This window comes from Ascaphus truei, unplaced genomic scaffold (assembly GCF_040206685.1).
Source record: "Ascaphus truei isolate aAscTru1 unplaced genomic scaffold, aAscTru1.hap1 HAP1_SCAFFOLD_309, whole genome shotgun sequence".
Classification (NCBI taxonomy): Eukaryota; Metazoa; Chordata; class Amphibia; order Anura; family Ascaphidae; genus Ascaphus; species Ascaphus truei.
The window spans coordinates 306,311-378,399 of NW_027456060.1; the positions used below are offsets into that span (position 1 = coordinate 306,311).

General features: G+C 49.0%; 2 protein-coding genes across 2 annotated transcripts in view; both read right to left on the reverse strand.

The window, feature by feature from the left end:
• Positions 1-12,133: 12,133 nt before the first annotated feature.
• LOC142483223 (uncharacterized) lies at positions 12,134-38,929 on the reverse strand. The gene is given in 4 exon segments (XM_075583285.1): positions 12,134-12,515; positions 12,517-13,851; positions 24,560-24,676; positions 38,492-38,929. Coding segments are annotated over 2 exon segments (1,383 nt in total). The 5' UTR covers positions 13,746-13,851; positions 24,560-24,676; positions 38,492-38,929; the 3' UTR covers positions 12,134-12,361.
• A 28,272-nt stretch (positions 38,930-67,201) lies between these two features.
• Positions 67,202-72,089, reverse strand: part of LOC142483222 (uncharacterized) — a 91,330-nt gene continuing 86,442 nt past the window's right edge. Inside the window, exon 6 of the mRNA XM_075583283.1 lies at positions 67,202-68,889. Coding sequence (XP_075439398.1) covers positions 67,376-68,889 — 1,514 coding nt within the window. The 3' untranslated portion in view covers positions 67,202-67,375. The remainder of the gene's footprint in view (positions 68,890-72,089) is intronic.

The window sequence follows — 72,089 nt, forward strand, 5'->3', positions numbered from 1 at the left end:
TCTTCACCCCATTGGGGACAGAAAAACACACCTCCTACGCGTTTCGGACCAGTAGGTCCTTTATTAAGGAGTCTGGTAGATGGAGCAATCAGTTACCTTATATACCCGTAACTTCATTAAACTAATTAGACAAATCTGTGCATCATCGTGTAAAAATCCCCATTGCGCATGCGCGTGACGTCACGCGGGGCGCCACCACAAAGGCACCAAGGCCTGTGGGTAAGAAACGCCCCCCCGCGCACGCCCACTGAGGCATACAACTGGAAGTGCTGATCTATGTCTCGGCCACTAAATCCGCCCTGTATGACGTCACTACGGGTACCTGATAGGCTAAAGCGCACCGCTACTCAACCAATGAAAAGGATGAACAGACGATGCGCCCACCCACCAAACCACCCCAGTATAATCAAAACGGAGCGCAACTTCTAACAATCCAATGATACAGATACAATCATAAGGAATACCATCGTTTTCACCTAAATAAAGAACACAATTGCAATGTTTTCAAGATAGATAAATTGCTCCAAATCCCACAAAAACAAATCACGTTTATAATACTAATAAAAACAAAAACTTGTCATTGGATCAATACCAACATGACAGATCATAAATTACAAAATATACACACATTATCCAACTTAAAAACACATATCAAAATATTAAAAACAAATTAGACAATCTTTATATGAGTCTAAAGATATCCTCCACGGAATGAAGAGATAGATGAATCAACAAATCTAAATCCCAACATTCATAGTGATCTTATTTATATCAATGACATTTAACAAGTTGCAACATATTCAAGGTTGCAAATACAATATTACATAATAACATGTTACTTCAACATGTCTGGTATGCAAACTAAGATGTTAGTATCAACTCTCTTAGCCGTAAATGTTCTGCAACATGATGAAATCAGAATACAGATGAATAATATTTTTGCAGAGTTTAATATTTTAGAAAATGGCTCAAGTTCCCCTCTATATTTAAACCGCAGGGAGTTCTGGTTTGAAGCATAAAAATCCAATATGCCTCCCTGCCGTCCAACATATTCAGCAAATCAACCCTTCTCTCACTAGCAAATACCTTTTCAATTCCTTTTACTGTAAATCCTTTAATACCACCGTTGTCACATTTTGAAAAATGTTTGGAGACTGGGTGTGACAAGTCTCCTTTATTAATCAATCTTACATGTTCAATTATCCTGTTCTTTAAAGATCTAGTAGTCCTCCCTACATAATTTATTCCACACCCACATGTTAAAAGATAGATAATGTACTGCGTGTCACAATTTATGAAGGATTTAATAGGGAATTCCTGATTAGTGGTAGAGCCCCTAAAATGTCGGGAAGGTACCTTGAATTGGCATATTTTACAACCTCCACACCTATAGGATCCTTTCGTTACAAATTTCCTGGTAGAGGGGGATGAAGAAGCAACATAGCTAGGTGATACATATGTAGCAATGGTTTTGGCCTTCCGATATACAAAACGGGGGCCTTTCACAACACAATCTTTCAGGCTCCCATCCATTAACAAAATATTGCAATATTTACGAATTATGTTTTGAACTTGATGCCTACATTTATTATACTGCGTAATCATGAGAGGAACATCCTCATTTATTTGTGATCTATTTACATTTTTATTCTTATCATAATTTTTCCTCCAATTGGAAGAAACTGCATCCCTTCGCGGGTTACCCTGCCCTGTATGAAGGAGATCCCCCCTATTCATAGATGAAACTTCCTGAAGGGTACTGGCTAAATTCTTAGTATTGTATCCTCTTTGCTGGAATCGATGGCTCAACTCCTCAGACTGTCGGACGAAACCCTCCTCCGTAGAGCAATTCCTCCTCAGTCTGAGGAATTGGCCTTTGGGGATACCTTTTATAACAGCAGGTGGGTGGCAGTTGTCTGCTCTTAACAACATATTCCTCGAATTAGGTTTTCTAAACGTTTCTGTTTGAATTTGACCCTCAATATCAATAAACAACCAAAGGTCCAGATAGTCAATGTGATGTACATTAAAGTTGTGAGTGAATAATAAATTATTATTATTACAATTAATGTAATGAAAAAAATTGTGCAAAGTGTCTAAATCCCCTTCCCAAATCATAATGAGGTCATTAATAAACCTTTTATAAAATGTGATATATTGTCGAAATGGATTCGTGCTAGTGAAAATAAAAAGTGACTCCCACCACCCCATAAATAAATTAGCGTATACCGGTGCAAAACTCGTGCCCATTGCTGTGCCCTGTTGTTGTAAGTAAAATTTGTGATCAAATAAAAAATAATTATGTGTGAGCAAAAAGTTAATAGCATCTAAAATAAATGCAGTGTGAAATTGATTGCTATCTGGACCCCCGATGAAATGATTGACAGCCGCCACCCCATGGTGATGTTTTATGACTGAATACAAGGATGTAACGTCCATGGTTACCCAAATAGAATGTGGGCCCCATTTAACTTGACTAAGTTTTTTAATAAGGTCCCCTGAATCCAACAAAAAGGAGGGTAAACCCTTCACAAAGGGTTGCAAAAATCGATCATGTATTTCGATAAGCCATCTCCCAAAGATCCAATAGACGATACGATTGGTCTCCCCGGGGGGTTGACCAATGTCTTATGGACCTTTGGGAGATGGTAAAAAACAGGAATGGTGGGATATGGGTTCCATAAAAATGCACTCTCTGCTTTACTCAAAACATGGGTAATTTCCCCCAACTCTAATAGTTCTTTAAAGGATTTCATGAACCCCTCTGTGGGATCACCTGGTAATGCAGAGTAGGTAGTGGCATCCCCAAGTTGCCGATAGGCTTCCTTGAGGTAGCTAGTCCTACTCTGCAACACCACCGCTCCCCCTTATCAGCATTCTTGATAACAATCATAGAATTTTTCTGTAAGGATAATAATGCCTGTTTTTCATCTTTATTCAAATTATGATTGACCACATTCGTAAAAGAGAATCCCTCCGCCATAATACGCAAATCCCTAATTACCAGGTTCTCAAAAGTCGTCAAAAATGGACTCTTGGAAAACTGGGGATAGAACAATGAGCCCTTTTTGAGGTTAGACCTCTATGTGCTAAATTCTGGAATAACAGTTTGCTCTATGAGTTCATTATTATCTTCCAATCATTCTTCAAGATCCAAAATATCTTGGAGATCGCACGCCTCTCTGAAAGTTGAAGCAGATGTTACTGATGCACCCCGTACTGTACAAAAGCCCTAAGGACAGTGTTTGGACATAACTGCAGGTGTTACAGGATTATCAACAATGTCCATTGACGCACCTTCCTCTTGCTCAAAGGTATGTGCACGTTTATGGAAAAAAGATTTAAAAGTTAATTTCCGCAGACATACACACACAAACATTATTTGAGACATATATATAGATTAAATGTTCTTTTGTATTGGTTACATTTTAAATGTTAAGGGTTCTTAATCTCATTGTGAGGATTCGCCGTCCTGGCGGTTCTGTCCCCTTAACCCTTACCTCTTCGTGTGAGCGGTCTCCTCGGTCTCTGCGGTTCCTAGTGTGCGCTCCTCACGACGGGATTGACATGCGACCCCTGCGCGTTGCGCACTGTTCCCGGTTTCTTGCAGTCCCCGACCCCCATTCTGACGTCACAGATACGCGGCGCGGCGGTAATGCGTGTTCCTCCCCTCTGCGCTTGGGACCCGCCTCTGGTCTGCGCCCCCCCCACTGACGCGTGTGCCGTGGCGTGCGCAGGTGGTGCGCGACTGGGTCGCCAGTATTACGCGCGGCATGCGCGCATCTTACAGCAGACCCGCCTCCACTCCTAATCGGCGGCACTGATCCCAGCAGCCTATCAGGAAGGGCACGTCCGCTTTCTACTTCCCTCCCATTGGTGGGAGGGCCCTTTTATAACTAGTCTGCACACTCAGTCTTTGCCGAGCATATTCTTGGTTGTACGCTGTACCTCACTGCAATCTGGAACTCTGCCTTGATGACGGTTTCCTTGCTGCCTGACCCTGCTTACCCCTGGACCTTGATACTCTCCTGCACTGACCCTGGCTTTGGCTTACGACGATCCCTCCTACTCCAATCCTGACTCTGGCTACGTACCCCAACGATCCGCTACTCTTCACTTCTGAACCTGGCAAGTACCTTTGACTACGCTGCCTTCTGTAATCCTGACCCTGCTACGCACGACCTTCCTACACTCTAGACGCGCCCTCGCAGCTTGTGGTCGGCATTCTGTACCAATCCCTACCTCAGCCCCGCGGTCGCGCCTTGTTTGTGGTGAGCTACACGTTACACTCATTGTCTACACCTGTCACCTGTATGGGGCTCTCATCTCGTTGGTATAGATGTTCCGACTTGTGACCAATCACGGCGGACTTCAATCTATTTAAGATCCCCACACAGGTGTGACTACATACCCCTTGAAAAAGGGTTAAGACGAATCGCGTAGGGCTACAGTACTTCTGGAACACATAGATGGGAGCAAATAGTCATCGGCAAACATCACGAGACTTCGCGATCGAGGAGGCAGAGAACCGGAGCACAAGCGTCAGATATCAGACAGTGTCTCATCAAGTTTGTGCAACGGATCCTGCGGTTAAAAACAGAAAAGACACAGCGCACAACGCTCATAGTGCATTAAAAATTATATTGACATAAATTAGAATAAGGTGAGTATTATGCGTACATCAATATGGTATATAACAAGCAGTTTCGGGATATTGTTACCCAACGCCAAAGAAAACCGGAACAGATGTCCTCACATGGATCTGGACGCTGGTGCCTCTGGTACAGGGTAGGTAAGAAGCCTTTGGCAGTTCTACTCCCAAAGCTCAAGTGGGACGTGTGCTATTGTCCCATACAATGCTGTTACACAGCGGAGCTCCACGCCAGCTGAATTTTCTCTCTCTCCCCTCCGGGTAAGCACTTCCGGGTTGGTGACGTCACTGCGGGGAAAATCGCCGGTTTTGGCGCCGTTCTCGCTGGGTCAGCTCGCGTGATGGGGTAACAGTGAAAGGTAAGACTCTTGTCAGCTTTTCCAACGCGTTTCGAAACCCGTGGGTTTCTTCATCAGGGAAAATCCTGCGGTTACCTTTTCCTTTATTGCAGTTAAAGACTAGGATTTTATCCTGACATGCCCATTATTATCTACCACAAGTAAAATCTGTGCTTGCTGTGTGTGTCACTAAACATACTTACTTCACCATATTTGGCTATTTTTCTTATTTCTAGGTCTCATCCCGCTTTTGATTCTACAGATTGGACTTTCATTATACCATATCCATACAGTGGTTTGCGCGAGACAGACAGACAGACAGACACTGCTTCCATAGTCAACTCTATCCTGTCTGCAGGCCATATCCCTAAGACCTGGAAAACTGCCAGAGTTGTCCCAATCTTCAAAAGCGGGGACAAAAACACTGTCTCAAACTACAGGCCAATCTCACTTCTCCCAATTCTATCCAAAGTCATGGAAAAATGTGTCCACTCCCAATTAAGCGATTACTATACGAAGACGAATTTCCCTAGCCAATTCCAATCTGGCTTTCGTCCCAAACACTCCACAGTAACTACCCTGCTAAAAGTTTGCAATGAAATCCAGTGTGGAATGGAACTGGGACAACTCACTGGTGCAGTATTCCTAGATTTTGCAAAGGCGTTTGATACAGTTGATCATGCTATCCTGCTTAAAAAACTCAAGAGCTCTGAAATAGGGAAGCATGCTTTAAACTGGTTTCAGTCCTACCTATCAGGAAGATCCCAACATGTGTCCATCTCAGGCTCTAACTCCAACCCCCTGGATATAACCTGTGGTGTCCCGCAACGCTCTGTTCTGGGGCCCCTACTCTTCTCGGTGTTCATTAAGGATCTTCCCACATCTTGTCAGGAAGCCTCAATACACATGTATGAAGATGACACAATCCTATATGCACACAGCCATAGCCTCTCTGACCTTCAACACATACTTCAGTCTGACTTTTTGAGACTCGAAAACTGGATTTCCCAAAACAAACTGTTTTTAAACACTGACAAGACTGTAACAATGGTATTTGGGACCAAGACTACATTTTTAAAGCTTCCAGCGACTGAGCTCCTGATTAGAACCAACGCTAACACCACCCTAACCCGTCACTAGTTTTAAATACCTGGGCTTATGGCTTGACTCCCACTTGGTCCACGGGGGGGGGGGGGGGGGGAAGGGAGCGGTATTGTCAGGAACACACCGGAAAATAGAAAATATACACAATAATGGTGCAGTATATTGAAACAGTGGGGGAATAGATGAATCTTGGCTCTAATGCAATTCCTACTTACAACAGGTGAAATAAAAGCAGGCAGTGGTCTGACTCTGTCAGAAGGATGTAGGTTCGGATTATAGCAGAGAGGGGAATACCGGATGGTATATAACTTCATGCAGGATGCTTTCAGGGTATATCAGCTCAGATTCACGCAGAATATCATAAGAAAGAGAAAAGGACCATAGTACAGATCACAAAGTACAATTTATCCAATCAAACAGGGTGCAAAAAAATGTACTTACAATAAGTACATTTAAGATGTACACGTAGCAGTATCGTGAGACAGTAGAGGGCTCTTTAACGATGATAAGCTGGCTGGATATCTTCCCTTAGCTCCCACCTCTCCATCGCGGTATGGCGTCTGACGTCACTTCCGGTAACACGGGTGATGACATCCGGTAGGGAGCGGGGAAGATGGGTCTCAGCAGATCGCTTGTGTGGACAGCAGGCACCTCACACGTCTTCACGCTCAGAATAACTGCAGTAGACTAACGGCTTGGCTCAACGCGTTTCGCTGTTCTCAAACAGCTTCCTCAGGAGAAGATCTGACCTTAGCAAACTTGACACCCTCTACAATTCAATTTGTCGTTTTGTTCTCCAATGCAACTACAACACACATCACTGCGAAATGCTCAAAGAACTAGATTGGTCAATACTAGAGTCTAGGCGCAAAGTTCCCCTTTCCTGTCTTGCCTTTAAATTCTTCATGGGCAAGCTACCCAGCTACCTGAACAAGCTCCTCACCCCTACCACTTGCAGCACTTATCACCTGAGATCAGACTCCAAAAGACTGTTCATGGTCCCAAGGCTCAACAAAGTATTCGGAAGTTCCTCCTTCTCCTACCGTGCACCCCAAAACTGGAACAACCTACCAGAGACCCTCACATCCACCACCAGTTTAAGTTCTTTCAAATCTTAGGCTAAGGCCCCGGTCACGGCGCTCTAATGCGCGCCCGCGCTTTCGGCTGCGCGTTCCGGCGATTCCCCGGTCTGCAGCTCACTGCAGGAGCAGAGACCGGGGGGGGGGCGTGCCGGAGGAGTGACGGGGGCGCGGCCATGACGCCACCCGGCAGGTTCGCCCTCATTGGCTGAACCGCCGGGGGGCGTGCCTAGCCGCTCGACGCGAGTTCCTGCTCTCAATTCTATTGAGAGCAGGAGTAGCTCTCGCGCGAGCGCTGCGGCCCCCCCTCGCAGCAGGCCCGGCGCCGTTGCGGGGAGGGCTCTGGTGAGCGCAGCATCCGCCACAGCGGACGCTGCAGCCTGCAGCGGGGGCAAGGCCTAAGGCTGTCTCACACTTTAATCTGGTCTGTAACTGTTTCATACGCCCATAATATATATTTTCTTTAACTGTGCATGCAATGTCTTGTACATAATTTATACCCTGTTCATTTATGTAACTGTATTTGTAACCATGTATTATTTGTCTTAACTCTGTGCCCAGGACATACTTGAAAACGAGAGGTAACTTTCAATGTACAGTGGCGGCCGAGCTGAGTATACAGCGGCCGTCACCGCAATGTGGGGGAAATGTGCGGGCAGACGGCGGTTTGTTGTGGTTTTTCCCTGGCGCGAGCCGTACGTCATTGTGGCGCCGGTCACACGTGCCAGGGTTCCCCAGCATCCCCGAAGGCTGCAGAGGAAGCAGGGGTAAGCTGCGCGAAGCAGAGCAGCAGCCAGGGGGAGCAGCCAGGGGGTCGGAAGGGGAACAGCATTCTAATTTTGCACGCGGGGAGGGAAAGATGCGGCTGGCACGCGGCCAAGTTTGGCGCCAGACGGGCGCAAGCCGAAAAAAGCCCCAGTCAATTGCGTGCAAATGTTAGACTCACGCTGGCCGCAGCAGTATTACTTCCTGGTAAAATATTTTATAAATAAATAAATACACACACATAGGGAGGTGAGTGGGGCAGCCAACGTCCCCTAACCTCAGGTAATTGCCCTATCTGCTTATATATCATACCTTTCATTTTCACGCCAAAACTCCCTAGCCACACCCTCTCTCTGGCCTGTCCAATAACAGCCCACCTGCCCAGCACCTACTCCTCAGCCAATCATCTGACACTTGTTCCACATCTGCCTGGTAACACCCGCCAAAACTAAACTAGCCCAAACAAAGGGCATGAGGTAAACCAGGGGCTTCCACAGTCCTGTGCCCCCCCCCACAGTCCCTTGCCTCCTCCCACAGTCCCATACCCCCCCCCCAACAATCCCAAGCCCGCCCCCAACAGTCCCGCAGTCCTGTGCCCCCAACCCCCCCGCAGTCCCGTGCCCCTCAGCTAAATGTTTTTCATTCTGGGTTAGAGTTACAAATACAAAATAAAGTTGGGTGTGTGTCTCCTGGACTCTGACCATAGATTGTGGCCTCAGATTCCCATATGAACCCATCCCTCAGCCTGGCAATGCGCTTGTGGGGAGGTAACGCCAGCGTATGTGTAACAGGAATCTCTGCCATACCCTCTCTCTGGCCTGTGCAATAACAGGATAATGAACAGAGAACAAAAACCTAGATTGGGCACTCAATACATCTGGTGGGTGATGAGTGAAACAAATTTAAAACATACTTTTATTTACCACTTAAAATATAGGGGAGTAAAACGAGTATTAAACACATGGATCCTAAGTATGAACATGCACTGCCAAGTTCTGGATCACAAATATATTGATTGCCAATACACTCAAAATAGTGTTTTGCAATCAAAAAACAAGTGGCGACAATAAACCACTTGTGAAAGTAATCCGAGGTAGAAAACTCTACTGCAGTATGTGTGTCAGTACATAGGCCCTGAGATAACAATAGAGCAACGAACACACATACAGATGCGGATCCTAGCCAGGTCTGCCAATTGCCAAAAAACCATGCTAGTGGCACATAGACACAAGTGGCTGGGTAGGTGTATACCATAGAAAGTTGAGCAAATAATGGTATAAATGCACGTTGCTATGTGGTATAATTTGCCAAAACAGGGTATATGGATATAGTTCAGTCCACCTGGATAGTTGATGAATCTCAAGTTGTCACGCTTGTGCTCTCCTCACAAGCGCAGGGAGAAAGGGAAGTACCCGGTACCGAGGTGGGGAGGCCGCAGGGGATACAAAGGGAGTAAATTGCCACGCAGCTGGGGATCGGCGCACGTAGTCACGTGACCGCGCCGCGGACATGAGAATGCGCAACGCGTCCGGAGGTGCAGTGCCTGCTCAGAGACACGAGTGATCCAGCTGCATGTGAGCGCATGCTCTGACAGCAGAGCGGGAGTGCGCACGTTCTCAGGCACCAACGCGGGGGTAGAAGGAAGCCAACGCTTCAGCACAGGAGTCTGGAAACGGAAACCAGGAACATGGGCATGGAGTCCAGAGCACAAGGTAACATCCAGAGAAGGGAATTGCTTCTTGGAGAACGTCCAGACTTTTTAAAGGCATAGTGACAGAAACAGCAAGGTGCAGCGAAACTAAACATAACATAAGGGTTCTTAGTCTAATCCATTGGCCAAGGAATTATAAGCCTGCTACCACGTCAAGGTGAACCCTACTTAGCAGGTACCTACACTACCCGACGGTAAACTAACCTCAGTAGTATAAGCGTGACTGTCCCAGTCTTCCGGAATCCGCAGGAGATAAGTAAAGGTCCCAAGGAGGTCCAGACAGGAACAGTATGCGATGAGTACCAGCAGGCACCAGGGCAGGCAGCAAAAGACTAAATGCAAAGAGAAAGTCAAAGAGAGGCTTACTTCCTGTCAGGAGGAAGAGGGCAGGGTTTGCCAGAAAGCAAGATGGCGTTGCTTGCTTCAGAATCCTTAAAGACACAGAATCTTGACTCGCAGCTAGAGGGCGGCGATCAGAAGTAAACAGGTAAGGAAGGAACACGCCGCAGGGGGCGTGTTCTGCGCATCGTTACAGTACCCCCCTCTTAAGGATCGAACTCCGAGCGATCCAAGAGACTAAGGGGCAGCGATACATAGGAAGGTAGGCTCGCAGCTAGAGGCAGCGCTCGCCACACAGAGAATCAACAGGGAATCTTGACTCGCAGCTAGAGGACGGCGCATGCCATACAGAGAGATATCAGAGAAACTAGGCATGGGTAGAGAATACGCCACAAGGGGCGTGAAGTTGACTCGCAGCTGGAGGGCGGCGCACGCTGTCACGTGTACGCGCCACGCATGAGAGAAAGCGTGACCGGGCTCCGTGGCACGAGTAGGGTGCGTGCATGCTCTATAAGGAGAGCGGGAACTGAGATGCAGCAGGTAAGGAGGGAGCACGCCGCAGGGGGCGTGTTTCCAGATTCCTTACAGTATAGTGATCCTTCATATGCGAGGATAGGTATAGTCCCCAAATCATATAATATGGCAAATGTATATGACTGAGTTACACACACTTAGTACACTAAATAAACAGACAAACACAGCTTAAGTTTGAAGCAGGCTGTCGCCCCTCACCATGAATAACCCTAGGTATATGCAAAGAGGTTCCCACAGTACAAACCTCGTGGTAGATGGTTAGGGTAGGGTCAAACAGCACTGACCCAACACCAGCTCTGTTAGTCAGGGCTGGTCAATAAAAGGTCAGTGCTAGTGAGAGGGTAGAATAGTATACAAGCATAGTATAGGTACACTGATGTGCACCCTACTGGTATAGTGTAGGCAAGAAGAGAAAAGCCTCTGTTTACAAACTGCTCCTGTAGACGGTCCAGTCATAGAAGGCACTAAGAATTATTTTGCATGCCGCAAATGCCGGAGGATAATGCCGCCAGCTGACTCGCGAGTAGACATGTGAGTCATGCATGTGCCCGTATGCGACACAAGCGTTTTGCGTAACCACGCTTTTTCAAAGCCCACCTGCCCAGCACCTACTCCTCAGCCAATCATCTGACAACTGTCCCACATCTGCCTGGTAACACAAGGATCACTTTCAAGCCAAAACTAAACTGTCCCCAAACAAAAGCCAGAGGTGAACGAGGGGCTTCCACAATCCTGTGCCCCCCCCCCCACAGTCCCATGCCCCCCTCCCCCCCACAACAATCCCGTGCTCCTCAGCTAAATGCTTTTCATAATGGGTTAGAGTTACAAATACAAAATAAAGTTGGGTGTGTGTCTCCTGGACTCTGACCATAGATTTTGGCCTCAGATTCCCCTATGAACACCTCCCTCAGCCTGGCAATGTGCTTGTGGGGAGGTAACGCCAGTGCATGTGTAACAGGAATCTCTGCCATAGAGGTGTGCAAGTGTAACCATCAGTGGGAAAGGCCCCTGTTAGGTGGCACCACTTGTTACATAATTACTGCATGTGTATATGTCGTTTAGACACTTAACCCCCTCAGGTGCATTTTCAGGTCTACGTGTAACCTGTGAAACAGATAATCAGCCCTTACTGCTCCCTAGAGATATTAAAGGAACATGACATACAGTATGTAAAGGCGGCTGCATTAATGTCCCTCACTGGGGACGTTAGTCTGTGTCTCTGACCTCAGTATTCACAGGACATTCTAGGACATTTGGTCGTGGCTGTTTCGCCACTACTCACCACAATGCTCGCCACTTCGCCACGAAGGTAAGTGCCTAAAACGCCCTCCCTAAACCCCTTCTATCCAAAGCCCCCTCTTACCCTAAAAACCGCTGCCCCAGCCATTACCCTAAAATAACCTTTGCTAAACTTACGCTACAACCCCTTAAATTAACTCCCTACAAAAAATAGTAATAAAACTTACATTAGAAGCGGCTGGTGGCGGAGGGTCTGTCTGCGGGCTAACACCGGCGGCCAATTGGTCGCAGCGAAACTATTCCGATTCACAGCTGAATGAGATTACTGACCGCTTCAGCATAATGAGGAACGCACATTTTATTAGAACCAACAGCATGGAAATAATTTTTTTTATTAAGAACAACATTTAAATAAAACTACAAAAAGAATTATACAAATAACCTGCATTTAAAACGTTATAACTTTTAATCCTTTTAAAATGCTGGTTTTATTCACCATAAAGTAAATTCACTTTTCATTATGATTTAGCATAACACAGATAGACGTGTGCACTTATATGTGAGCGTCGTAGTCACTGGTTATCCCTAAACATGCTTGGCTTTAGAGATAGGTCTCTCCCCTGTGTGTGTCCTTGTGTGTGTTCAGGCTGGATAACCGACTAAATCCCTTCCCACATACATGCGGTCTCTCCCAGTGTGTCCTCTTGGGTATGTTCAGGTGGAAAAACTGACTAAATCCCTTCCCACATTCATGTTGTCTCTCCCCTGTGTGTCCTCTTGTGTCTGTTCAGACTGGATAAGTCCCTAAATCCCTTCCCACATTCCCCACATACATGTGGTCTCTCCCCTGTGTGTGTCATCTGGTGTCTGATCAGGCTGGATAGCTGACTAAATCCCTTACCACATTCCCCACATTCATGCGGTCTCTCCCCTGTGTGTGTCCTCTCGTGTGTGTTCAGGCTAGATAAATCACTAAATCCCTTCCCACATTCCCCACATACATGCGGTCTCTCCCCTGTGTGTGTCCTCTTGTGTGTGTACAGGCTGGAAAAGTCACTAAATCCCTTCCCACATTCCCCACATACATACGGTCTCTCCCCTGTGTGTGTCCTCTCGTGTGTGTTCAGGCTGGATAAATGACTAAATCCCTTCCCACATTCCCCACATATATGCGGTCTCTCCCCTGTGTGTGTCCTCATGTGTGTGTTCAGGCTGGATAAATGACTAAATCTCTTCCCACATTCCCCACATAAATGCGGTCTCTCCCCTGTGTGTGACCTCATGTGTGTGTTTAGGCTGTATAAATGACTAAATCCCTTCCCACATTCCCCACATACATGCGGTCTCTCCCCTGTGTGTGTCATCTGGTGTTTGATCAGGCTGGATAGCTGACTAAATCCCTTCCCACATTCCCCACATTCATGCGGTCTCTCCCCTGTGTGTGTCCTCTCGTGTGTGTTCAGGCTGGATAACACACTAAATCCCTTCCCACATTCTGCACATACATGCGGTCTCTCCCCTGTGTGTGTCCTCATGTGTGTGTTCAGGTTGAATAAATGACTAAATCCCTTCCCACATTCCCCACATACGTGCGGTCTCTCCCCTGTGTGTGTCCTCTCGTGTGTGTTCAGGCTGGATAATACACTAAATCCCTTCCCACATTCCGCACATACATGTGGTCTCTCCCCTGTGTGTGTCCTCATGTGTGTGTTCAGGCTGGATAAGTAATTAAATCTCTTCCCACATTCCCCACATACATGCGGTCTCTCCCTGGTCTGTGTCCTCTTTTGTAGGTTCTGGTCTGATAACCAAGTCAGACTCTTCCCACTTTCTCCAAGATCTTTTCCTTTGGCAGCTGCTATAATATATCTTTTGGGATGAGAAGCAGTTACATTGTTTATTAATTGCTTTGGCGGGTTGAAAGATGCATTTTCTGTCATATTTATTGGAATGTTGTAAGATTGTTCTGTCCTCATCTTTTCCATATACTCAGCGGTTGTTTGATCTTCAGATGTTTGAGGAGGTAATCCTGACTGCTAAAAGCAACCTTGCAGTGTTGGCATGGGTGGATTATTGTTGATTGTCTTTGTACTAGAAGAGACAAAAAAAATCACTGTTACACAAACTGTCTTACAAAAGGTCATGCAGGAGAGGTAAGTTGGCACAAAAAGTTCAGGATGAAAGGAAACTGTAGATGTACGTTGTAAAAATGAAGTGTTTAGCACAACATGTGCAGCATGAGGGCCGGGAGAGTAGATGTAGTGGATCATACATTTAAAGTGGATCCTAATATTTAACGATTTAAAAGGAAATCTCACAAGCTGCAAAACTCAGATTAAAGTGGCAGAAATATTTCCAAATCCTTTGATAGATAGTAAGTTGATAGTTTCAGTTGTGAAGGTATAATAAAAACTATTTGTACAATGAATAGAATACGTGTCTCATTAGAAGCTCACATATCAGTCACCGGGTGTTTCTGTTACTGCACCATGTACCAGATCTCTAATAGTTATAGGATGACCCAACTTTCTGCTAAATCTCCATTGTTAAATCAGGAACCAAATGCCCTGTTATTGTATTTGACATCACAGATGTTATTCAGACTTAATTAAGGTATACCTTTTTCAAAGCTAGGGGCTAGGAGAGATGGGAGGGGGCTGTGAGAGATGGGAGGGGGCTGGGTGAGATGGGAGGGGGGCTGGGTGAGATTGGAGGGGGGCTGGGTGAGATTGGAGGGGGCTGGGTGAGATTGGAGGGGGCTGGGTGAGATGGGAGGGGGGCTGGGTGAGATGGGAGGGGGGCTGGGTGAGATGGGAGGGGGGCTGGGTGAGATGGGAGGGGGCTGGGTGAGATGGGAGGGGGCTGTGAGAGATGGGAGGGGGCTGTGAGAGATGGGAGGGGGCTGTGAGAGATGGGAGGGGACTGTGAGAGATGGGAGGGGACTGTGAGAGATGGGAGGGGGCTGTGAGAGATGGGAGGGAGCTGGGTGAGATGAGAGGGGGCTGTGAGATGGGAGGGGGCAGGATGAAATGTGAGGGGGCTGGGAGAGATGTGAGGGGGCTGGGTGAGATGGGAGGGGGCTGTGAGAGATGGGAGGGGGCTGTGAGAGATGGGAGGGGGCTGTGAGAGATGGGAGGGGGGCTGGGTGAGATGTGAGGGGGGCTGTGTGAGATGTGAGGGGGCTGGGTGAGATGTGAGGGGGCTGGGAGAGATGTGGGGGGTGGCTGGGAGTGATGTGAGGGCTGTGAGAGATGTGGGGGGTGGCTGGGAGTGATGTGAGGGGGCTGGGTGAGATGTGAGGGGGCTGGGAGAGATGTGAGGGGGGCTCTGGTCTTTACCCCCTTCCCCCCCCCCCCACATGCAGTCCTGTTCAACTGAATAAAAACATTTAAAAAAAAAACATAAATATAATACATAAACATAAAACATCTCCCCTGTCTCCCTTCCCCCTCCCCCCCTGGTGGGAGATAATCTTTTACTAAAAATTATGAATCCCACCACTGGGGGGGAGAGGGGGTGCTTGATGATGGAGGAGATGAAGGGTGCTGATCAAGGGTGCTAGGGAAGATGATGAGGGGGAGTTAAATGAGATGGTGATGATGAGGGGGTGAGGAGATGATGATGATGATGAGGAGGGTAGTTGTGGCGTAAAGGGGGGTGAGAGGATGAGGGGGTTGCGGTCTGAGGGGCGTGCGCTTGCTGTGCCATGTGCACGCGTGGCAGTTATAGTTGGCTGAGGTTAGTCAGCCTTTCTATAATGGTGCCGCGCACGGCAGGGAGCGTGGAACCGTCCGACAGGGGGGAAGATGAGGAAAATAAAGATTTTACGCCACTATCACAACTGAAATGTGTGTGTGTGTGTGTACAATGTTAATAAATAATTTATTAAAGCATTTCTTTATTTATTTCAAACGTATTTATAACACACACACACACACACACACACACACACACACACACACACACACACACACACACACAGTACCTCACTCGCTCACAGCATACACACAAGAAGCATGCGTCACGCGTTCGCACTGGCGCACACACTATAGAACGGCCCTGAGAATTTATAAACTTGTTCAAACAGTGTGTGTTTAAAATGTTCGCATGTGCAACATAATACCTCAATTTGTACATTGTGTGGCTATTTTCACTTCTAATTCGCCACACCTGTGGCTACATTGAAAAATAGGTTGCCCACACCTGGTATAGAGGATACATCTATCTTTTGGTTATTGTTCTGGAACAGGAATCTCCATTTCTGCTTCCTCTGTTTACCCCCCCCCCTTCCCCTTGCAGCTCAGCCTGCTAGCTTATTTGGATGTAAGCTTTCCCTACAGATGGAATGGATACATTTAGATACTTTTCTCTCTCCAGTCTGCTAGTTCCCGGTTGCCCTGGAAACATCTCCAGTCCTCCAAGTTAATGGGCTTTTCCATACTCCCCTGTCTGTTTTTACAGGTAGTTTAGCCCTGACCCTATTCCTGTGTTACAACCAGTACTCACTTCCTTTTCCTTCCTGACACTTGCTCAGTGAGTACTCCTGCTATGCCCCCCTTGGCAAGGCCATTTCCTTTTTACCTGCCCCTAATTATAAAGCAACACAACATACCATCCACAAGTGCCTGTATATGAATCATCCTTTTCCAATAAAGTGAAGAAAATATAGCAGGACTTCATGTGCTTTGGAAAGGGGGCTGAGTTAAAGCTATCTGGGTCTATTCATACCCTATACATGACCCTGGGTCCAGAATAGTTATTATTAAATGCACCCTACTAGATCTACTAATGAATCATCCTAATGTGGTTTCTTGATGAATGATATTTATTGGTGCATTTTAGAGTCATGTTTCTGGTCTCTGTTTGTTATTTCCAACAGTGCTGCATCTGCCTAAGATCCCCTACCACCTGACAAGTAGTTAGTTTACTGTGGCCGAGTGTTTATTTATTTAGTAAGGGATACAGGTAGCTCGTCTCACATACTTATTTTAATTGCTGTTACACTCACAAATCGGTAATATATGTTTTAAGTAATGTTAATAAAAGTTATATTAAATTGGTGTGCATTTAAGTGAATTTTTTCTTTTGAGCACACTGTCTTGTGAGCTCGTCACTTTACTAAGGTGCTTTCCAGCCTAAAATTGCAGTAATAACACCCGTTAGTTTATTATTTCCCCGCGTGCAATATTAGCTCCACTTGAACAGAATTTGATGATCTGAGCCGTAGTGTTTTGTTTATGCCTGCGGGACAAACCAAGAACTAACCCTGCTTTACTAGCCACTAAGGTGGCAAAGGGGGGTAGGTAGTGTAATGTTTATAATATCCCCTTTGTGGTCAGCTAGCTATGGAAAAAACGATGACTAGTTGGCCGTGGACTATTAAGGGGTTTGTGACAGGGTAAATAAAAGCCACCAGTTATATGCCTGGAAAACCTATGTCTAGTCTGCAGTACAGCACTGACTAGGTTAACTTCAGCTGGGAACCTCAGGACAATTAGTTGGATCCCAGCTGCCTAATCAAGGTGTGTTAAAACCCAGGCTGTAGACACATGGAGGGTTGGTGTTGATGAGAGAGGAGTAAGCTGCTGCTAAAGAGATTTCCTGATACAAGGTCTGATAAACAAAGTAACTGAATTATAAACTGTCTGTCTCCTGCTTAGAAAAGGGATTGCTGCCTGAGTAACACACTGTCTGCTAAAGAGAAACTGTTTCGTTTTGTTTTTGCTGAAGAAAAGCTATTTTTGTTTTGTGTGTTGTATATCTGTTAAGGCTAAATAAATAAGCCTTGGCAAGAAACCCACGGGTGTAGTTGCATGTACCCTGCAACATATGGTGTCAGAAGTGGGATGGATTTTGAAAGGCCCCTGGAGTTAAAGGGCCACACACACACACACACAAGAATGGAAAAAATGGAAGAATTTTTTAAAGAGTTTTTGTGCGAGCAGACCAAACAGCAGGGACAGTTAATGCAGGAGCAGGCTCGGCTGCAAGCAGAGAGAGATGAAAGACTTTGGCAGCAGCAAACCCAGCTCCTAACCCAGCAGCAGGCAGCACAGGAGGAGCGAATGGCCAAGCTGCTGACCCAAATCCAGGGGTCTGCCAGTCCAGAACTTGCAAGCAAACCCCCAATACTCCTGAGGAAAATGGCTCCGAACGAGGATCCAGAGGCTTTTCTACTGACATTTGAAAGAGTTGCCGAAGCTCAGGGCTGGGCTACAGATCGCTGGGCAACTGCTTTGGCCCCGCTCCTTATAGGAGAAGCCCAGGCCTCATATCAGGGCCTCCCAGCAGATCAGGCAATGGACTACCGACAAGTAAAAGCCGCCATACTGGATCGCTTAGGTCTGACCCCAGAGACCTACCGGCAGCAGTTCCGGAACATGAAGTACACCGCTAAGATGAGACCCCGGGTCCTCGCACAGCGGTTATTGGACTTGTGTACGCGCTGGATACAACCCGAGGAGTGCACTAAGGAGGCAATTCTTGAGCAGGTGGTTTTGGAACAATTTCTACAAATAATACCCCCTTCCGCACGCTCGTGGGTAAAACGCCACGCTGCTGAAAACCTGGCTTTGGCGGTCCGATTTGTGGAGAACTTCCTTGGGGCTGAGCAGCAGGCGAGTGTCCTGGACCCGACTCCACCGGCACTTGCGGACGCCCAAAGAGGGAGGTCGGATCAACGGGGAACCTACGGTCCGTCACGGAACTGCCAAGTCCAACGGAAGGAGCAGTCGTTCCAGCAAGGACGGAGTCCAAATGCTGGTCCCCGCAGAGACCCTCATCTCCTTCCGGATGTCGGCTCGTGACAAAATGAGAGGAACTTCCGAGGACGGCACCCACAGGACCCACCAGATGCCTGGTCTCCAGTAACCGGTCCAGCGGAGCGCTATCCACAACCCCCTCCTGCGAGGGAACCCTCTCCATGTTCCGCCTGCGGAGAACAAGGCCACCGGTATGTGGACTGTCCACAGATGGATTGTTCATTCAGCAGAACCGTCGCCTCGGCCTTTACTGGGGAAAATTACAAGCCCTGGCTACTTCCAGCCCTGATTGGTGGAAAAACCGTCCAGGCCCTTGTAGATTCGGGCTCTGGGAAAACTCTGGTCCTACAGGAACTGTTACCGCCCAACGTGTGTTCTTTTGACTCCCCGTGGAGCATAGAATGTATACACGGCGATGTAAAACGCTATCCGACGGCCAAAATCCGGCTACAGGTAAAAGGTCAGGAGGCTTACCTCGAAGTAGGAGTCGCTCCTTGGCTCCCTGCCCCCGTTGTGCTCGGTCGGGACTGGCCTTTCTTTTCGGACCTAATGGCCCCAGTCTTTCACGAGGAGCCTCCTTCTAGGGCTCAGGAGAACCCTGGCAAACTGTTCCCCTTCTCGGCAGACCTTTTTCCAAGTAAACACCGGGTTCAAAAGACTCGGAAGCAAAGACGCTTGGACAAACAGGACTGGTTGCAGAAATCTGGGTCTCAAGGTGACCATTCTAGTAGTCAGAGGTCACAAGTGATGGCTGGGGATGGCCAAAGGGAGGGGGATATAGGCCCTGGAGATTTACCAGACCTGTACCTCCCTGACTTTCGCCAGAAGCAAAGGGAAGACCCAGTCCTTGCTAGACAGTATGACAAGGTGGTGAAAATTGATGAACAGATCTTAGATGCACAGGGGGTGATAGTATTCCCCCATTTTGAGCTTTCAAAGGATATCCTTTATAGGGTGAATAGGCAGACACAAACAGGGGAGGTCACCAGACAGATATTGGTTCCCAAGGCGTTTGTTAAATCTGTGTTTACTCTAGCCCATACTGTCCCTTGGGGTGGTCACCTGGGCAGGGATAAAACATTGGACCGTATTTCATCCCGATTCTATTGGCCAGGGATGCATAGTGATATTGCTAAGCTATGTGCAGCATGTCCGGAGTGCCAGCTAACTAGTCCAAAAGGACAAAAACCACCCCCTTTGTTTCCTCTACCCTTGAGGTCAGTTCCCTTAGAGAGGATTGGGGTAGACTTGGTAGGACCTCTAGAACCTTCTGCGAAAGGACACAGGTTTATCCTTGTAATAGTTGATTATGCGACAAGATATCCTGAGGCGTTCCCCCTGAGAACAGCAATGGCGAAGCAAGTAGCCAACAAGTTGTTGGAACTATTCTCATGGGTTGGACTTCCCCAGGTTATGTTGACAGACCAAGGTACAAATTTCATGGCTAAACTGATGCAGGATGTCTTAAAGTTACTAGAGGTCAAGTCTGTTCGGACATAGGTCTACCATCCACAGACTGACGGATTGGTGGAAATATTTAACCGAACTCTAAAAGGGATGCTGAGGAAATTTGTAGATTCAGAGAAGAGAGCCTGGGATGAACTTCTCCCTTTTCTGCTGTTTGCAGCGCGGGAAGTTCCCCAGGCCTCCACGGGATTCTCTCCATTTGAATTGCTCTATGGCCGCCAACCCCGGGGTATCCTAGACCTCCTAAAGGAGTCATGGGAGGAACAGCAGTCCCCTTCTAAAAATAACCTGCAATATGTACTAGACCTTAGGAAGGGCCTAGATGTGGTCGGCCATTTTGCCAGGGAGAATCTTAGATCAGCCCAGGATAGTCAGGAGAGACATTACAATCAGAATGCTCGCATGAGAGTGTTTAACCCAGGAGACCAGGTGATGTTATTGTTACCCTGTTGCGAGAGTAAACTCCTGGCCAAATGGCAGGGCCCATTCGAAGTACTCCGCCGTACGGGTAATGTGGATTACGAGATCGCTCAACCAGGGTCCAGGAAGGGTAAACAAATTTACCATGTGAACTTGCTGAAACCCTGGAAGATGCAGCGGTCTCTATTCATCCACCCGATGGAGGAGGAATCGGACTTGGGTCCTCAGCCTCCACGGGAGAACATCGTGAGTGACGATAAAATCCCAATGGGTAAACAGTTGTCCTCTGAACAAAAAGGGGACTTGTTAGCAATAATTACACAATTCCAGGATGTTTTTTCTGACTTACCAGGACAAACTAACTTAATTTCCCATGCAATCGAGACAGCACCTGGGGTAAAAGTACGTTCCCGTCCTTATAGGTTGCCTGAAAGTCGTAGGGCTCTGGTAGAGAAGGAGGTACAAGAAATGTTACACTTAGGAGTGATTGAGGAATCATGCAGTGAGTGGTGTAGTCCACTAGTTATGGTCCCTAAACCCGATGGGAAGGTAAGATTTTGTGTGGACCTCCGAAAGGTCAATGCGGTATCCAAGTTTGACGCATATCCGATGCCAAGGGTGGACGAATTAATTGACGCCCTTGGTAACGCGGAATATATATCCACGTTGGACTTGACAAAAGGATACTGGCAAATACCCCTAGAGGAAAAGTCCAAATGCAAAACAGCCTTTGCCACTCCCATGGGTTTATACCAGTTTGTGACAATGCCATTTGGACTGCATGGAGCCCGAGCCACATTTCAGAGACTCATGGATAAGGTACTGAGACCCCATAGGAATTATGCCGCAGCCTACGTAGATGACATTGTCATTTATAGTAAACACTGGCGGGCCCATCTAAATAGGCTGAAAGCGGTCCTCAAATCTCTAAGAGAGGCAGGGCTCACAGCCAACCCTAAGAAATGTGCCCTGGGTAAGGCGGAAACCAAATACTTAGAGTATGCAGTGGGAGGTGGAAAAGTAAGGCCACTAGCCGACAAGGTAGCTGCCCTGAAAGAAGTTCCGACCCCCCAAACAAAAACACAGGTACGCTCTCTGCTGGGTTTAGCAGGGTACTACCGGCGGTTCATCCCCAACTATTCGGAAGTGGCAGCCCCTTTAACGGACCTCACAAAAAAGGGTGCCCCTACACAAGTGGTGTGGTCAAGGGATTGTCAGAGAGCCTTTGAGGACATAAAAAGGTGTCTATCAGAGGGTCCCAGATCAAGTAGGGTTCATCTGCGGGCAGCAAGCGGCGGATAACACTAGACGGATCATAGATTTAATTGATTTGGCGCAACGACAATATATCCCGTCTATGGCACTTAGTTTAGACGCCGAAAAAGCCTTTGACCGAATTGATTGGCCCTATCTCACAGAGATGCTTGGGGAGTTTGGCATAGGAGGGAAAATGTTGGGCGCCATTCTAGCTCTCTATCGAGAACCGAAGGCGAGGGTCAGGCACCAGGGCTTCCCTTCGGAAGAATTCCAGATACGGAGTGGCACCAGACAGGGGTGTCCCCTGTCCCCACTTATTTTCGCATTATGCATTGAGCCCTTAGCGGCACATATCCGTAACAGCCCAGACATAACAGGAATCCAAAATCAGTCACACAAAGTGGCCCTGTATGCGGATGACATCATTTTAATGCTGTCAAAGCCCCTTACCTCTCTGCCGAACGTCTTCAGCTTGCTAGATGAATTTAATAAGATTTCGGGGTTCAAAATTAACCAAACCAAATCAGAAGCTTTAAATTTAAACCTGCCAAAGGCCACGGAAAAACTGATCGATCTGAATTTTAACTTTAAATGGCAAGCCTCCTCTATCAAATATCTAGGGGTAAATATTACCAAAGAATATAGCGCCCTATATAAAGCCAACTACCCCAGACTGATAAGGACTCTGACGGAAGATCTCAGGCTCTGGTCGGGCTATGCAATTTCATGGATCGGCAGGATCCAGAGCCTCAAGATGAACCTCCTTCCCAGAATCCTGTACCTTTTCCAGACCCTACCGGTACAGGTGGCCAGGGATGACATCCTCCGGTTACAGTCCTCCATGGTGAAATTTGTTTGGGGTGGTAAAAAAACACGCATCAAATCTAGTACGCTAATTCGACCAACAGTAAGAGGAGGACTTGGGGTACCTTGCTTGATGGCCTATTTCAGAGCGGCACAATTAACTCAAATTGTACAATGGCACATGCCACCTGGCCTCCGTAGGTGGGTTGAATTAGAGAAGATATGCAGCATCCCTGTAGATTTACAGGACTTAATATGGTTACCAAAAAGGGTCCACAAGTCCATAGGGGTGCCGCTGGCGGCACTGAGGAGCTTGTTGGCAGTTTGGGAGGACACCAGATATAGGTGTGCCCTTACCACCCAGCACACATACATGACCCCGTTTGTAGGGAACCCTGATTTCGCTCCGGGCCTGCCGAGTGGGAACCTGGTGGCCTGGAAAACAAAGGGCCTCATGAAATTATTACATCTGGAGGGCAGTCCACTATTAAAATCCTTTGACCAAATTAAATCTGAAAGCGGGATACCAAATTCTGAATTCTTTAGATACCTCCAGATAAGAGCATTCTACAACAAGATCCCTAAACGCCCTCAGCGTACAAATTTTGAGCAGCTATGTTCGAGAGGTACGGACACCACGGGACTTACTTCTAGGATATATAGAGAGGTGGTCTGCCCTGGAACCGACGACAACACTAAACTGAGCTATAGACACGCGTGGGAATCGGACTTAGGGGAGACACTAGAGGACGACGACTGGGACTCAATAGTGCTGGCAGCAGCCAAAAGCTCGATATGCACAACCTTGAAGGAGAATGCATATAAGGTCCTAATGAGGTGGTATCTTACCCCACTCCGATTAGCAAAGTTTGTAAAAGATTACCCCCCATTGTGCCCCAAACAATGTGGGGAACCTGCAGACTTGCTGCACATGCTGTGGGGCTGCACCAAAGTAGCTCCTTTATGGGAGGAAATCCAAGATTGGCTACAGAGGATTCTCGGACATCCGGTCCCCTTGGACCCCTGGCTGTTCCTGTTGGGCAGGAGCAATCAGGGGCTAAGCAGACTGGCACAAAAATTGATTGCACATTTTGCAACAGCCATGAGGTGCGAACTCGCAGCACTGTGGAAGCAGCCAGATTTACCCACAATGATGAAAATTCGGAACAGAATTTGGTATGTTTGCCGGATGGAACAATTGACGAGTTTGGTCAATGACACCGGCACAAATTTTCTAAAAGTATGGGCCCCATGGCTAGACCATTCGGACATCCCAGGGGTGAATGCCACCAATATTCTGCTTTGATAGATTGAAATGCATTCTCCGCCAAAGTAGCGACACTGACAATAACAGAGAGGGGTACTGATAGGGCAACGTAAGAAGACAGTAGGGTTTCCAAGAGAGGTCCCACACCACATAGGGACGTTATCGGATGTCGTAGAACACAATCAGGAGATGCCCCTCGACTGGCCTCCCCCCCCCTGCCCTCTCCCCCCCCCTCCCCCCCTGCCCTCTCCCCCCCCCTCCCCCCCTCCCCCCCTGCCCTCTCCCCCCCCTGCCCTCCCCCCCCCCTCCCCCCCTGCCCTTTCCCCCCCCCTCCCCCCCTGCCCTCTCCCCCCCCTCCCCCCCTGCCCTTTCCCCCCCCTCCCCCCCTCCCGTGTGTTCGTCTTGTCTGTCTCGTATGTCCGTTGTTTTTTCCCCGGTACGTTATAATTTGTTCAGTATGGAATTAAAAAAGAAAATGAGAACGTGATCACTCATGTATGATAATGGGTTGTTAGACAGTGTTTGACCTGTACCATGTAACAATAAAAACCTTTTTGTTGAAAAAGGTGTCTATCAGAGGGTCCCATCCTTAGAAGCCCAGACTTCAACAGCCCTTTTATAGTGCAAAAAGATGCATCAGAGATAGGGCTAGGGGCAGTGTTGTCACAACAGTTTGAGGGAGTTGAACATCCTATCCTTTTCCTGAGTAGAAAATTGTTCCCAAGGGAAAAAAACTACTCAGTGATTACCTAGTCATGGCGCGTTACTTTTCCACAGCGTACCCCACTTAATACCAAAATCTTTCCCATATTCATCTCCATACCAGACCAGGAGCTCTGTATGTGGGGGGAGGTCTGTGCAGGTTCTGTAGTAGATTTTCCTGTGGTACTGCAACGCCACAAGGTTCTGTTCCTCCTCGTTTCTCGCACAACTTACAAACCTAAAATTGGGACAGTTAGTGAGTTGTTAATAGTTACATACTGTAGTTATATAATAGATGAGGTTGAAAAAAGACATACGTCCATCAAGTTCAACCTATGCTAAATTTAGACAACAGATACTTATCCTATATCTATACTTACTTATTGATCCAGTGGAGGGCAAACAAAAAACCCCAGTGACATACCATCCAATAATATCTCATAAGGGAAAAAATTAATTCCTTCCAGACTCCAAGAATTGGCAATTGGATTACTCCCTGGATCAACATCCTTCCCATGTTTCACAGTCTCCAGGAGTAATGAATTCCACATTTTAACTGCCCTTACTGTAAAGAACCCTTTCCTTTTTTGCTGCTGAAAATCGCCTTTCCTCCAACCTCAAGGGATGACCCCGAGTCCTGTGTACTGTCCTTGGGATAAATAGTTCTTTTGAAAGCTCCTTGTACTGTCCCCGAATATATTTGTATATAGTTATCATATCCCCTCCTAGACGCCTCTTTTATAATGTAAATACTGTAGATCTAATTTAGCTAGCCTCTCCTCATAAGTTAGAATGTCTATCCCCTTTATTAATTTGGTGGCTCTTCTCTGCACTCTCTAGTGCCATAATGTCTTTACTAAGGAGTGGTGACCAAAATTGTACTCCATATTCAAGGTGTGGTCATACTAATGCTTTGTAAAGGGGCATAATTGTTTACTTCCCTTCCATCCATTACACGACTAATGCAAGAAAGATCTTGTTTGACTTTCCAGCTACTGCATGACTTTGGGCACTATTGCCAAGCCTGCTGTCTACAAGCACCCCTAAATCCTTCTCCATCAAGAATTCCCCGTATTTATCCCCATTTAATTTGTAAGTCGCCTGTTTATTCTTGCTTCCCAAATGCATAACCTTACATTTATCTGTATTAAACATGATCTGCCATTTACCTGCTCAAGTTTCCAGTCTCTCCAAGTCCTTCTGGAGAGAAATTATGTCCTGCTCTGATTCTACTACCTTACACAATTTAGTATCATCACCAAAGATGGAGACTTTGCGCTCAATGCCAACCTCAAGGTCATTACTAAACAAGTTAAAAAGCATGGGTCCCAGTACCAATGAAATACAAGAGAGATGAGACACTGCTCAAACCATAATGTCAAGTAATGTGAAGTGAGCCTGGTGCCCAGGGAAAATAACTATAATGAACAAAAAAGTGACAGAGGTCACGGCAGTCCCCTATTAGTTGCACTCTGGCAAAATGATAGGATACCTAGCTTATTTGAAGGAAACACATGGAGAGTAATGTGTTATGGTAAAGCCAAACCCTAAAAGTGTCACGTTGAAGACACAACAATTTAACTAATCCTAACAAATATTTGCGTTCCAGAGTGTGTCTGGTGGTGAGTCAATAGTATCACTCAACAATAATTATTAACAGACTTATGTAGAGATCTATAACGCACAGAAAGGTTAAATGCCAGAAAGATATAGGTATCCTCAGTAGGGACCTAGGTCCCAGATGGTAAAAAGGTAATTAGAGGATACAAAATCCACTAAAAGACTAATGTCTAAACAGTAATAATTGATCAAATGAATAAAGTATAATATAATCCAACTGAAATGACCATATATATCCACAGAGATGTCTGATAGCCGAAATTATAATAGTGACATCCACAGATAAAATAAAAAAATTAAAAATACTTTAATCAACCAAATTACCGCCGAAAAACAGGTGACATAAATACAAACGATGTGTACAATGTTAAAATACCCCTGTAGGGGGAGCGGGTACAGTAGGAGAAGGGTAGCAACAATGTGTATAGGGAAAAACTTAGTATCTTAATATATAAAATCGAATGGTTAGTGAGGTTAGTGCTATCTGCGGTGAATCTGATTGGTCCGTGATTCATTGGCCAAGAGGTACGCCCCACTGTGACATCACCTCCTTCACTCTCACACACTTGCAGTCACACCACACGCCCAGAACCTCTGAGGACTCCTTGGTACACAGTCACCCCCTCACACTCACACACTCAGTGTCACACTCAACACTACACACACTCACACTCAACCCTGTACACACACATTCACAGTCACCCCTGTGAAAGAACAACCTGTACACACACACACACACACACACACACTCTCAGCCCTGGTCACCCCTGTGTACACACACACACCCCCTACGCTCACCTCTCCCGGCGCTCCCGCTCCCCTCATCTCCATCCCCGGCGGGGGAACAGGCAGCGGACCTCGCGGCGCCTCATCTCCATCCCCGCGCAGCGGACCCCCTTCCTCCCTCGCGATGCGCCTAAGATGGCGGCGGCGCCGACTGAGATGTCCCTGTGCACACGCGCGCACATTACACCCCCTCCGCTCACCTCTCCCGGCGCTCCCGCTCCCCTCATCTCCATCCCCGGCGGGGGAACAGGCAGCGGACCTCGCGGCGCCTCATCTCCATCCCCGCGCAGCGGACCCCCTTCCTCCCTCGCGATGCGCCTAAGATGGCGGCGGCGCCGAGTGAGATGTCCCTGTGCACACGCGCGCACATTACACCCCCTCCGCTCACCTCTCCCGGCGCTCCCGCTCCCCTCATCTCCATCCCCGGCGGGGGAACAGGCAGCGGACCTCGCGGCGCCTCATCTCCATCCCCGGCGGGGGAACAGGCAGCGGACCCCCTTCCTCCCTCGCGGCGCCTAAGATGGCGGCGCGCACGGAAGGACACCCTTCTTCCCTCGCGGCGCCGAGTGAAAAGATGGCGGCGGCCGGAAGTAGAGGTAGGTGTCGCTCTAGGTGACGTCTGTGTGTGTGTGTGTCACTGTGTGTGTGTGTGACACTGTGTGTGTGTGTGTGTGTGTGTGACACTGTGTGTGTGTGTGTGTGTGTGTGTGTGTGTGTGTGTGTGTGTGTGTGTGTGTGTGTGTGACACTGTGTGTGTGTGACACTGTGTGTGTGTGACACTGTGTGTGTGTGTGTGACACTGTGTGTGTGTGTGTGACACTGTGTGTGTGTGTTGCCCCCCCTGCCTTTCACGCCCCCCCCTGCCTTTCACGCCCCCCCTGCCTTTCATGCCCCCCCCTGCCGTTCACCCCCCCGCCTTTCACGCCCCCCCCCCGCCTTTCACACCCCCCCGCCTTTCACGCCCCCCCCCCCGCCTTTCACACCCCCCCGCCTTTCACGCCCCCCCGCCTTTCACGTCCCCCCCCCCCGCCTTTCACGCCCCCCCCTGCATTTCACGCCCCCCCGCCTTTCACGCCCCCCCCGCCTTTCACGCCCCCCCCGCCTTTCACGCCCCCCCCTGCCTTTCACGACCCCCCCTGCCTTTCATGACCCCCCCTGCCTTTCACGCCCCCCCCTGCCTTTCACGCCCCCCCCCTGCCTTTCACGCCCCCCCCCCTGCCTTTCACGCCCCCCCTGCCTTTCACGCCCCCCCCCTGCCTTTCACGCCCCCCCCCTGCCTTTCACGCCCCCCCCTGCCTTTCACGCCCCCCCCTGCCTTTCACGCCCCCCCTCATGGCCTCCGGCCGCCCCCCCTGCCTTTCACGCCCCCCCCCCTGCCTTTCACGCCCCCCCCCTGCCTTTCACGCCCCCCCCTGCCTTTCACGCCCCCCCCTGCCTTTCACGCCCCCCCCCTGCCTTTCACGCCCCCCCCCTGCCTTTCACGCCCCCCCCCTGCCTTTCACGCCCCCCCCCTGCCTTTCACGCCCCCCCTGCCTTTCACGCCCCCCCCTGCCTTTCACGCCCCCCCCCCCCTGCCTTTCACGCCCCCCCCCCCTGCCTTTCACGCCCCCCCCCCCTGCCTTTCACGCCCCCCCCTGCCTTTCACGCCCCCCCCCTCACGGCCTCCGGGCAACGCCGGGTATATCAGCTAGTAATATAATATAGTAATATCTCTAATGTGGCTACCAAATAGCTAAATAGCCCTGTTGGTAAGGCCAACAATTGGCACAGTAGGTAAAGGATCATGTACCAGCATGGCCATTTGTGCTCCCCCATGACAGACTTATCAGTATACCATCTGCTACATTTTGTTTACATGTAGCACAAATGGCCATAACCCACAGCCAATGTATAATGATGTGCCTAAGGAATCAGCAACATCAATGGCAAGCACACAGATACGGACAGACAAGCTGTATACAACCGTGCTCCCAGTATTCCTAATGCTGCAACCGATCTGTAGTATTTCCCAGCAGGGTCTGCTAAGTGAAGTTTGTATCCTCTAATTACCTTTTTACCATCTGGGACCTAGGTCCCTACTGAGGATACCTATATCTTTCAGCCATTTAACCTTTCTGTGCGGTTTAGATCTGTACATAGGTCTGTTAATAATTATTGTTGAGTGATACTATTGACTCACCACCAGACACACTCTGGAATGCAAATATTTGTTAGGATTAGTTAAATTGTTGTGTCTTCAACGTGACACTTTTCGGGTTTAGCTTTACCATAACACATTACTCTCCATGTGTTTCCTTCAAATAAGCGAGGTATTCTATCATTTTGCCAGAGTGTAACTAATAGGGGACTGCCGTGACCTCTCTCACTTTTTTGTTCGTCCCACTACCAATCCCTGATGTACTCCACTCAAGACTTTAGCCCCACCAGAAATAGTTCCATTAATGACAACCCTCTGTTGTCTATCCTTCAACCAAATTTCAATCCAGGTGCATGTATTTGTATTGAGTACAATTTGCTTTATTGTGTATACCAACCTCGTGTGGAACCTTATCAAAAACCTTTGCAAAATCTAAGAAGACCACATCAACTGCATTACCCTGGTCTAAATTCCTACTTACCTCCTCAAAGAAACAAATAAGGTTCGTTTGGCATGATCCATCCTTCATAAATCTATGCTGACTATTACTACTAATTTTGTTTTCCATTAGATATTCCTGAATATTATGCCGTATTAAATCTTCGAGTAGCTTCCCCACTATTGAAGTCAGACGTACAGGTCTGTAATTCCCCGGTTGTGATCTAGTTCCCTTTTTAAATAAAGGCACCACATCTGCTTTATGCCAATCTTGTGGTACTGAGCCTTGGGAAATGGAGTCCTTGAATATTAAATATAATGGTTTTGCTATTACTGAGCTTAACTCCTTGAGAACTCTTGGATGTATGCCATTGGAGCCAGGTGCCTTATTTACTTTAATTTTTTCAAGTCGCCTATGAACTTCTTCCTCAGTTAACCAATTGTTCATTAATATGGAGGTTGTGGCTTCCTCCTGTGGCACTACTATTGAACTTGATTCTTCCCTGGTAAACACAGAGGCAAAGAATTTGTTTAATACCTCTGCTTTTTCCTTATCTCCAATAATCTGCCTGCCCATCTCACACTGAAAGGGTCCTATTTTCTTTTCTCATTTTTTTGTTATTAAGGTACTTAAAGAACTTTAGTGTTCATCTTACTTTCTATTGCAATCCTTTTTTCATTATCCATTTTTGCTAATTTGATTGGCCTTTTGCAATTTTTGTTACATTCCTTATAATTCTGATACGATGTCTCCATCCCTTCTGACTTCAAGAATCTAAACGCCTGCGTCTTCTTTTCCATTTTCTCCCCTACCTGTTTATTTAGCCACATTGGTTTTGACTTATTTATTTTATACTTATTACCCAAGGGTATACAATGATAAGTGTGCTTTTCTAACAATGTTTTAACGACTGCCCATTTATCTTCTACATGTTTCCCTACAAAAACATCCTCCCAATGTATTACTTGTAGATTAGTCCTCAGATTATTAGAATCTGCCTTTCTAAAGCTTAAGGTCTTTGTCGAACCCAAGTAATCTGTTTTTTGATCATTTATTTCAAATGAGACCATGTTATGATCACTGTTACCCAAATGTTCCAGGACTTGAATATTTGCCATTACTTCTACCTTTTTGATATGACCAAATCTAGTATTGCCCCTCAATAATTTGGGTCATATAATTGTCTTTAAGCACTCCCCAAAAAACTGTTTCCTTTTGCTGTAATGCTAATCTCATTGCCCCCGTCTATGTCTGATAATTAAAATCACCCATAATGCAAACATTACCTAGTTTTGATGCCTTCTCAATTTGCAACAGTATTTTAGCTTCCTCAATCTCACAGATATTTGGTGGTTTATAGCATATCCCTACAAACATTTTCTTTATACTTTTACCTCCACTGCTAATTTCTGTCCACAAGGTCTCTACATTCTCATCATTCCCTTCATAACCATCATCCCTTATAATAGGTTTTACATCCGGTTAATCATATAAACATACTCCAGCTCCCCTTCTATTTGTTCAATCCTTCCAAAAAAGGGAATAACCCTCTAAATTAACTGCCCAGTCATGAGTTTAATCTCACCATGTTTCAGTAATGCCTAATTCATACCGTACTGCTCCCTTGCAGCTATTAATTCAAGCTCCCCCATTTTATCTGTCAGGCTTCTTGCATTAGCAAGCATGCATATGTTTTTTTCAGTTAATTAAAACCAGAGACAGAACATGAAACACAGACAGAGCTCAGTGCTACATCCATCGTCCGGTAAAGAAAGACTGCACTCGGTTCAGTAATCATGAAAAACTGTATTCGGCATCTGAATAGAAAAGGTAAGTCACCCAATCCGACGTTTCGGTCCTGGAATAGGACCTTTCTCAAGGGGGTGCACCCCCTTGAAAAAGGTCCTATTCCAGGACCGAAACGTCGGATTGGGTGACTTACCTTTTCTATTCAGATGCCGAATACAGTTTTTCATGATTACTGAACCGAGTGCAGTCTTTCTTTACCGAACGAGAGAATGGTAATTGTTGTGTGTGTGTGTGTGTGTCATATATATATATATATATATATATATATATATATATATATATATATATAGCCCTGGTAAGATTTGGGGCTATATATCTTTCTCCTACTAGTGTAAGTCCTGTTAAGGGCAAGCCGCCAGTAGCTATCATGGGTTTCCCCCGCTTCAAGCCCTGCCGTGATTGGTGGAGGTAGCACCCTGACTCTGTGTGGAAAGGCAGAGACACAGGGGAGGGCCCTGCTGACATAATGATGGGCAGGGCTATCTCAATTTAGTGGCAGTTCCTATGTGTTCTGAGTCAGTTGGTGTTGGAGTGTCTGACTGGACAGTCAGACTGTGTGAGCTAGCTAGGTTCCAGAGGAGCAGAGCCTAGTTAGCTGGAGGTGGACCAATTCCCCTCACCCTGCCTAGGGGGTGAGGGAAGAGCTAGCCCCACCCTGAGCGCCCTAGGTTTGGGGTGGAGGCAGGGAGCAAAGACCCCACAGACCATCCTGAGGGTGCACTTCTGGAGGGAAAGGAGAAGGAGGAACAGACCCTGTACCTTGTGCTGTGTGCATGAACTGCTGCTGTGTGCTGCTGCTGATCTGCTGTACAGAATAAAGAGACACTGCTGTTTTTAAACAAAGACCGCGTGAGACTGAAATCTCTCGCGCTGAGACCAGGGCTTCTCTGGGAGGATTTCACCTTATTCCTTAAGGCTCGCCAGAGATGGAGGCGTTGCACCAATACTGCTAGAGAAGATGGAGGCATATACCCCAGAAGCCTGTCCCTGTTATCCCCTATACCACCGCGGGAGACTCAGGCCCTCATGTTCCTCACAGGTACGCACCACCCACATGCATGTAACCAGCCCTCACTACACCCTACAGGTCCAGTCTGCGACCTGGGGGGGGATGGGGGGGAACATGGGTTACATTTGGAGGCGCTGCTGAGAGCCAGAACAGGACAGGCTTTCAGCAAAGCAGAGCTGGAAGAGTAAAGTGCACCTTCCATGAAAGTACTGGAGAGAGTAGGGCATGTATGCATACCAGGGGTAGTCAGGGGAGCGTGGATTCCCGCATATTACGCCCTGGGTGCCCTAAGAGGGTGATGTAAGATGGATGTGGAGCTATAGCTGTCCTAGTCCCTTGAGGCAGATAGTGTGAGACAACTGGGGGGGTTAGACTGTTAACTTGTCCAGGGACCATGGCCCAGGGCCCGCACTATGAGTGGCCAAAAGTAGGAGACGCCCGTACTTAGGGAGATGCCCGGTACACTAGCCAGCACCCACATAAAACACACCACAGAGTACTTGCAGGAACCGTCAGCGAGTGCGGTGCACAGAGAGAGAGTTCTGCCTAGCCTGGGGTATGCCACATCATATCAGTGAGTAAAGCAGTCAGAAATAGCATGCAGAGAGCGTTCAGTGAGAGCAGTCAGTGTCTAGGAACGAGCTAGGCACTAGACACTGAGAAAAGTGCACATATACATTTGGAGGGCTCATCAAAGATGGTGGCCGTCCCTACATGTGCTCCGCGGAGCAAGAAAGAGTTAAAAATGGCGACAGCAGCGCCATCCACGGCCCAGCAGCTAGCAGCCGTCCCAAAATGGCGACTCCCACCAATCCTGGATCGCGCACGTGAAGCGTGCAAAGAGACTGTTAGAGAAATGTGGCGGGAGATGTGCAGGGGTTTGGCGACAAACCCCGATCCCCTGCAAAAGGAGCGGAGCGGCGCGAAAGCCGAAAGCCCACCCACCTGTGCTGTGACTGGCCGACAGACAAGGCCACGTCACACTGAGCGAAGGAGTGCCCCTCCTCTTGTTTCCACCAGAGGGAGGGGGCACAAGGAGAGCCAATCAGAAGCGTCCTCCCCAGCGAAGGGAGGGACAGGAAGTGAGGGCGAGGAACTTCACTTCTGTCTGGCATTCGAAGAGCAAGAAGCTGAAACATTGAACTGTTCCACCCCATAGCAAATAATGTCAGAGCTGAGCACGATTATCTTCCAGCTCCCAGGAGGTTTCCTGGTGGTGGAGATCGATGCCTGTGCATACACTGCAGGACACCCGGACCGGTGGCAAGCACCAAAGCACGATGCCCTCAATGTGGCACGTACTACCTATGGCCTAACGAACCATGGCCCATGATAAAGACCCCTCGGGTGCCTCTCCGGGAACCCTAACGGAGGTGGCGGAGACGGCGGACGAGGCTGCCCTAGTTCCCTGCATCACTGCTGAGGTGGTAACCAAGGCCCAGCCAACTACAGAGCCGAGCGATGTTCCGGCGGAGAAGAGCGCGACCGCAGTGGCGTTACCGGAGCGGGCCCGTTTCGTACCACTAAACACTGGCGGTGCCGCAAAAGACCCAGGTGACTCCCTGGCGGAGGATCCGATCAAGTCGTCTTCGGAGGAAGAAGATGGCGTTTCCTCGATGGCGATGCGCCTACCGGCGAACCACCCCAGCTGTAATAAAGATGGCGGTCCACTTACCGGAGAGCGGGAGCAGACGAGTCCGGACACCTCCCGACGGCGAGCGCTAGTGCGGCCTGAGGCCCGTAGCAGTCCCACGGCCGTGGTGACTCCCGGTGCGGCGGGGACGGGATCCGAGACGGCTCCGGAGGAACCAGAGGTCATCAGCCGGCAGCGGAGCGGAAGGGAGACACCCCCACCCCCTTACTCCCGCCAGGCGAAGAAGGACCCTACAGAGGGCGAGAGAGAAAGGCTTGCGGCCTATCTGCCCGTCCGCGGACCGGATGATCCACCACCGCCCCTTCCGGTCCTCGACGCACTTCCGGTGCGAGACCACGGAGCGGATGGAGATTCCGCGGTGGCAACGATGACGACACTTCCGGTTCCGGCTGGCACGGAGGCCCGGCGGCCATCTTTGTGGCCAGAGGAGCAGCCATGGCAGCTGCACTTGCCACACTTGACCGCCACGGCGTTCACAGAGGAGCACGAAGCACGCCGGAGACGGCAAGCAGGAAAGTGCCCCTCGGTCGCGGCATTACCCGCTTGCTGGACGTTGATACGGACATTGCTGTTGCCCAAGCACCTAGCGCCACTGCCACGGCCACTGCCCCTGCCCCGTCACGAGTCATGACATCGGGACCTAGCGGGGATAAGTTAAGTAAGAACACCAAGTATTCCAAAGATTGGAGGGATTGGGAATTAAGTGACGAAGGGTCTGATGGGGAAGTCACCATATGACAATGTGATACGTGTGTCTAACCCTGTAACCTTTTCTCCTGTGTCTAGAGGGAGGACCCGAGGGTCCCACACTACTGCGGAGACAGGGCCTGTAAGTAAGTGGTCCATAAGATGAACCCCACCATCTACATCAATGCACGAGGTAGACGCGGTGGCTCGCACTCTACTGAGGCGGTCACGTCCCGTGTATCATCCCAAGCTGAGTCAGAGGCAGGTACTTCTAGTGCAGTGTCCGAGTATGAGCACCGTGACAAGTGGTGGGCACCCCTGTTCACTGGGTACCAAAAGGGTATGGACCGTACCAGGTTCCTGTTAATTAGGAGCAACATAGTTGACCATTGGTGGGCGGTCGGTGCCTATACTCCCCAGGAGGTGGCGGATGAGCTAGAGCACAGATATCGAGAAATAGAGCAGAAGAACGCCCTTCCTAAGGGGCCTAGTATTTTGTACGATGATATTGCCCCAGCAGAACCAGAGTTTTGGGTACTGCCAAGCAGAGCGGGTTACAGGAAACTTCCAAAGTTGAGCCGGGCAGACCGGGCCATAGTGGCCAGGTACAGGCAGTCACACGGGTACGAGTTCCCTTATGTGCCTGAACCCATCATGAGTGAGATAGAGGAGCACCGAGATAGCTGGCTCAGAGAGGCCGTACAGGAGTACTTACGAACGAAGTTCGGAAAGGCAGGCTACCACAATGAGGACAAGATCAGTGATGTAGTCCGGGCCTGGAGTGTGGGGAGGTGCATATACATGCACAGTGTGGTATATCGGCCAGAGTCTGGGTCGGTACAGCCATACTACATCACTGTGACTGATCACAATGGGCGGGAAGTAAGGAAGCCTGACCTGCGGCATTACTAGTTAGGTTCTCCATGTTGGGAGGTACCTCTGTTATTACGCCATCTGGTGGATGGTTTGTCGCATATCATAACCTGCAATGTTTGTTTCCCAGATGTTCATCTGCATGATGGTGCTGCTAAAGTAGGTCCAAGTGGGGACCATTGGATTCCACCTGAGGGAGAGTGTAGCCCTGGTAAGATTTTGGGCTATATATCTTTCTCCTACTGGTGTAAGTCCTGTTAAGGGCAGGCCGCCAGTAGCTATCATGGGTTTCCCCCGCTTCAAGCCCTGCCATGATTGGTGGAGGTAGGCCCCCTGACTCTGTGTGGAAAGGCAGAGACACAGGGGAGGGGCCTGCTGACATCATGATGGGCAGGGCTGTCTCAATTTAGTGGCAGTTCCTATGTGTTCTGAGTCAGTTGGTGTTGGAGTGTCTGACTGGACAGTCAGACTGTGTGAGCTAGCTAGGTTCCAGAGGAGCAGGGCCTAGTTAGCTGGAGGTGGACCAATTCCCCTCACCCTGCCTAGGGGGTGAGGGAAGAGCTAGCCCCACCCTGAGCGCCCTAGGTTTGGGGTGGAGGCAAGGAGCAAAGACCCCACAGACCATCCTGAGGGTGCACTTCTGGAGGGAAAGGAGGAGGAACAGACCCTGTACATTGTGCTGTGTGCTGCTGCGGCTGTGTGCATGAACTGCTGCTGTGTGCTGCTGCTGATCTGCTGTACAGAATAAAGAGACACTGCTGTTTTTATACAAAGACCGTGTGAGACTGAAATCTCTCGCCCTGAGACCAGCACTTCTCTGGGAGGATTTCACCTTATTCCTTAAGGCTCGCCAGAGATGGAGGCGTTGCACCAATACTGCTAGAGAAGATGGAGGCATATACCCCAGAAGTCTGTTCCTATTATCCCCTATACCACCGCGGGAGACTCAGGCCCCCCTGTTCCTCACAGGTACGCACCACCCACATGCATGTAACCAGCCCTCACTGCACCCTAGAGGTCCAGTCTGCGACCGGGGGAGGGGGGGGACATGGGTTACATTTGGAGGCGCTGCTGAGATATCTCTTTTGAATAAAATGGTCTTTTAGTTTAACTCTGTGGCCAAAGTGTTGTAAGCCCTTGAGCCCCTCCAAGGCAGACCACGTCTCAAGGGTCCTAACACTAAAATAGATTCTTAATAACCTGTACATTACCAGGAAGAATGATTTATAATAAATCTGTCAAAATTAGTTGCATAGTTCTAGGTCTGATTGAAGCTCTTATTAACCTGTATAATACCAGGAAAAGTACTCTGTATTAGATTTGTCGCAATCAAACTGCACGCAAGTTCCCATGAGTGTGGAAGGTGCAATGAAGTGAGTTTTAACCATTTAAAAATGGGAGAGGGTGAGCTTCAAACTAGGGAAGGAGGAGCCACCCTCCAAATCAGCTAGGACCAGCTGTACAGGTTATTAAGAATCTATTTTAGTGTTAGGACCCTTGAGACGTGGTCTGCCTTGGAGGGGCTCAAGGGCTTACAACACTTTGGCCAAAGAGTTAAACTAAAAAAACATTTTATTCAAAAGATATATATATATATATATATATATATATGCACTGTACTGTGTATTAGTGTCATTGGATGTAGCACTGAGCTCTGTCTGTGTTTCATGCATGTTTTTCCCAGCCTGTGCCATTATCTTATCTGCTCCTTCCTTTCTGCACCAATTTGGTTTAGTCTTTAGAAATGTTCTTTTATTATCTGTATTTACTACGGGTGTCTCGCTGTTTGTCAAACTTGCATTTTCCCCCATTCTACCTCCATAACCTCTCGCTATTTCCTCATATATTCTATTAAATTTGTTGTCCGTTTCATTCCCCTCCCCCCTCCATCCTAGTTTAAAATATCCTCCAGCCATTTTAACATTCGCTCCCCTAGCACAGAAGATCCCTCTTCATTGAGGTGCAATCCGTCCCTAGCAATTGCAAAGCCAGTACAACTAATCTCACACAGATGAAACCCACAAGGTCGAAACAGCGGTCTGTGAGTGGTTTTACTGGCTTTGCATCTAATCCCATGCGGTGCTTAAAAGCTGTGTGGACAGCAGAGCATTTGCGTACAAGGGTTCCATGTAAAACTGGATTTCAGGCAAAAGGCGACACTGTGCTCATTCGCATGTCATTTCCCAGAATCCCTTGCTGCAGTGGCTAGGTGATAATGGTGAAAGGCTGGGTTGCAGACCTGTCCAAGACATGTGAATGTGCTCATAAGTGATCTTTTTATTTGCTATATGCTAATGGTGGAGGTTTTTTGACACCTTTTTCACCCACCATAACTGAAAATGTGTGTGTGTGTGTATATATGTGTGTGTAGATATATATATGCGAACAACAAGAAAAGAAAGCGCCCGATCCTAGTGCAACATGAAAAATACACTTTTAATAAAATTTAGTAGGTCCAACAAATATACACTCACAAACGAATAAAAGGAGAAATGTATACTGCGTACGCCAGATTAGTATCTTCTTTTAGTCATTTAGTGTTAGTTTATACCTGAGGAGCGCAGTCTTTTTATGTTTGTAGATATATATATATATATTTTTAAATCTCTCTTTCTTGTATGTCCCCAGTACATTGATCTCTGGTGCAGGGTTTATGAGCCCTGTGCTAAGGGAACTAGACCAGGATTTGGCAGCAGACCCCAGCACCCCCCCCTCTGTGTGTTATCTAACCTCTTGTACTGTATCTGTCATTATTAGGAGCTGGGGGACCGGGGATAAAGGGGCGTGTCCGAAGCTGCGTCACCCGTTACCCACAATCCCCGTGTTGTTAGCAGCAGTGGCCCTGATCACGTGATACAGGCGGCGCGCTCCGGTAAAGGAGGTTCCCTGAGTTACAATGTGTGGGGGTTCTTCCCCTGCAGCAGCGGGGCTCGCTCATTGGTTAGCGCAGGAGAGGCTCAGGGGGCGTGTTTGAGCCCCCGCCTCAGTCCCTGCTGAAAGGGAGGGGGGCAGCTATAAAGGCGGCGCGCGGACACTCACCGCAGAGGGGGGATCCTGCCTGACTCTCCCGGCCCCTCCCAGCTGCTGCATGTGGGGGAGACGCCGCTGCTGCTGCTGCTGCTGCTGCTGCTGCTGCTGCTGCTGCTGCTGCTGCTGCTGCTGCTGCTGCTGCTGCTGCTGCTGCTGCTGCTGCTGCTGCTGCTGCTGCTGCTGCTGCTGCTGCTGCTGCTGCTGCTGCTCTCTGCCCGGCTGAGAAGGGATTGCTTCCTGCTGCTCATGCGCCTCCGGTCTAGAGCGACCACGTGACCAGCAGCAGCCAATCACAGCAATAATAATAACCAGCACCAGAGGGGTTAAAGGGGAAGCGACACCATGAGACTGTTCCTGCCGGGGGCGTGGCTTAGTGTCCTTGTCGGGGCGTGAATTAGAGCGTGACGCTTCCGTGGGCGTGGCTTAGAGGGACATCACGTGATGAGGACAATCAAAGCCAGATGTTCATAGGATAGAAAGGCTGACTGACGTCAGTCAACTAAAAATCCGCGCGCATGGCAGAGCACGCACCCGGCACTGAAGTGTGTCCCTGCCGGGGGCGTGGCTTAGTGTCACTGCCGGGGGCGTGGCATAGAAGGACGTCACGTGATGAGGACAAGCAAAGCCAGATGTTCATAGCAAATGTCAGGAAATGTTTTATATAATTATTAATTATCTTTATCCCATGTGTCATTAAAAAGAGATTGCTGGGTGTGGAAAGGTGCGATGTTACGGTAACCACACACCTGAGGTGTATTGCAGATGCCGTTCATAAAACAAGTGATAGAGGGGGGGGCAGTTATGTGTGACCCTGGGGGAGTCCCATTCTCTCCCGGTAACACAGGTTTAATTGAGTGTAAGCTCTGTGGGCAGGGCCACCAACAGCGGGGGACAGGGTACTGGCGTCCCGGGCTCTGTGAGTCAGGGGGCCCTGCCGCCCGGGCCTCCTGCGCGTCCGTTGCCCCGATAAATCCGGTCGCCCGGTTTCCACGGGGTGACAGGATTTAGCGCTCACGACGTGCAGCGCGCGCTTCTCTGCAAAGAGAATGAAAAAAAACCGTCCCCCTTTCCTGATTGGCTGGCGCGTGTTGGCACGTTGCCAAGATTTTTTTGGGGCCTGCAGCAAGCTCTATCCGAGCTTGCAAAGCGAGGCCCGCCTCTTCCTGCATGGAGCTAGTCAGGTGAGTACTGCTCCATGCCCCCCTTGCCCCCCGCTCCGATTTCCCCCCGCTCTGATTTCCCAGCCCCCCGCTCTGATTTTCCCCCCCCCGCTCCGATTTCCCCCCCCCCGCTCCGATTTCCCCCCCGCGCTCCGATTTCCCCCCCCCGCTCCGATTTCCCCCCCCCGCTCCGATTTCCCCCCCCCCCGCTCCAAATTCCCCCCCGCTCCGATTCCCCTCCCCCGCTCCGATTTCCCCCCCCCGCTCCGATTCCCCCCCGCTCCGATTCCCCCCCGCTCCGATTCCCCCCCGCTCCGATTTCCCCCCCGCTCCGATTTCCCCCCCCTGCTCCGATTTCCCCCCCCCCGCTCCGATTCCCCCCCCCCGCTCCGATTCCCCCCCGCTCCGATTCCCCCCCGCTCCGATTTCCCCCGCTCCGATTCCCCCCCCCCCCCGCTCCGATTTCCCCCCCCCCCTGCTCCGATTCCCCCCCCACCCCCGCTCCGATTCCCCCCCCACCCCCCGCTCCGATTCCCCCCCCGCTCCGATTTTCCCCCCCGCTCCGATTTCCCCCCCCTGCTCCGATTTCCCCCCCCTGCTCCGATTTCCCCCCCCTGCTCCGATTTCCCCCCCCCCCCGCTCCGATTCCCCCCCCCCGCTCCGATTCCCCCCCGCTCCGATTCCCCCCCGCTCCGATTTCCCCCGCTCTGATTCCCCCCCCCCCCGCTCCGATTCCCCCCCCACCCCCGCTCCGATTCCCCCCCCACCCCCCGCTCCGATTCCCCCCCCACCCCCCGCTCCGATTCCCCCCCCGCTCCGATTTCCCCCCCGCTCCGATTTCCCCCCCTGCTCCGATTTCCCCCCCCTGCTCCGATTTCCCCCCCCCGCTCCGATTTCCCCCCCCGCTCCGATTTGCCCTCCCCCCGCTCCGATTTGCCCTCCCCCCGCTCCGATTTGCCCTCCCCCCGCTCTGATTTGCCCTCCCCCCGCTCCGATTTCCCCCCCCCCCGCTCCAAATTCCCCCCCCCCGCTCCAAATTCCCCCCCCCCCGCTCAGATTCCCCCCCCCCGCTCAGATTCCCCCCCCCGCTCCGATTCCCCCCCGCTCCGATTTCCCCCGCTCCGATTCCCCCCCGCTCCGATTTCCCCCGCTCCGATTCCCCCCCCCCCCCGCTCCGATTTCCCCCGCTCCGATTTCCCCCGCTCCGATTTCCCCCCCCCCCCGCTCCGATTTTCCCCCCCCGCTCTGATTTCCCCCCCCCGCTCCGATTCCCCCCCCACCCCCCGCTCCGATTCCCCCCCCGCTCCGATTCCCCCCCCGCTCCGATTCCCCCCCGCTCCGATTCCCCCCCCGCTCCGATTTCCCCCCCCCCCGCTCCGATTTCCCCCCCCCCCCGCTCCGATTTCCCCCCCCCGCTCAGATTTCCCCCCCCGCTCAGATTTTCCCCCCGCTCCGATTTGCCCTCCCCCCGCTCCGATTTGCCCTCCCCCCGCTCCGATTTGCCCTCCCCCCGCTCCGATTTGCCCTCCCCCCGCTCCGATTTGCCCTCCCCCCGCTCCGATTTGCCCTCCCCCCGCTCCGATTTGCCCTCCCCCCGCTCCGATTTGCCCTCCCCCCGCTCCGATTTGCCCTCCCCCCGCTCCGATTTGCCCTCCCCCCGCTCCGATTTGCCCTCCCCCGCTCCGATTTCCCCCCCCGCTCCGATTTCCCCCCCCCGCTCCGATTTCCCCCCCCCGCTCCGATTTCCCCCCCCCCCGCTCCGATTTCCCCCCCCCGCTCCGATTTCCCCCCCCCCCGCTCCGATTTCCCCCCTCCGCTCCGATTTCCCCCCCCCGCTCCGATTTCCCCCCTGCTCCGATTTCCCCCGCTCCGATTTGCCCTCCCCCCGCTCCGATTTTGTTACGCCGATGCTCGCCACAAACCGGGACCGGACCGCGGGGCTGAGGTGGGGTTATATAATCACCGACCTGAGTCCACGCAGACTGATCCGGAGTGCGCAGTTCATAGTCGTACATCGCAGGGTCAGGATTGGAGAAGGCAGCATCGTCGTTAATGAAGCAGGAGTTCGGCAACAGGAAATCAGGAGTGCCCCGCTTCAGCTTAGGAGCGTGAGCGCGGGGGTGGCTTCTGCGCGAGGAGCGGCCTCGGCCCATGACGCCGATCTCAGCAGGAGGAGACAGCAGGCTGGCCGAAGTTCACCGCAGGGCAGCGTCGGGAAGAACCAACGCTTCAGCGCAGAAGTCCAAGGCAGGTCACTGCAAGAGGATCGCAGCAAGCCGCAGGAAAGGAAGGGTAGCCACTGCTAGGAGGGAATGCAGCAGGTACCGGTGCTGGCAACACGCTTCAGCACAGACGTCCCGGGTAGGCCACTGCAGGAGAATAGCAGCAGGCCAGTGCTGGCATCAACGCTTCAGCACAGACGTCCAGGGCAGGCCACTGCAAGGAGATAGCAGCAGGCCGCAGGAAAGGAAGGGTAGCTACTGCTAGGAGGGAATGCAGCAGTACCAGTGCTGGCATCAACGCTTCAGCACAGACGTCCAGGATAGGCCACTACAGGAGAATAGCGGCAGGCCACAGGACAGGAAGGGTAGCTACTGCTAGGAGAGAATGCAGCAGTACCAGTGCTGGCATCAACGCTTCAGCACAGACGTCCGGGGTAGGCCACTGCAAGGAGATAGCAGCAGGCCACAGGACAGGAAGGGTAGCTACTGCTAGGAGAGAATGCAGCAGTTACCAGTGCTGGCATCAACGCTTCAGCACAGACGTCCAGGGTAGGCCACTGCAAGGAGATAGCAGCAGGCCAGTGCTGGCAACAACGCTTCAGCACAGACGTCCAGGACCAGGCCTCTGGATACTCAGGAACTTGGAAGGTAAGAACGCTAGGAGAGAGGCCTGGGGTGGTTTGTGGCAGAGACAGTAACATAGAGGTAGGAATAGCTATGCTCGGCGCTGGTTCAGAGCCAACGCCTAGAATATAAAGGGCGGAGATCCAATCACAGGAGGAGGGTGTGTGAGAATTCCTCCAATGAAGTAGCACAGGGCAGAAGCTGCAATGAGAGGCAGCACCTGTGCCATAGATTGCCAGAGGAAGCCTGCAACTGCACAGGTCTGCAAGGCAAAAGTCAAAGCCAGTAGTGGATTCCTTACAGTACCCCCCCCTTCAGGTGAGACCTCCGGACGAACAAGATCCATCACAGATTTGGGGGACATGGAATTGTTCCTAAACCTCCTTAGGCGAGAGGTGGCGTTGAAAGCCCATAGTTTGTTGGGATTCCTTACAGTACCCCCACCACTGGGTGAAAAGCCTGGGTGAACAGGACCATTCATAGGTCTGGGAGACATTGAGTTGTTCCTGAAGTGTCTCCGGCGAGAATTAGGTCCACAATCCAGATGTACATTGGCGAGTGCCATGAAAGACAGCGGTGGTACTGCAGTTCTTAGTACATGGACAATGGGACCTGAGGGCTCCGGAATGGGAACATCGGAAGGACGGTAGCCAGGTGTCCGGTGCATAGTAATAGTCCAAGAGTACGGGACACAGGACACAGATTGTCGGACAAAAATGGCAGAGGGACCTTCAGGGAAGACAATGTCTTTGGTGAAATCAGCACGGAGGAAGTTGCGAGAGTCTTTAGCTTCCAAGGAATTCCGGGTGGTGGTTAGCAAGGGAATGGGGCGGGAGGGTTCACTACACACTATTGCAGCGGTACTTTTGATACCAAGCAGGGTTGCTATCCCAAGCAATTTGCGAGAGTCTGTAGCAGTGTGTATGCAACTCATGGTACTGGCAGTTGAAGAAGGATCCGCTTCCTTTGGTTTGTGATCTTTAGAGAGAATCAAATCCGAAATTGTGGCCTTGGCGAAGGACATAATAGGCATGTCTATACCCATAGTGGACCCATAGAGAACAGGAACGGACGCTTCAGGTAAAGCGACGAGGTCCAGTAAGGGTGTCTTCGTCTTAGGGAGAGGCCAATTGCCATACAGATTGGGCACTTTGGGCACCGCACAGAGACCTGCGAGTAAGGAGTCTGTTTGAAAGGTGAGAAAACAGATTTTATCCAAAAAACAAGGCAGGCGGTTAAGCGGTGCATCAACCTTAGGGAAAAAAGTCTTGGGGTTAAAGCTGGGTGCCTCCAACACAGAGAAAGAAGACAGAGAACTAGAGCTTGGCTTCGGAGTGGAGGTCCCAGGTACCCAGGTCTCACATGATACTGTGGGAGAAGCAATGCAAATTGTTACTGTTTTAAACATAGGGTCTTTAACATCGGTAGCTCCAGGCACCTTTTTGAGAGGTAACCCTAGTTTTGGGACAGGACAGTCAATAGCAAGTACCCCAAGTATTGTGGAAGACACAGAGAAAAATAAGTCCATTTTAAAGACGGGATCTTCTGAAAAAAGGCAACGTTCCAAATGCGATACCCCTGAGTGCGTGGTAGTAGACATACAGTCAGTAGTGGATACCCCGAATACTGTGGGCGAATCAGCGTGAAACAGTATTATTACAGGAATGGGCATCCCAGACTTAAAGTCATTTTTAATCATCCCGGAGGCTGTGGCATGATCCGTGAGAGAAACTGGGGTAAACTCTCCAACAGACACAAGGGACATCTTGCTTGTTACAGAATTGGGTCCCTGAGAATCCCTAGTGAGGGCATCAGACTCCATGGGAGACTTAGTGACAGGGGTTTTGGAACTGATTAAAGGAATGGCAGATATCACAGATTTACTAGGAGAAATACCTTGCAAAACAGAAATTTTAGTAAAGGTGATAGGCATCACAGATAGGGCAGACAGAAGTAAGCTAGGCAAGGTTGCTTCTATAACAGAAGATTTGGCAGCGGCAAAGCTTAACTCAGCGGCTGCTGGAGAACTTTTAACTACAGTGAGAAGGGACTGCAGTTTTACAAAGTCAGGGATAAAGGGAGTCTCAAACTTGAAAGCCTGATCATTCAAAAAGAAGGGCCCTAACTTTAATGGTACTGAGGAAGCAACAGCAGATACGCTGATCTCAGAAGGGGTCACTTGGAAAGGAGAATAATATGTACTGTTCGCTTTAAACCCTAGGATTTGGGAAAAGGAGAACTCAGACAGTGCAAGTGGGGCAACCACGACTGTGCTGGCCTCTGAAGTGGGTATTTGGGAAAGAGTGTCTGGGACTTCAGAAACGACAACAGATTCCACGAAAAGGGGTCTATGCTCAGAAGCAGGGGTCTCAGCTCTCTGAGTGGCAGACGGGGTGAGTGAAATACCTAGGAGTAGGGATTCTGCGAACAGGTTTAGAGAAACAAACGGCTCCAGAATACTTTTTACTGGAGCCAGTATTATTGCCGAAAGTTCAGGGGGCATAGCCCCGAGAATTTTAGCCGAGTCAGAGGACAAAAGGGGTTGATCCTCTGAGGCTAAGGAGGTGTCCCTGACTGACGAACTAAAGGGATCTACCAAGGAAGGTTCACAGGGCTGACCTGCAGGGGTTAACATAGGAAAAACCCCAAGGGTTAAATTACGCTGTACCTGAGAATCAGAGAAATAGAAGCTAGTCTCCGAGAGTGGGGTCATAGGGGGTTCTGCCTCTTGCCCTAGGAACCTATCATTAGACTGCGGAATACTAGGGTTAGCAGTAGGAACCTCACAGAGCAGACTAGCAGGGGTTAATACAGAAAAAACCTCGGAAACAGAGCTTAGAATTTTTGGTTTAGGAAAAGAGGGCAAACAGGATTCATTCTCTGGTGCTAGGGAAGACACACTGACCTGGGTACTGCAGGGATTTACAGTGGGAAACGCATAAGCCTGACTAGCAGGGGTTAAGACCGAAATAACCTCAGGGACAGAACTTAGGGAGGTTAACTCAGGATTAGGGAGCGTGGCAGCTTCTTCCTTAGCGGGCAGCGACAGAGAAATGGTTTGACCATTCTTAGGAGAGAGAGGTAACCCCACAGGTTTAGTAACAGGACTGGTAGCACAGAGAATCTGCCAAGCAGCAGCATAGCTGGCAAGGAGGGGATCCTGTTCTATTATGTGAGTGTCTAGTGTTGAGGAAAATACATGGAGTGTATCTTGAGACTGAGCCAACATGAGGAGGGCGCTCTGTTCTACTAGATGAATGTCCAGTGATGAGGCCAGGGCATAGATTGCCTCTTGGGCGTCGGCCAGTTCCATAGGGTTCACATTATCCCAGGTTAAAGGGGAATCAGGGGAGCGAATACATTCGGCTAGAGACTGTTTTAAGCTCAGGATACAGTAAGCCTTAATAAAGAGATCACAACGGCATTGTCTTTGCAAAGGGGTTAAACCTTCATAGGTAAACATTTCATCCATCAGGGGTATTACTTCACACAAATACTGGCCTTCATAGTGGGACTGATACGCAGGACGGGACATAACTTCAGTTGGAAAATTGCCATCCCCCGCCACGGCGCGGTCCGGTTTTAACGGGCCGAGCATACTGTTACGCCGATGCTCGCCACAAACCGGGACCGGACCGCGGGGCTGAGGTGGGGTTATATAATCACCGACCTGAGTCCACGCAGACTGATCCGGAGTGCGCAGTTCATAGTCGTACATCGCAGGGTCAGGATTGGAGAAGGCAGCATCGTCGTTAATGAAGCAGGAGTTCGGCAACAGGAAATCAGGAGTGCCCCGCTTCAGCTTAGGAGCGTGAGCGCGGGGGTGGCTTCTGCGCGAGGAGCGGCCTCGGCCCATGACGCCGATCTCAGCAGGAGGAGACAGCAGGCTGGCCGAAGTTCACCGCAGGGCAGCGTCGGGAAGAACCAACGCTTCAGCGCAGAAGTCCAAGGCAGGTCACTGCAAGAGGATCGCAGCAAGCCGCAGGAAAGGAAGGGTAGCCACTGCTAGGAGGGAATGCAGCAGGTACCGGTGCTGGCAACACGCTTCAGCACAGACGTCCCGGGTAGGCCACTGCAGGAGAATAGCAGCAGGCCAGTGCTGGCATCAACGCTTCAGCACAGACGTCCAGGGCAGGCCACTGCAAGGAGATAGCAGCAGGCCGCAGGAAAGGAAGGGTAGCTACTGCTAGGAGGGAATGCAGCAGTACCAGTGCTGGCATCAACGCTTCAGCACAGACGTCCAGGATAGGCCACTACAGGAGAATAGCGGCAGGCCACAGGACAGGAAGGGTAGCTACTGCTAGGAGAGAATGCAGCAGTACCAGTGCTGGCATCAACGCTTCAGCACAGACGTCCGGGGTAGGCCACTGCAAGGAGATAGCAGCAGGCCACAGGACAGGAAGGGTAGCTACTGCTAGGAGAGAATGCAGCAGTTACCAGTGCTGGCATCAACGCTTCAGCACAGACGTCCAGGGTAGGCCACTGCAAGGAGATAGCAGCAGGCCAGTGCTGGCAACAACGCTTCAGCACAGACGTCCAGGACCAGGCCTCTGGATACTCAGGAACTTGGAAGGTAAGAACGCTAGGAGAGAGGCCTGGGGTGGTTTGTGGCAGAGACAGTAACATAGAGGTAGGAATAGCTATGCTCGGCGCTGGTTCAGAGCCAACGCCTAGAATATAAAGGGCGGAGATCCAATCACAGGAGGAGGGTGTGTGAGAATTCCTCCAATGAAGTAGCACAGGGCAGAAGCTGCAATGAGAGGCAGCACCTGTGCCATAGATTGCCAGAGGAAGCCTGCAACTGCACAGGTCTGCAAGGCAAAAGTCAAAGCCAGTAGTGGATTCCTTACAGATTTGCCCTCCCCCCGCTCCGATTTGCCCTCCCCCCGCTCCGATTTGCCCTCCCCGCTCCGATTTGCCCTCCCCCCGCTCCGATTTGCCCCCCCCCCCGCTCCGATTTGCCCCCCCCCCGCTCCGATTTGCCCCCCCCCCGCTCCGATTTGCCCCCCCCCGCTCCGATTCCCCCCCCCCCGCTCCGATTTCCCCCCCCCCCCCGCTCCGATTTCCTGCCCCCCCCGCTCCGATTTCCCCCCCCCCCGCTCCGAATCCCCCCCCCCCCCCCGCTCCGATTTCCCCCCCGCTCCGATTTCCCCCCCGCTCCGATTTCCCCCCTGCTCCGATTTCCCCCCTGCTCCGATTTCCCCCGCTCCGATTTCCCCCGCTCCGCTCCGATTTGCCCTCCCCCCGCTCCGATTTGCCCTCCCCGCTCCGATTTGCCCTCCCCCCGCTCCGATTTGCCCTCCACCCGCTCCGATTTGCCCTCCCCCCGCTCCGATTTGCCCTCCCCCCGCTCCGATTTGCCCTCCCCCCGCTCCGATTTGCCCTCCCCCCGCTCCGATTTGCCCTCCCCCCGCTCCGATTTGCCCTCCCCCCGCTCCGATTTGCCCTTCCCCCGCTCCGATTTGCCCTCCCTCCGCTCCGATTTGCCCTCCCTCCGCTCCGATTTGCCCTCCGCTCCGATTTGCCCTCCCCCCGCTCCGATTTGCCCTCCCCCCGCTCCGATTTTCCCTCCCCCCGCTCCGATTTGCCCTCCCCCCGCTCCGATTTGCCCTCCCCCCGCTCCGATTTGCCCTCCCCCCGCTCCGATTTGCCCTCCCCCCGCTCTGATTCTCCCCACCCCCGCTCTGATTCTCCCCACCCCCGCTCCGATTCTCCCCACCCCGCTCCGATTCTCCCCACCCCCGCTCCGATTCTCCCCCCCGTTTCGATTTCCCCCCCCCCCCCCCCGGTCCGATTTCCCCCCCCCCCCCGGTCCGATTCCCCCCCCCCCCCCGGTCCGATTTCCCCCCCCCCCCCCGGTCCGATTTCCCCCCCCCCCCCGGTCCGATTCACCCCCGTTCAGATCCCCCCGTTCCGATTTTCCGTGTATGTGAGTGTCTGCGTGTCTAAGTGAGTGTGTCTGTGTGTCTTAGTGAGTGTGTGTGTCTGTCTGTGTCTGAGTGTGTGTCTGTCTGTGTGTGTCTGAGAGAGGGAGTGTGTCTGAGAGAGAGGGAGTGTGTCTGAGAGAGGGAGTGTGTCTGAGAGAGAGGGAGTGTGTCTGAGAGAGAGGGAGTGTGTCTGAGAGAGAGGGAGTGTGTCTGAGAGAGAGGGAGTGTGTCTGAGAGAGAGGGAGTGTGTCTGAGAGAGAGGGAGTGTGTCTGAGAGAGGGAGAGTGTCGGAGAGGGAGAGTGTCTGAGTCGGAGAGAGGGGGCGAGGATGAAGGGAGGGGTGAGGATGAAGGGAGAGAGTCGGAGAGGGCGAGATAGTCTGAGTCGGAGAGGGAGAGAGTCTGAGTCGGAGAGGGAGAGAGTCTGAGTCGGAGAGGGAGAGTGTGTGTGAGTCTGTGAATGAATACAGACACCAACCCACAGTCAGTCATAGTCACCCACCCAAGTGTCACCCACCCAAGTGTCACCCAGTCACCCACCCAAGTGTCAGTCAAAGTCAGTCACCCACCCCCCACACCCACTCTCTGTCTCTCTCTTTCACCCACACTCTCTCTATCTTGTCTTAACTGCTCTATACCTACACCGAAATAACCTATACTGCTTTCTTCCAGATCTGGCTCTCAAGCTTCACACAGGAGATATCGGAATCCCCCTTAAGGCTTTGCCTATAGTGACGGCGACACGATGGGTGACGTCGCCGTCGGCGAAAGTTATGTTTTGCCGGTCGGCGGCATCGCTGGATTCCCGCAATTTGATTTGTTAAAGGGCCGTGACGCGACAGCCCTTGAAAAATCAAATTTTGCCAGTGGCAGGTTTTCGCGACGGGAACGTCGCTTGTCGCCATCGCGTGCACTATAAGCGCACGCGGCGGCGACGGCAATGCTTTTGTTTTTAGGCGAATTTGCGTCGCCGTCGCCAGCACTATAAGCACGGCCTAACCCAGAAGACAGGTAGAGAACACCTCAGTCGCATACTGAATCCCCCCCAGGCCTTTTGTTACATAGGATGTAGCATTGGGTATCTTTGTCTTTTGTTGAAAATATTAAAATAAACAGATTGCATTGTAATGGTTTTTTTTATTAACAAGAAAAAAGTTAAGTAAAAGTTGCGCGCTAAAAAAATTTTTGCCGCGGTAGGCGCGCTATGGGGGTGGGGCAGCTTCTTTCATTTGTCCTGATGATTTCTGTTGGCAGCCCTGTCTGTGGGTTATATGCCATGGCTGTTTGGGTGTTTAATACATTTATTGGGGTGGGGGGGCTGCATACAGGCCCCCACTGGTGTGGGAGGCTACACTCAGCCCCTGAATGGGGCGAGGGGCTGCACATGGCCACCAGAGGATGAAGGGAGCGGGAGGGTGAGAGAATGACGGGAGTGGGAGGTGAGAGAGGATGACGGGAGGGGGAGGTGAGAGAGGATGAAGAGAGGGGGTGAGGATGAAGGGAGTGGGGGTGAGAGGATTAAGGGAGAGGGGGGTGAGAGGATTAAGGAAGGGGGGTGAGAGAAGATGAAGGGAGGGGTGAGAGAATTAAGGGAGGGGGGTGAGAGAAGATGAAGGGAGCGGGTGAGAGGATGAAAGGAGGGGTGATGAGAGGATAAAGGGAGGGGGATGAGAGGATGAAGGGAGGGGGGTGAGAAGATGAAGGGAGGGGGGATGAGAGGATGAAGGGAGGGGGGATGAGAGGATGAAGGGAGGGGGGATGAGAGGATAAAGGGAGGGGGGATGAGAGGATAAAGGGAGGGGTGATGAGAGGTTAAAGGGAGGGGGATGAGAGGATGAAGGGAGGGAGGTGAGAGAGGATGAAGAGTGGGAGAGGTTGAAGGGAGGTGGGATGAGTGGATGAAGGGAGAGGGGGATGAGGATGAAGGCAGAGATGGTGAGGAATAAGGGAGGGGGTTGAGAGGATGAAGGGAGGGGGATGAGAGAGGATGAAGGGAGGGGGAGGGCGAGAGAGGAGGAAGGTGTAAGGAATCCGCTCCTGGGTTTGGCTGGAGCTCACCCTTGCAGAGCTATAGTGTTTCCAGACAAACCCCTGTCTGAACCTGCAATAAAGCAGCACCTGCTTTTGCAATTAGACTGCAGCCTCCTTCTTGCTGCTTGCTATGCAGCTCTGTCTCATTGGCTGCCAGTCCTATTTCACTCCTGCCCCTTCCCCTAGGAAGGGGCTGTACATACACTTCTCACTTTCTCTAGTAACTGTGTTTGCCACAGCCTGTGTTTGGTCTGCCTTGCTTTCTTGTCATAGTTCTCAGTTTCTGGCAGACTTCGCCGCGCTGTAGCGGTTACACTGAAGCCGCAGTGTTTCTTGTCCTGTCTGCAGTTCCTGTTCCCCGTGACCCTCCAGTGGCCTCTACTCTCAGCTGCACCCGGCTAGGGAGAGCTGTTCTGTGCTGAAGCACTGGATCCCCGGTTCCTGTTCCCTATTCCCTGAAGTCCTGCTGTCTTCGCTGAAGCAGCTTCGTTGTACTCCCTGATGACGACCTCGGCTCGTATCCTCGACCACCGCTCCTGTGCTGCCTGCCTTCACCCCTGCCTGGATAACATTAACCCTGCCTTCTCCAATCCTGACCCAGCTATGCACGACTACGGATTTCGCAACCCGGATCCGGCTTCGTGATCTAAGTTTGGTGTTTCCACATCCCCCACCTCAGCCCCGTGGTCCAGTCCAGGTTTGTGGTGAGCATAACCGTTACAGAAGGGAGGGGGAGGGGGGGTGAGAGGATGAAGGGAGGGGGGGTGAGAGGATGAAGGGAGGGGGGGTGAGAGGATGAAGGGAGGGGGGGCTGAGAGGATGAAGGGAGCAGGGATAAATGAGTATGAAAGGAGGGATGAGAGAATTCCGGGAGAGGGGATAAGAGGATGAGGGGAAGGGGAGAGAGAGGAAGAGAAGAGGTGCAATAATCTTGGAATTTATGGGAGCAGCATAAAGATCAGTATTGCTCGCCATATACAGTATGAATACAGGCAAATATAAATGATCTGACCATTACGTCATTTGTTCTAAATTTTACTCAAAGCATGCACCAATTTGCACTATTTCATATTCTATTTCCTTTAAAAAAATGCTCGGAAGGACACTCCCTCCCAAGATTTTTTACGAAACAGAATAGAAATTGGTGCAAATTGGTGAATACTTGGAGTTAAATTTAGAAAAAATTACATAAGTCAGGTCATTTATAAATAAAATTCTTTCTCACCAGTGATTCTCGCGCGTGTCGTACCTTTCACCATTTTGTCCAGTATTTTTGGACAAGCCACCTGGCAACCCTATTTAGCTTTACTGTACCATTTTATAGTACCAAAGGCAATTACAGCCAGTGCTGCCAACATAGAGATGAATGAATTGTATACTTTATCCTGTGTCTTCGTGAACTCCTTGAAAAAGCGCCATTAGGGGGCGGAGAGTTTTTTCTGTGTATTCATGTTTTTTATGTAGTCCCAATAAATTGTTTTTAGTTACCTCTTGCTGGTGAGTTTTCCCATTTTTGTTTATGGAGCAGCAGTCACCCTGATCTATTTTTGTTCCGTCTTCATGGTCAGTCCTGCTCACCGTATGTGCACATTGCCGCGCGCACTCTCTCATACACAGCGCTGCTCCCTGCCTGTAATTCGGCAGCCGTAACTCCCCAGTGCCGGCAATGGAGAGCGATCACAGGACCAGCAGCAGCCAATCAAAAAACACTCACCGCTCCGTCCAAATAAGTGGGTGATATGGTAGCTCATTCGCGCACACACTGCGGTGGCCAACGATCACAAGTATGCAAACACAGACACACACTCGTGAGCGATCCCAGCAGGGCCTTAACGTTAACGATGTCGTTATCTAAGGGATTTATTTGGCTCCAGGTAGAGGGAGGAAGGATGGATGGACAGGGAGCTGGCTGGCTGGCCTGCTAGCGAGCACACCAAGCCATGGGAGCGGTCAGGACCAGGAGGGTGGACAAGTTTAATACACCCCCGCCGGTGCTTGGTAGTCGCCAAACGATGAGGGTGGCTCCAGCTAGCAAGGCGGTCGCCTGCTAGGCAGTCAGGCAGTGGGGATATGCCGCAAAGGGTGCATCGACTGGCTGCAATGGGTGCATTCAGCAGGAGAATGCCAGAGGTTGGACGGCAGCCGCATGCAGCGGTGTCAGGAGGCAGGGTGACATGGAAATATTTGAAACGGCCGCCTGCGCAGTTGCAGGCGGTGTTGTGGCGAGATAGCCGCCTGCAGCAGTTGCAGGTGATGTGTTTTCCCTTTATGTATTTTGGGTAAACTGTATAGCATTTATGCCCCCCTCATATTCATGCTCTAATATAGCGTTTTTTGTTTCTCTGGTCACTAAGGACAAATCTGCTAAAGTCATGCATGATAATCTGAGCTACTCTGAAAGAGCCGCTCTCAAGGAGCTCCATCACCATAAAACCCTCAGACAAAGGGGGCAACCTGTTCATCCTTAAGAGCAATGACTACAGTATGTCATAGAAAATGAGAGGCTACTTTCAGACAGGGCCTGCTATTCTATTCTTAAAAATGATCCCACTGCTAGCTACCATTTGGAACTCAGTGAGATCTTGACTGATGGTATACTTGACAAAGTGATTACTGAAAAAGAAAAAGATTTTATTTTGGTTAAACATCCAAAAATCGCCACGCTATACAGTTTACCCAAAATACATAAAGGGAAAACACCTCCACCAGGCCGGCCAATAGTTTCAGGCATTGGCAGTTTAACTGAGAACGCCAGTGACTATATTGACCGGATATTGAGGCCTTTTGTCACAGCCCTCCCATCACATCTTGGGGACACAAAAGACATCCTCTGTAAAATTTTGTGTCAATGTGACCACAGATACTATCTTGGTGTCCCTAGATGGGAAGGGGCTGTACACGAGTGTTCCTCACGAAGCAGGCTTCTCAGCAGTTTCGTATTTTCTGAAACCTAGAGGAAATCACCTAACTAAACATAATGAGTTTGTTCTAAGGCTGTTAACCTTTATCCTGACCAAGAACTATTTCTGGTTCAACAAAACATTATACCACCAGACCCAGGGTACAGCAATGGGCACTAAATGTGCATCTTCATATGCTAACCTGTACCTGGGCTGGTGGGAAGCCGAAATAGTATTCACAGAGAACATGGAGAAATTCTCAAACCACATAGATATGATGTACAGTTACATAGATTATGTACTTTTATTCTGGAATGGGACTCCGGTACTCTTGAACGAGTTTATTAACACACTAAACAGAAATGAAAATAAACTAAGACTTACCTTAGAAGTAGGCCCCACAGACTTGCTGAGGGTAGAAGTGGAGGTGGACCCACTGGCCTTGCTACTAGCCAAACCTATCGAGGGCCTGCAGCCACATATGAAGAAAATGATCTTGCACGTCCTCACAGCAGCCCGCTGCTCTATTGCAGCGGTCTGGAAGAAAATGAATGTCCCCTCTAAACAAACAGTACTAAGAAGGGTCAATGAAGTTAGACTGATGGAACTCCTCTCGGCACAACTCAACCAAAAAGTAGACCAATTCTATAAGGTTTGGGAGGTATGGCCTGAAGACTAAGAAATCGAATAACTATATCCTTTAAGGATACCTTAAAATGTATATCTGTGGTGGTGGAGGTGGTGGTGGTGGATGGGAATGGGGAAGTCATACCACCCCCCCCCCTTCCCCCTAGACCCTTCTTGCTCAGGCCCTTGTCTTCTACATACCCCCCCTTCTCTCCAGCCCCCTTCCCCCTCTTTTTCTGTCCCTTTCCTCTTCTATCCTTTAACCTTTCCCAAAGAGATATCCAAGGAAGTGGCCGCTTCCTCATTAAGAAATTGCAAGGGAATGTTAGTAAGAATGAAGGATAGGCTATGTACAAGATTAGAAGATAAAGTTACGGTATATGTATCTGTTTTCCACCTATCAGATCATCATGAATGTTTCGAGGTGCGCCTCCCAAACGCATTGATTATTGTATGCTGTGTATCTCTTTAAAAAACAATTACAAAATTGAAACAAAAAAGAAGTAGGCCCCACAGAGATCTCTTTCCTTGATCTCAAAATCTCGATCAAGGAGAATGGGGACTTATCATCAACCACATTCAGAAAAGCGACTGCTACAAACAGTATCCTTAGGGCCAAGAGACATCATCCCCCTAATCTAATCAGGAACATCCCAGTGGTTCAGTTCCTTCGGATTAGACGCAACTGTACCACATCCTCGGAATTCAAGGAACAAGCAGGGCTTATGAAAGAGATTTATAGCCCGTGGTTACAGTATGAATACTATAAAAAGGGCCTACAAGAGAGCCAAAAGCACCCCTAGGGAAACTTCTCAAAGACAAAATACATGCGTTAGAGCCCAACTCTATCAGATTCATTGGAACCTTCAATTCCCAATGAGAATAGGCCAGAAAGGTATTCCAAACCCATTGGCACATTCTAAGAGCAGATTCAGATCTACACTAAATACTTAAAACTTACCCTAAAATGACACCTAGAAGAGCCAAGAATTTGCGTGATCATCTGGTTACCAGTCATTTTGAGGGAGAAAAAAAGCCAGAGCACATGGCTACCCGAAAAACATAAAGGTTGCTTTAGTTGCCACAGTTGTAAGGCTTGCAGGTCTATCAAAACATCTAAGACATTCCAAAATTGGGACAACACAAGAACTTTTGATATCAGGCGATTTATTAATTGTAAATCACCTTGTGTTATATACATGGCCATTTGCAATTACCATTCAGAGACTGCATGTTAGAACATCTAGGCACTATTCGCAACCAAATGGACACACCAGTGGCTAGACACGTTCAGGAATGCCACAATGGGGACAGCAGTGTTCTAACGTTTATTGGTATTGACCAATTTTCACTTGGACTTAAGAAAGGAGACTGGGGTGAGATACTTTTGCAGTTATGTGCCATAAAGCATTATTATGCTTGACCACTAGAGGTCCTCAGAGACCAACATTAGGTTGATTGGTGACTGGCGAACCAATAGGGAACCTTCGTTTTGCCTTTAAATACCAGGTGTTTGCAGGAGGCTCCATCTACGACCTACCGAGCGGGATCAAGCAAGCGATTGCTGAGAAAAACAGGGCCCGACGCCAGTGGCAGAAGTTCCGCACACCTGACCTTCTGGTAAAGTACAACTCACTTGCCAGACTACTGCGACAGCAAATCAGCCAACACCGGGGGGAGAGGTGGGAGGCCGCAGCAGCCAAGCTGAAGGAATCCGACAACTCTGTTTGGAGAATGACCCGACGCCTGACCGGGAAGAAGGAGCCTAATCCACCTATCCAGGGCCAGACCCACCTGGCATGTAGCAACAAGGACAAGGCAGAGGTTCTCGCTGACACACTGGAGACAACTTTTAGGCCTAACCAAGCCAGCAAAATAGCACGGGAAGTTGAGCAAGGAGTTAACAGGCATCTTACCAAGCACCTACCAGAGACCGAAGCGGAAACCCTTGAAGGATGCACCAGGACCGAGATAACGCAACTTGCAGAAAAGCTGGCAAATGGCAAAGCACCAGGAAGTGACGGAATTACCAACCTGGCCATCAAGAAGCTTCCGCCGGCAGCCATGGAATGCCTCACAGAAATCTTCAATGCATGCATGCGGCTCCAGCACTTTCCTCAATCCTGGAAGGAAGCCAAGGTCATCGTATTTCCAAAGCCTGGAAAACCACTGAGGGATCCTGCAAACTACCGTCCGATAAGCCTGCTCTCTGGACTGTCGAAACTCCTGGAGAAAGTTATTCTTACGCGCCTTTGCCACTTTGCCTCTGGTAAAAACATTCTACTAAAGGAGCAATTTGGATTCCGGAAGGACCACTCAACCAACCATCAGCTGCTGCGAGTCGTTGACATAATAAGCCATGGATTCAACATCCACAAATCAACTGGAGTAGTCTTCTTGGACGTTGCCAAAGCGTTTGACAGAGTTTGGCATGAAGGACTACTGCACAAAATGATCAACCTGAAATTCCCAAACTACCTGATTAAGCTGACTGCAAGCTACTTGCGGGAGCGCACATTCCATGTGGCTGTGCGAGAAGAGCTCTCAACAACACGCCCCATCCGCGCAGGCGTGCCACAGGGATCAGTCCTGGGACCTTTCCTGTTCAACCTCTTCATGAATGACATCCCCACAGACCTCCACAAGACCCAACTGGCACTCTACGCAGATGATGTGGCAGTCATCTCCCAGTCCTTCAGAGAGAAAGAAGTAGCTAAGAACATCCAGAAAGCACTAGACATGCTATCAACATGGTACAGCGACTGGCAAGTAGGACTGAACTCCAGCAAGACTACAGCTACACTGTTTACCAAAAAGAGGATCAAGGCACACCCACCAATCACCCTCAACGGAGAGGCTGTCAAATGGGAGCCAAACAGCTCTTACCTAGGGGTAATCCTAGATAGCAAGCTAAGCTGGAGAAACCACATTGAGAAGATTCAACAGAAGGCAACGACCAAGCTGGCAGCACTGTACCCTCTGCTGAAGACAAGGACCATGCCCATCAAGAGCAAAGTCAATGTGATCAAGGCGATCATTAGACCCACAATGACATACGCCTCCCCGGTGTGGAGTGGTTGCCACCAATATCAAAGATCATCTCTCCAAAAATTACAGAACAAGGCGCTGCGGATTGCGTCCAACGCTCCACTTCCTACAAGAATAGCAGACCTTCATAGGGAACTGGGCATCGAGATGTTAGATGAACATCTAAAGAAGCTCAACAAGGAGTTCTACAAGGAACTGGACCAGAACTCAAACCCGCTGATCAAGAAGCTTGCTGCGATCTCTGCAAACCCATTTGACCGCTACCCACGACCCATCACAGCGCTGACCCTGTGAAACCAACTCAACTGTGGCAAGTAACACAGATCAAGAAGCTTCCTAAAGAGTGCGACAATACACTCAACAAGAGAACTTGGAGTAATGAGGCTCAAGCCTCGGTATCCAATATCACCACTGACAGATTTAATCTGTCAGTCAGAACAGAACGGTCAGAGGCCCTTCCAGCCTTGACAAAGCCACCTGCGAAACTTACGTCGACATTTGGACGAACTGATGTCAGTGGGAGTGGTTACAGAGACTACTCACATCAGCATTGTGAAAACTACTATATGTTTTTATCTCCATGCTAGGAGTATAGACGTTGACAATACTTAACACGTCTTCTTTTTACTAAGGAGGGGGTTAATGGCAATGGCGTCTGGGGTATTTTATATTTGACCTTTGATGCAGTGCCGCATAAGTCGTGGCAGCGAGACACTGTATCAGACGAGTTTAGCCTGTTACTCTGTCCAGTCCCGCACTGCTATGGAATCTTTTAACTCTCAGCTTCCCGGAATTTAGAGCTTTGATTCAGCTATGGTGATGAAACGGGTTAACAAGGAGACACTCTGTCAGACGTATACAGTCTGTCACCCTGTCTAGTTACCCAGCTGCGTTACAGTTATACATCCGCCTTGGGCATATATGGTTCTCGAATCAACGCAGACAAACAGTTGTGGGGTTTAACAAGTGTGACCTTTCACCTTTAGGTCTGGCATAAGACGTTGTCAGGAGTGACACTCTGTCAGACAATACTAGTCTGTCAATCTGTCTAGACTCGCGGCCCCATTATATACACTTAACCACTTAGGAGCTTTGTGTTTACCATCGCAGCACGGCTTAATATACAGTATGTGGAGCATTTTAAATGCAGACGGCTGCGGGCGTGAGATGCGTTCACTGGATACTTAGTTGAACGCAAGTCATTATGTATATCTGTTTTCAAGCGCTGCATCATTTCAATATAGAAGTACTTACTTTAGATAGTGGATCCAGCCTATTGTGTCAATAGAGACACTCTGTCAGCTGCGACCTGTCTGTCAGTTTGTCCAGACGTGGTTATTTCATGGGTATACACATACTACGAGAGGATAAGACACTCTAACAGAGATACTCACCTGTTTAGGAGCTCAGTGTTTACCATCTCAGTGTATACAAGGGACTGGTGTCCCCACACTGCGAGGCACTGTTTTTCCTGAGGGGGGCCTGAGACGCTATGAGCAAGACACTCTGTCATACTGATACTTACCAATACATCTGCTCTCACGTGTCGTACCTCTCCAGTGCAGGGCTCACTGAGACGATCTATCTCCCATGTGGTGGTTACAATAGCTCACACCATAACCATACCAAATACGGTTGGTCATTTAGCACCAATTCTGTCTCTTGTGAGGAATTATATACTTAGTCCCACATTGACTATTGTGCTATCCGAGTCCCACCGTCTATCCATCAGAGTGGGACCCCTTACCCCAGCCTATACCTACCTCAATTTTAAATTCGCTCTCTCGGTTCTAGGCATGCCTCAGATTGAGGCTTAGGTTTATTGACCTACACTATTTTATATTGAGGACATCTCCAAATTAAAATAAACTTTATTTATTCATCATTACTTACCTTACAATTATGACATTTTCAGTTATAGGTTTCTCATCCGGTGACATCAGTTTTTTAGCCAATCCAGAGTGCTCTCAATTTAGGGGATTCTTTCTCCTTTGGTTGAAAAAGTTAAGAAAATTCGGGGGGGGGGGGGGGGGGGGGAAGTGCCAAATATTAGCGTGGGTCCACGGAGCTCTCCTTACACTGAACCATGCCGGATGATGTCACCGGAAGCCCCTCCACTGGGGGTATTCTTAAATATCCGGAAGTTCCAGTTTGAACGCCACCGGGTTGACTTGCTTCAAGAATTTATACGGTGAAATGAACTTGGGCCCGAGTTTGTAGGAAGGTTGTTTCAAGCGGATAGTTTTTGAAGCCAGCCAGACCTAATCTCCCACTTGAAACGGAGGAGGTGGTCATTAACGTTTATCCAGGAGGAGGACACAAAGCGCAAAAACTTCCTCTCCAAGGTGGAAATAACACAAGGAATCTCAAATGGGCAGCATATGTAAAGAAAAAAGAAAGAAAAATAGTGCAACACATTTAATTATAAAATACAATCGAGCAAGGAGGCTCCAACACACTCACATGCTCCAGGATAAATAAAAGCACTTTAACCACTCTGGGTTCAGACGCTATGTAATGGACTCCAGTCAGCTGTTACACATCCTCTACTTCCGCATTCGATCGGCGTCTGACGTCAAGGACTGGCTAGAGTCCTGCAGAGGATGTGTAACAGCTGACTGGAGTCCATTACATAGCGTCTGAACCCAGAGTGGTTAAAGTGCTTTTATTTATCCTGGAGCATGTGAGTGTGTTGGAGCCTCCTTGCTCGATTGTATTTTATAATTAAATTGTGTTGCACTATTTTTCTTTCTTTTTTTTCTTTACATATGCTGCCCATTTGAGATTCCTTGTGTTATTTCCACCTTGGAGAGGAAGTTTTTTGCGCTTTGTGTCCTCCTCCCGAAGTTACTTTGAGTGATTGCGAAATCTCTCACACCAGCTGCATCTCCTCTTGGTGATATTTATTTTGTTATTGTTTATATATATATATATATATATATATATATATATATATATGTATATTTAAGGTTTGCGCTCACTTTCCTTGCACCATCAACGTTTATCCGCCTGGGTTTTTCGCCTTTTTATTTGTCTTTTTTAAAAACTAGGATTTTATCCTGACATGTCCATTATTATCTACCACTTTCGTAAGTAAAATTTGTGCTGTGTGTCACTAAACTGTGAGGAATCGGGGAACACGTCCTTTGTGACGTGTTCCTTCTTTACCTAAGGCTGCTGCTGCCTCTGCTCCACTCTCCGCTCGTGCGCGCATCCCAGCTCTGATTACAGAGTGCGCGTGCACCCGCAGCTCTTCAATCCCTGCCACGGAGCTTGGCTCCGCCCCCGAATACGCCGTGTGGCCCTCACGCACGACGTGCGCACGTAATGACGTGCACCGATCCCCAGCTGCGTGTCAAGCATTATTAGTGCCTCTTGTCTCCTGCAGCCTATCCCAGCTTCCGCTGGGGCCGCGCCTCCGCTCATTGGTTCTGTCTGCCTACATATACCCTGCGCCTGCTCAGTCAGTGCTCAGCATAATTCGGTGTAGCCTTGCTGCCTCCTACAGTTGTGCCTTGCCTTGTTCCAGTCTTGTCTTTCAGAATAAGCTCTTGTGTACCGACCCGGCTTGTAAGTGGACCCCCTCTGGATATTGACCTCGGCTTACCCATGACTACGGACCTGGACTATCCGACCATCTATAATCCCAGACCATGGCTAACGGACTTCTACGATTCTACTCTCTCCAATCACATGACCTGCAAGTACACCAATTAACCCTCTCTCTCCAACCCAGACCCGGCAACGCTAGACAATTCGCCTTCCAGGCACGCTTTCGATGCTGTGGGTGCGTGGCTTTGTACCTTCTCATCTCTGTGCCGGGGTCTTGCCTTGTTTGTGGGTAGCGAAAGCGTTACATAAACGTACTTACTTAACCATATTTAGCTATTTTTCTAATTTCTAGGTCTCACCCCGCTTTGGATTCTACAGATTGGACTTTCATAATACCATATCCCTACAAGTATTTATTAGTTTAAACATGGTTTACAGTGGTTTGCGCCATTTGTTTTTTTTCTTTCCTTTATATTTACTGGAGTTGTGTGTTTCCTACACAGTGTGGCAGCATCCACTAGTATCCTTATAAATCATTATAAAACATTGTTTACAGTGGTTTGCGCCCTTTGTTGTTTTTATATGTACCGGTTCTAGGGCCCCCACCCAATCTCAGATTGGCCCCTGTGGTCTAATCGGCCCCCATTACATGTCTGTGTGGTGTGGTGCACCTGCTGGTAACAGGACTCCTGAGTCTCCCGCTGGGTTGGTATGGGCAATATCACCATGACAGGCGTCTGAGGTAGTGTTCTGAGTCCTACTCACATTCGGTACAGCGCCTCCACCCCATCAGGATCCCTTCGGTAGCAGGGGGAAGTATCTGATGGGGAATTCCTTCTTGGTGCATCCTCCTGGGGAATAACTCCACACTCACACAGAAGGGATCTTTTGAACCAGGGCATCTTTAATGTTATCTCCTCTGGCAGACTGCCCCTCATAGCAGTCGTCCTTAGCCACTAATTTTGTTGAGGTACCCCCTTCAGAAGGTTCCTTCTCTCTTAATTGAGTTGTTCTCCACCTCTCCCCTAAGGGAGGACCACTAGCTGTGCCAGGTCCCTGGACACAGTGTGTAATCAGCTTGCACTTTGACAGACAGACTTGAACTGCTGCAGGCACCACTCAGGATACACATAAACAGAACAGACCCACTAACTTTAGGCAGTGTTGTGTCTTATATAGACTCCAGAAACAGCCCCACCTTTGTGTCACTAACAGTGGACACAAAGCATGTTATCACTTCCTTTGTTACATATGACACTTCACCAGGGTTTGAGGGCAAACCTCCATGATTGTTACTGGCAACGCTGCCTACTTACCAGGATTACTGTCAGCATGAGAAAGATATGTACACCATTTTTACACATGGCTACATATAAATATAACACATAGGGAGGGGAGTGAGGTAGCTGACATTCCATAACCTCAGGTAATTTCCCTATCTGCTTCTGCTGTTATATATATATATATATATATATATCATACCTTTCATTTTCCCGCCCAAACTCCCAAGCCACGCCCTCCCTCTAATCACAGCCCATATGTCCAGCACCTACTCCTCATCCAATCACCTGACACCTGTCCCACATCTGCCTGGTAACAACAAGATCTGTTTCCCGCCAAAACTAAACTAGCCCCAAACAAAGGCCAGAGGTGAGCAAGGGGCTTCCATAGTCCTGTGCCCCCCCCCCACATTCCCATACGTCCCCCCACTCCTGTGCGCCCCCACAGTCCCATGCCCCAAACCCCCCGCAGTCCCGGGTTCCCAACACATTGCAGTCCCGCGCCCCTCAGCTAAATGCTTTTCATTCTGGATTAGAGTTACAAATACAAAATAAAGTTGGGTGTGTCTCCTAGACTCTGACCATAGATTTTGGTCTCAGATTCCCATATGAACCCCTCCCTCAGCCTGGCAATGTGGGTGTGGGGAGGTAACGCCAGCGCATGTGTAACAGGAATCTCTGCCATAGAGGTGTGCAAGTGTAACCATCACTGGGAAAGGTCCCTGTGTGAGGTGGCACCACTTGTTACATCATTACTGCATATGTATATGTCGTTTATAAAGGGACACCTAACCCCCTCAGGTGCATTTTCATATAAACGTGTAACTTGTGAAATAGATAATCAGCTCTTGCTGTCTCTAGAGATATTAAAGGAACATGACACACAGTATGTAAAGGCGGCAGCATTTATGTCCCTCACTTGGGACCTTGCTCTGTGTATTTGTCCTCCACCTCAGTATTCACAGGACATTCTAGGACATTTGGTCGTGGCTGTTTCGCCACTACTCACCACACCGCTAGCAACTTCACCACTAAGGTAAGTACCTAAACGCCCTACCCTAAACCCCTTCTTTCCAAAGCCCCCTCTTACCCTAAAAACCGCTACCGCAAGTCCTTAAACACCCTTTGCTAAGCTTACCCTAAAACCCCCTAAATGAACTCCCTACCCAAAACAGTAATACAACTTACATTAGAAGCGGCCGGTGGTGGAGGGTCTGTCTGCGGCCTAACGACGGCGGCCAATGGGTCGCAGCGAAACTATTCCGATTCACAGCCGAGTGAGACTACTGACCGCTTCAGCATAATGAGGAACGCACATTTTATTAGAACCAACAGCATGGAAAGTAAAAGTACAATAAGTAGTTATGAAGTTTAAAAAGGAAGTTGGGTATATTGAATCACTGATCTCATCTCATCTCTTCTCTTTCCTCAGGTAAAAACATATTTCAAATTGTCTGTCTGTCCTGATATCCTCCCCTGCTGTGTATTTAGTTCTATTTAGGTAAAAACATATTTAAAATTGTCTGTCTCCAAATCATCCCCCTGCTGTCTTAATTTAATTCAGCTTTCACACTTGTGCAAGACAACACCCATCTTAGAAAAACCATTTGCTTTAACGTCTCTCACATGTGCTAATTAAGTTTGTTAGGCCAGCCAGGTGACTTTGTAAAAGTATATAAGTAAACTCATAGCAGCCATAGCTGCCTGTAGCCATGCTCTTTTAAGCAGATATGTTTAAAGTAGTTATGAAGTTTAAAAAAGAAGTTCAAAAAGAAGTGGAAAAGTGGACACCACCTACTGCTTCTGAGTCCTGCATTTGATCTACGTTGGAAAGGAGGATATTATCCCAGACTGCACATCTCAACACCTAACTATTGCTGTGATGCCACCTTTACTTTTATGTTTGCTGTGACCTCACTTATTTTCAAATTATGACCTTCCTTCCACCAGTCTCCTTATGTCTCTAACACTATTCATATATCTCCATCTCTCCTTTCTTCCCCACTTCTCAGTTCACATGAACTCCTTTCTTACCTGCGCCCTCTGTCACCACACAGCTATACACCCTGCACTAAAACACACCCCTACAATTATCCTCGCACATTCTCTTTCTTTCCATGCTTCTCCTTGCTTCTGGGGATATCTCTCCCAATCCTGGTCCCTCCCTGCCTTATTTCTACTTGCTCTCGTCCTCGCCTCCCACATGCAACTTCTACTCCTTCTGGTGTTAACCCCTTCAACCTCATACCCATCCCCTGCCACCCTCCCTCCTCTCTCCCTTTCTCCTGTGCCCTTTGGAATGCTCGCTCCGTCTCTAACAAGTTCCTCTCTGTGCATGACTTCTTTCTCTCTCACTTCCTATTTCTCTTTGCTATAACTGAGACCTGGCGCACCCAGTCTGACTCTGCTCTGGAAGCTACCCTCTCCTATGGTGGCCTTTCCTTCTCCCACACTCCGTGCCCGGATGGCAGTGGTGGAGGCGTGGGGCTCCTGCTCTCCTCTCTCTGCCATTACCGAATCCTTCCTATTCCCCCCTCTCTTGCTTTTCCCTCCTTTGAGGTTCACACTGTCCAGATCTTCTCTCCTCTCCCTGTCCATGTGATGGTCATCTATCGCCCACCTACCTCTACTCATCCCCCTTCTGCCTTTCTCTCTCACTTTGAATCATGGCTCTCTTTCTTTCTCTCCTCAGACTCCCCTGTTCTTCTCCTTGGGGACTTCAATTGCCACATTAATGACCCCTCTCTCCCTTGGGCTTCCCACTTTCTTTCTCTAACCTCTTCTTTTGGCCTTCAACAGTGGACTGCAGCCAGCACCCACAAGGATGGCCACTACTTAGACCTGGTTTTCACTAAAAACTTCTCTCTCTCCGATTTCTCCATTTCCTCTCTCTGACCATCACCTCATCTCATTCTCTCTATCTCGCTTCTCCCCTTCTCCACCTCCATCTACCCCCTGGTTCTGCAGAAACCTGCGCTCTATTCACTTACCTGACTTTGAGTAAACTTTACACTCCTCCCTCTCCTCTCTCAGCTCTTCTACAGACCCTGACAACTTGGTCAGGAACTACAACTCTGCCTTGTCCTCCTCTCTTGATCTACATGCCCCGCTTTCTCTCTGCCGCACTCGCCCTTCTAACCCTAGACACTGGGTTAATTCCCACACACGCATGCTGCGTTCCTCCACTCGTTCCTCTGAACGCCTCTGGAGGAAATGTCATACTCTCGCAGACTTCCTTCACTACAAATTTATGCTATCCTGTTTCAACTCTGCCCTCTCGCAAGCTAAACAAGCCTACTTTTCTTCACTAATCAACATGCACAAGTCTAACCACGCCGACTGTTCTCTGTCTTTGATACTCTACTCAAACAACCCTCAGCTGCCTCTTCTTCCTCCATCTCCGCTCAGGACTTTGCGGACTGTTTTAAGGAAAAGGTGGAATCCATACGCAGAACATCCCGTCTGTTTCTTCCTCTCATCCTACACCTCTTCCTAACTCTCCCACTGCCTTCCTTGACTCTTTTTCCACTGTCTCAGAGGAGGATGTGTCGCTGTTGATCGCCTCTTCTCCCTCGACCACTTGCCCTCTTGACCCCATTCCCTCCCATCTCCTAAAACCTCTTGCTCCTACTATAATCCCTACGCTCACACACATTTTTAACTCCTCCCTCTGCTCTGGAACCTTTCCATCCTCCTTCAAACATGCAACAGTCATACCATTACTCAAAAACAGCAAGCTTGACCCTACCTGTCTTTCTAACTACTGACCTGTCTCCCTCCTGCCTTTTGCCTCTAAACTCCTTGTACGTCTTGTATTCTCTCGCTTGCTCCATTTTCTCAACACCTATTCTCTCCTAGAAACTCTACAATCTGGCTTCCGCACTGCTCATTCCACGGAAACAGCCCTCACTAAAATAACTGACCTCCATGCTGCCAAAGACAGAGGTCATTACACTCTGCTCATATTACTCGACCTCTCTGCAGCATTTGACACCGTGGACCATCCTCTTCTCCTTCACATTCTCCATACTCTTGGTATTCGGAACAAAGCTCTATCCTGAATATCACCCTACCTCTCCCATTGTACTTTGTGTCTCTTCTGCTAACACCTCCTCTATTGATCTCTCTGTGGGGGTACCCCAGGGCTCTGTCCTGGGACCTCTTTTCTCTGTACACACTCTCTCTAGGTGACCTAATAACATCTTTTGGGTTTAATTATCACCTCTATGCTGACGACACACAAATATACTTTTCAACACCCGACCTTACACCTGCTGTACGAACCAAAGTTTCTGAATGTCTCTCTGCTATATCATCCTGGATGGCCCTCCGCCGCCTTAAACTCAACATGGCTAAAACAGAGCTCCTCATACTTCCTCCCAAACCTGGCCCTACTACCTCCTTCCACATTACTGTTGGAACTACGATCATCCACCCAGTAGCCTAAGCACGCTGCGTAGGGGTCACACTCAACTCCTCTCTCACATTCGCCCCTCACATTCAAAACATTTCTAAAACCTGTCGCTTTTTCCTCCACAATATAACAAAGATACGCCCTTTCCTCTGTTGCTCGACTGCTAAAACTCTGACTCAGGCCCTCATTCTCTCCCGTCTTTATTACTGTAACCTCCTGCTGTCCGGCTTCCTGCCTGTCACCTGTCTCCCCTACAATCTATCCTAAACGCTGCTGCCAGATTCACGCTACTCTTTCTTAGATCTGTCTCAGCATCTCCACTCATGAAATCCCTCTCCTGGCTTCCGATCAAATCCCGCATCTCACACTCCATTCTTCTCCTCACTTTTAAAGCTTTACACTCTTCTGCTCCTCCTTACATCTCAGCCCTAATTTCTGGTTATGCACCATCCAGACTCTTGCGTTCTTCTCAAGGATGTCTTCTTTCTACCCCCTTTGTATCTAAAGCCCTGTCCTGCCTTAAACCTTTTTTACTGACTGCCCCACACCTCTGGAAAGCCCTTCCCCTCAGTACCCGACTAGCACCCTCTCTATCCACCTTTAAGACCCAACTTAAGACACACTTGCTTAAAAAAGCATATGAATAGCTCTGTGTATATTCTGAACACGATACATAAAGCTTGGCCCCCTGCAGACGCACTTACCAGATCTCCTTCCTACTGTCTCTGTACGTTCTCCCTACCTATCAATTTGACTTTAAGCTCCTCGGGGCAGGGACTCCTCTTCCTTAATGTTACTTTAATGACTGAAGAACTTATTCCCATGATCTGTTATTTATATTATCTGTTATTTATTTGATTACCATGTGTATTACTACTGTGAAGCGCTATGTACATTAATGGCGCTATATAAATAAAGACATACAATACAATAAGAATGATACAAATAACCTGCATTTAAAACGTTATAACATTTTATCCTTTTAAAATGCTCGTTTTATGCACCATAAACTAAAGTCAATTTTCATTGGGATTTAGCGTAACACAGATACACGTGTGCACTTATATGTGAACGTGTTAGTCACTGGTTATCCCTAAACATGCCTGGCTTTAGAGATAGGTCTCTCCCCTGTGTGTGTCCTCGTGAGTGTTCAGGCTGGATAACTGACCAAATCCTTTCCCACATTCCCCACATACATGCGGTCTCTCCCCTGTGTGTGTCCTCTTGTGTATGTTCAGGTGGGAAAACCGTCGAAATCCCTTCCCACATTCCCCACATACATGTGGCCTCTCCCCTGTGTGTGTCCTCTTGTGTATGATCAGGTTGGATAAGTCCCTAAATCCCTTCCCACATTCCCCACATACATGCGGTCTCTCCCCTGTGTGTCCCTTCTTGTGTCTGGCAAGGTTGGATAAGTCACTAAATCCCTTCCCACATTCCCCACATACATATGGTCTCTCCCCTGTGTGTGTCCTCGTGTGTGTGTTCAGGTGGGATAACACACTGAATCCCTTCCCACATTCCCCACATACATGTGGCCTCTCCCCTGTGTGTCCCTTCTTGTGTCTGTTCAGGCTGGATAAATCACTAAATCCCTTCCCACATTCCCCACATACATGCGGTCTCTCCCCTGTGTGTGTCCTCGTGTGTGTGTTCAGGCTGGATAAGTCACTAAATCCCTTCCCACATTCCCCACATACATGCGGTCTCTCCCCTGTGTGTGTCCTCTTGTGTCTGTTCAGGTGGGATAACACACTAAATCCCTTCCCACATTCCCCACATACATGCGGTCTCTCCCCTGTGTGTGACCTCTTGTGTGTGTTCAGGTTGGATAACTGACTAAATCCCTTCTCACATTCCCCACATACATGCGGTCTCTCCCCTGTGTGTGTCCTCTTGTGTGTGTTCAGGTGGGATACGTGACTAAATCCCTTCCCACATTCCCCACATACATACGGTCTCTCCCCTGTGTGTGACCTCTTGTGTGTGTTCAGGCTGGATGACTGACTAAATCCCTTCCCACATTCCCCACATACATGTGGTCTCTCCCCTGTGTGTATCCTCATGTGTGTGTTCAGGCTGGATAACTGACTAAATTCCTTCCCACATTCCCCACATACATGTGGTCTCTCCCCTGTGTGTGTCCTCTCGTGTGTGTTCAGGTGGGATAACACACTAAATCCCTTCCCACATTCCCCACATACATATGGTCTCTCCCCTGTGTGTGTCCTCTCGTGTGTTTTCAGGTGGGATAACCGACTAAATCCCTTCCCACATTCCCCACATACATGCTGTCTCTCCCCTGTGTGTGTCCTCTTCTGTAGGTTCTGGTCTGATAACCAAGTCAGACTCTTCCCACTTTCTCCAAGATCTTTTCCTTTGGCAGCTGCTAATATATATATTTTGGGATGAGAAGCAGTTACATTGTTTATTAATTGCTTTGGCGGGTTGAAAGATGCATTTTCTGTCATATTTATTGGAATGTTGTAAGATTGTTCTGTCCTCATGTTTTCCATATTCTCATTTGGGTGTTTGAACTTCAGATGTTTGAGGAGGTAATCCTGACTGCTAAAAGCAACCTTGCAGTGATGGCATGGGTGGGTTATTGAAGCTTGGCTTTGTACTAGATGAGACAAAAAAGTCACTGTTACTCAAACTGTCTTACAAAAGGCCATGTAGGAGAGGTAAGTTGGCATATCACAAAAAGTACAGGATGAAAGTAAACTGTAAATGTACATTGTAAAAATGAAGGGTTTAGCACAACATGTGCAGCATTAGGGCCGGGAGAGAAGATGTAGTGGATCATACATTTAAAGTGGATCATAATATTTAACGATTTAAAAATAAATTTCACTAGCTGCAAAACTCCAATTAAAGTGGCAGAAATCTTGTCAAATCCTTTGATAGATAGTAAGTCGATAGTTTCAGTTGTGAAGGTATAATTCAAAAATGTTTGTACAATTAATAGAAAACGTGACTCATTAGAAGCTCACATATCAGTCACCGGGTGTTCCCGTTACCGCACCATGTACCAGGTCTCTAATAGTTATAGGATGAGAAAAAGAGGAAGGGGAAACACAAAATGGATGTGCCCCCAAAAGAATTCACTTAAATGCACACCCCCCAAGTATAAAAATTAACTTTTAATAAATCCTTAAAACATATATTACCAAAGTAACGTGTAATGTGAATTAAAAAGATATTAAATCTTGACTATCAAGCAACCGTGTCGTTGTTTAATCATACTCCCCCAGTATCAATTGATACGATGGGATGTTGAAGACAGGGAATGCTATGAGTAGGGTATAGAACCCCTCTGGGGTAGCGGTAAGACCGAATGTAGAGTGATATATAATTATATACAGGCAAGTGGCCACAGGATTAAATATCCTAATGCTGCTAAATATAGCCCCCTGCACATTTACATGGAGATAGGTCTAAGTAATAACGCTGGTATGTGATGGTATAATAGCTGTATTATAGAGCTTCCAAATACCGCAGTAATGGCTTAAAAACACAGCAATATAATATGAAGACGCCTCACATTAGGTTCAGGGATAGCAGGCACACTGACCATGAATAGATTAATAAGTAGTTAGCTCATATGGTCTTTTCAGTTACACCCAGGATACTGCAAACACTACATTAAAAACAGCTCCAAGTAGGAGACTGACAACATTGCGCGTCCAACGCGCGTTTCCCTCCAGCAAAGGAGCTTCTTCAGGGACAAGTATTACTGGGGGTATGAGGTCTGAACCCTTTTATACCCTTACAACACCCTAATTGCACAATCAATGAATAACAGCTGGTGCACATGCGCACTGAGGTCCGTTCTAAATTGGCTCAATAAACTGCTCAAAAGTTAATAAAAAGTGTTTTATTCATAAACCGCAGTGTTGTGCCTTCATTTTACCCTATTCGCGTTGTTTTCTGTTCATTTTTAAAGCTTCTGAAGCCTTTAAACATTCGCGCCGAATAGAGTATCTAATGCGCATGCGCGGGGACTTTAAACCAATTCTGGGAGTTCATGTATGCATACTGCGCATGCGTGGGACCTTAGAAACTTTTCAGATCAATTGCGTCCACTGCGCATGCGTGGGGACTTAGGAAAAAATTCCAGTCATTCCCCATGCTTAAAGCGCATGTGTGGAGACTTGGACAGAACTTTAAATGTTATAAATGTAAACTGCGCATGCGCGGGGACTTTGGAATAATTCCATATTCCAAAGTCCCCGCGCATGCGCAGTTTACATTTATAACATTTAAAGTTCTGTCCAAGTCTCCACACATGCGCTTTAAGCATGGGGAATGACTGGAATTTTTTCCTAAGTCCCCACGCATGCGCAGTGGACGCAATTGATCTGAAAAGTTTCTAAGGTCCCACGCATGCGCAGTATGCATACATGAACTCCCAGAATTGGTTTAAAGTCCCCGCGCATGCGCATTAGATACTCTATTCGGCGCGAATGTTTAAAGGCTTCAGAAGCTTTAAAAATGAACAGAAAACAACGCGAATAGGGTAAAATGAAGGCACAACACTGCGGTTTATGAATAAAACACTTTTTATTAACTTTTGAGCAGTTTATTGAGCCAATTTAGAACGGACCTCAGTGCGCATGTGCACCAGCTGTTATTCATTGATTGTGCAATTAGGGTGTTGTAAGGGTATAAAAGGGTTCAGACCTCATTCCCCCAGTAATACTTGTCCCTGAAGAAGCTCCTTTGCTGGAGGGAAACGCGCGTTGGACGCGCAATGTTGTCAGTCTCCTACTTGGAGCTGTTTTTAATGTAGTGTTTGCAGTATCCTGGGTGTAACTGAAAAGACCATATGAGCTAACTACTTATTAATCTATTCATGGTCAGTGTGCCTGCTATCCCTGCACCTAATGTGAGGCGTCTTCATATTATATTGCTGTGTTTTTAAGCCATTACTGCGGTATTTGGAAGCTCTATAATACAGCTATTATACCATCACATACCAGCGTTATTACTTAGACCTATCTCCATGTAAATGTGCAGGGGGCTATATTTAGCAGCATTAGGATATTTAATCCTGTGGCCACTTGCCTGTATATAATTATATATCACTCTACATTCGGTCTTACCGCTACCCCAGAGGGGTTCTATACCCTACTCATAGCATTCCCTGTCTTCAACATCCCATCGTATCAATTGATACTGGGGGAGTATGATTAAACAACGACACGGTTGCTTGATAGTCAAGATTTTATATCTTTTTAATTCACATTACACGTTACTTTGGTAATATATGTTTTAAGGATTTATTAAAAGTTAATTTTTATACTTGGGGGGTGTGCATTTAAGTGAATTCTTTTGGGGGCACATCCATTTTGTGTTTCCCCTTCCTCTTTTTCTGATTCACTTTCAGTTCACAGTTTGCACCCACCCTTTGATTACCTCACCTATGTATTTAAACACTTTATTCAATTAGTATGGTCCTGTGATCACTCCCCACTCTTTGTTGTTTCGTTTAGTTATAGGATGATCCAACTTTCTGCTAAATCTCCATTGTTAAATCAGGAACCAAATGCCCAATTATTGTATTTGACATCACAGATGTTATTCAGACTTAATTAAGTTATACCGTTTTTAATACAATTGTTTAAAAGTTAAACATTTTTAGGGAACAAGGAGTCTGTACTTGTGTTACTGATTTTCCCCCATACAAACATTGCATGTTATTAAACCACACACACACACACACACACACACATATACTGTATACAGTGCTCGACAAACCCGGTCGCTACACATATACACACACACACACACACACACACACACACACACACACATACACAT